Genomic DNA, 72,089 nt, shown 5'->3' with positions numbered 1-72,089 from the left:
GATCTCCATATTAAAGATCTGAACATGAAAAAATTAGACGAGAAACAGATCATGTACCTGTCAAAGCTATGGATAGAAGATATACTTGTAACCAAACAAGGGATAAAGATAATTACAGAAGATCAATTTGATAACTGATTATATGAAACAGATAAGATTAATTCATGTAGGATAAGAAGGAAAGTGGATGGAAGGTGAAACAACACTTTGTATCAAATTTGTCTGATAAAGGTTTCACAACAAATATTCATACATACATACATACATATATGCATACATACATACATGTTTGTATATATATGAACATACATATATGCCATTCCTCAGTAAATAAATAGTCAAAGATATGAATAGACAGTTCTGAAAAGAATTGTATTTGATAATCACTTTAAAATAGCCCAAATCACTAATAATCAAATTATAAATCAAAACAATTCTGCAAATTGGCACACATGTCAAAAATCACAGGAAGATCTATATAGGCAATATTTCCAGAATTTCTCTGATTTGCCAGTCTAGGGACCCTAAGATAAAATTTAAATCATTACGGTGAGTCATTAGAATAATATCCTTGATAGCATTTATTTCAATTGAGAAGAGAGCGAATTAAAAAATGTCTAACCCCAACCACAAAGGCGGCCATCTCTTCCTGAGTTAAGAAGGAACTGGTGCAGTGGACAGAACACCAGCCCTGGAGTCCGGAGGACCTGAGTTCAAATCTAGCCTCAGACCCTTACTAGCTTGAATGATCCTGGACAAGTCACTTAACCCTATCAGCCTCAGTCTCTTCATCTGTAAAATGAACTGAAAAAGGAAGTACAAAACCACTTTCTTTGCCAAGAAAAGTCCAGATAGGGTCACAGATATAACTGAAAGAACTCAACATCAACAATATCAGGATTCTATCCATTGCACCACCCAGATGCCTTCCAATTCTTTTCAGCTAATATTTTCCTTTTAAAATACTCCAAGGTTCCTATAAAAATCTTAATTTATGCTCTTTATATTAAGTTGACTGAATTGACCAGACCTTTGTTTACATAGGCATAAACTAAGGTCCAGTGAGTTGAAAAGCATCCAGAAAATACATTCAGTGAGAAACCTGCTGCTCGTGTTCCAGATGGTGGTGCAGGGTGGCTGAGACTAGATGACCCCTGAGGTCCAACTTAGAGATTCTTGAACTCAGTTATTTTCCCTTTCAGCATGGTAGTAGGATTTCTAGGGTTCCTGTCCAAGGTACTGAACAATTCCCTCTGGTTCCCAGACTCACAGGGTCCTTAGTCAGAATTAGAGTGCCCTTCAGCATTCACCTAGTTTAAACAATTATCCTGTTGTCTTTCAGGTTTCCTAGCATTCTCCACCTTACCCAAGCTGGCTCAGGAAGTCAAAGCTTTTTTTGCTTTAGCTCCTGTCTTTTACATTCGGCACATTAAAAGCCCCCCAGCACTACTGCTTTTGCAGGTGCCCGAGTCATCGCTAAAGGTATGTAATTTCTTTGCAATCTGGAAGTGAATAGCAGATCAGTGGATAAGTAGAGAATAGGCAGTGGTGATATCTGTGTGGCTCCCAGAATCACTGAACTTAAACATAGCTTCACTGGAAGCCCATTTCCCTAGAAATGGAGGGAAAAGGCATTCCTTTTACCCATAAGAATCTAGATCCATTCTACTATCCCAGAATGAAAGAAATCTCAAAGTCAGGAGGAACTTTAGGGTTAAACTTGTCTGATTCATTCCTTTATACAGGCTCTGAGGCTCAGTACTTGTATAAATTTGGATCTGTCATTCTTCCTCTCTGAGCTTTAGTTTCCTACTCTGTAAAATGGGAAAACTGGACTGGAGCAATCTGTTAGGGCCAGGTGAAGATAAGATCTAAATAATGATTCACTTTGTTAAAATAGAAATGTCAAATCTTTCCCTCTTTACTTCACCTAATTATAGAATAGTCAGTTTGAGCTCCAGCTGTTCTTCATATCTGAACTGTGCTTCCTCTTCAATTCTCCCTCTTAGAAATCTGTGTTTCCTTCAAACCCTGCTGCTGACATGAGGCCTGGTTCCCTCAGCCTCATGAGTCTCCTCACTCTCCTATGACCTTATATCCATTTTTTATATTTATTGTATCTACTTTCTATTTGTAGCTATAGAGAAGGTGGCCCAGTGGAGAGACAGAGCTGGCCTTCAAACCAGGAAGTCTTAGGTTCATCTCCTGTCTATATCACATACTGCCTGGGGGATATTGGGCAAGTCAGTGATGCACTCAGAGATTTGGGCAGCACTCCAGTACTGTAAGCTTCAGAACAGTGCCAGCCTCCATCGGTAGAAAGTTTCCTGCTCCAGGGAGTTGCCAGAGCAATGAGAACATGAGCTCAGTCCTGGATGCTATCCTTTATGCAAACATGTTTTGTACATTTTGTATGTGTGCACACTGTCTTCCCTTATAGTCAGCAATCATTTATTAGGTACTTCCATGTGCCAGGCACTGTGCTAAACACTGGGGATACAAATACAAAAGAGAAAGGCAGTCCTTTTTCTCAGGGATCTTACAGGATAACAGGGGAAGAGAATGAATAAAAGAAAACTGAAAGGCAGAGGATGGTACCCCCTCCCCCTATGGCAGGGTGTGGTGGAAAAATCAGAGAAGTCCAAAATGGGTTCAACCTAGAGGAAAGCTAAGAGCTGTCTGAGGAGATGTCTTTCCAGTCCCCCCCCCCACCCTAAATGGAGGAGTTTATGGCTCCACCCTACAGTCAGAGGGTCAGAGGGCGCTAATGAGTTGAGAATACCAGAGCTGACTGGATCTGTCCAGATGATAAGATTTCCCAAGGATGAGTCTGCAGGGGCATGATGGGGAATTCACAGCAGTCCATGGTGAGTGTTGCTGTTGCTGAGGTGTTTAAGTCGTGTCTGACTCTTTGTGATCCTATTTGGGATTTTCTTGCAAACATACTGGAGCAGTTGGCTATTTCCTTCTCTAGCTCATTTTATAGATGAGGAAACTGAGGCAAACAGGATTAAGTGACTTGCCCAGGGCCACACTGCTACTAAGTGTTGGAGGCTGGATTTGAACTCAGGTCTTCCTGACTCTAAGCTTGGAACTGTGCACACGGTGCCACCTAACTGTTCCCCAAATGAATGTAGCCAATAGGAAATGAGATGTTCAAATGACACCAACCAAATATTGAAGGGCCTGGGAATCAGGTCATGTGAGTAAGAGTTAAAGGACTGAGATTATTTGTCTTGGAGAAGAGAAGAGTCAGTATGTAGGGGGAGTATGATAGCTCTCGTTAAATATCAGAAATTCTGTCATTTGGAAGGAAGATTAGATTTATTCTTCTTGACACCATGAGGCAAAAGATGAATTGGTAGGAAGAGCAGCATGGTGTAATAGAGAGGTAATAGGGAACTACTGATGAAAATAACACCCAGCATTTAGTGACGTTTGCAAAGCACTTTATAGATATCATGTCATTTGATCCTCACAAGAGCCCTGAGAGGTGGTGATATTGTTATCTTCTTCTTGGAAACTGAGGCTAAGAAAGGTAAAAGACCGACTCAGGTTAACCCAGGCTTTAACCCAGAGCTTCCACCAGAGCTTAAATACCAGCCCAGGGTCACAGATCTAGTACCTGAGGCAGGGGTCAAGTTTAGTCCTTCCTGATTCCAAATCCAGCATTCCACCTAAGATTGCACCCCGAGGGGCCATATAGATGGAGCTCTGGGTTTGAAGTCAGGACACTTGTTAGCTGTGTATCCTTGGGTTACTTAACATTTTTTATATGCCTCAGTTTCTTCATCTGTGAAATGTGCACAGTAATAGCACTAATCTCTCAGGGTTGTAAGGATCGTATGAGATAATATTTGTAAAGAGTGCTTAGCATAGCGCCTGGCACAGAGAAGACGCTTTCCTTAATGGTTATTCTTTTATTGGTGTCCCCCATACTTGAGGCCTTTGGGACGTGGCTGGACGGCCACTTTGGAGGGACATTGTCAGGGGCTTTTTAGCCTCTCTTAGTTACTGCTTAACTCAGTGATTCTGAGTCTCCGATCTCACGGGCCACAATGCTCAGGGTCCTACACGTTATGTCTCTTACCAGTGCAAGCAAGAATGGCAGCAGTGGGCATGGTGTGCTGTATGATAGTGGGGCTGGGGAACTGTGCTTTGTTGCATTGGACTATCTGAATTTCAGTGACTGCCCCATTTTGTGTCTGTTTGAGTTTTTTCACAGCTTTTACTGGGTGACAAGGACTTTCTGACCAAGACTGCCCTCAAGAAGGTTCTGGCTGATAAAGCATGTGAGAATGAAGTAACTGATGTCTTCTGTGCCCAAACCATCTTCAGTTTGTCTGGATTTGATCCAGAAAACTTAAACATGGTATGAGTACTTTCTTTTCCTTTTCTCGGCTATTAGTAACCTGTTACAGTTGACATGAGAGCAATGCAAAGTCATTTGGGTTTTCTTTTCAAAATGCCAACCAATCCGGGAGCTCTAAGATTACCTGTTTTTTTGAGGGGGGATGGCAGGACAATTGGGATTAAGTGACTTGCCCAAGGTCACACAGCTAGCAAGTGTGTCAAGTGTCTGAGGCCAGATTTGAACTCCTCCTGACTCCAGGGTTGGTGCTCTACTCACTGCGCCACCTAGCTGCCCTAGATCACCTGTTTTGTAGGCCACAGGCAACTCCAGAAACTTTTGTCCACTAAATGGTTAAACCTAGATTGGTGCACAACACTTACTTTTCATTCGTGATCTCTCTTAGTCTATACCTTATATCTTCTAAAACTAAATAATAACAGCCAGTAATATGTGTAGTACTGGAATAACTCATACCTCTGATGCTGTAAGGCCACTAGTGTCTTCTACTGATACCATCCCTCTGTCCTTTGCTTTTTTCTGCATGCCATCTGCACTCTCTGTTGAACATCATGTTATCACTTCTGGGTGTTTTCTGCAAGTCCACTGCATGGCCACTGAGTTTCCATGACTTGCCATCCATTTAAGCTTCATGTCTTGCACCTACTGCCTAATCTGGCTTCCATCTTCTAGGATGCAGTAACCAGCTTCCAAACTATAAGCAGTCACACCCAACTAAGGTGGAGTCAAACAAAAACCAGGCACAGTATCCTCAAAGTAAGATTCCTTTTATTAAATAACTGATGTCTGGGTTGGATTGAAGTACATTGTCCTGGGTTATTAATTCTCGTAATTCTAATCCCTTACGAGCATCTTAAGCTGCCAAAACCTATTCCTTGGGCCTGTATGGATGAACCCTCACTAACTGAGGTGGACACTAGGCTCCAAGAGGCACTTACTGGCCTCTATCCTTCTGGCATGGGATGCAAAAGAACTTGAGTGAGAAGAAGGCAAGGCAAAGTCAGTGCCCTCTACCTCCCTGTCCTGCCTCCAAGCATTATGTACTGGAGGCAATAGCAGAAACTCAAACCCAGAGCAAACTACACCTGGTTTTGATGCTGCATTTTGGCTAGTGAATAACCTCCTTGGGTTTACTTACCTATGCCTTGAAACGAATTCCATTAAAATGACAAGGGACCCGTAGCAGGAGATGTTCCTACTAAGGGACCTTACCCCCCACCATGCTCATTCTAAAGGTGGAGAGTGAGGAATTGGGTGTTCAACTAAAGGGAAGAGGTATCTGGAGGAAGTATAACCCACAATCATATTGCATTTGAATGTTGACCAGGTGAAATTCTGATTTCAGGGCTAAAATGACAAATGCAGTGAGTTTTCTACTATCCCACACTATCTCTTCAAGAGAAGGGATCTGCTGAAATGTGTCCTTAGTGGCATCTTCTCTGATTCTTTTTTTATTGCCTCCCCATTTCACCACCTATTTGTTGGAAATGGTCAATTGACTCTCTTTTTCTAAATGGCATCTTATTTACTTGATCCCATTTGGCTTACACTGTGCTGTTTCAGGTGACATTAATGAGCTGCATGACTCTGGACAAGTCAATGCTTCTCAGTGCTCTAGGAAACTCTCCAAGACTATGAATTGCTGAAGAGGTGCCCACTTAAATTTGTAGAGAGATTTCCTCATCCAGGAGATCCATAAAACAATCAAATCCTGGGTCTTCTCCCTATCTTCTACATTGTGTATGAAGGAGCATCTAGAGACCTCACCATGCACAGAGAATGCTTTTTGGATTGGAACTGTGCTCAGGACTTGCTGAGGATCATCGAACAAACGATCCACCTTTTTATGTATGACTTTCAAAGAATCTTGTTTGTTTTTTATATGTGGATGACAAACGTCTTGTTGGAAGAGACCCTTTAAGGTAGAGGCCCCTTGGGAGGCTAGGGCTAGATTTCAGGGAGTCAATGGGATGGGAAAACCTGCATCTTTATTTTTCACTAACCTTAGGTTTCCTTATAATCCTATGGGCTTTATTCTATGCAGTAAAAACACAGTTCTGAGGAGGGATTCCTTGGCTTCACCAGATGGCCCAAGAGGCCTGTGAAGCAAAAAAAGTCTAAGAACTCGTGCTTTAAGTCAATCTTTTATTCTCCCATGAAAGAGCTTTTTTATACACAACAAACCTAAACAAGTAAATTCTGTTTCCTCTATATGTTGTAATTGGTTTTATACAATGATGTTTTCTGCTGTTGAATACCACTTATAAAAAGTCTGTTCCCTTCTACTGCTCTCAGCAAGTGGGGGTGCTATTTGCTGAGGGTTTTGTATATATGTGAAAACACAGATATGTGTTGGGCATAATTTCTTGATTGGCTCTTTTTGTAATATGCTTTGGAATTCTTTCCACGCCTTTATTATTTTCCCATCACCCATGTCCCTTAGGGCCTGATTCCTTAGTGCCTCCTAAAGCCCTTGGTCCCTTCCCATACTTACCCCTGTGTACCAGAAGAAAATAGTCTGTGCTTTTTCATTCTTCTTTTCTTCAGGGCTATTTCTGATTGCTCTGGAAATCTTTTTTTCTTGGTTTTGTGGATTGCTATGGCCACAGAATTTGTGACCAAATGGCTGGCCAAATGATGGTGAGCCTCTCTAGGCTTAGCCAGGATGGTCCTCAGAGAGAAGCCCAGCTTCTTGCCAGTACTGGTCTGGAGACCTTTCCAGCATGCCAGAATCTGCCCAACATTGAGCTCTACTGATGAGCTTTCAAGAGCCCAAGATCATTCTGTCATGAGCCCTCAGAGCAGGCTTTCTACAGAAAATAAGTTATTGGTTTTTTTTCTCTTTAGAGTCGAATTGATGTATATGCAGCACACAACACAGAGGGAACATCTGTCCAAAATGGTCTTCATTTCTACCAGGTACCATTTTTTCAGTACTCCTACATTCTATAATTCAAAACCTTTTTCCATCCTTCCATCCTCCCTTTGAAACACTTCCACAGTTTGGAAAAACAACCGAGTCACCAAGTCTTGGGCCCTACAAGTGTCTCCTGGGCCTGATTGGAGGCCTAAGCTTTCTGCAGGTGGCTCTCAGGGAAAGTGCAGTGTGGTTGGTCCCCTGTGCTTGGTGCCAGCTTTCTCCTCAAATCTACTTGGCTAGACTTTTCTGAGTACGAAAACAATCTTGTTGTGACTTGTTTCTCTTGGATTTTCATCTTTTATACCTAGAGGATAGTTCACATTTTCAGCACACCTCAGGGATCTTGTGACAGAAGCTATTCCAGGGACAGGAATAGGCTGGGTGATAGTTACTAAAATATCCCAGGAGAAGCACTAATTCCCCCTTCCACCCAGCCCTGGCCTCCATGTCTTCTCCACATCACCAGGAAGCTATCTGTCCCCTCTGCAGGTACTCTGAGCTAGAATTGAATCTCAAAGGAAAGTCTGCCCAGTTTAGAGCTGCCCAGGGAAAATTCCATTTTTACATTTCACCTGCCCCTTCCATGCCATACAAGTGCAGCTCTTGCTTCCTAGAGATGACCTAAACTCCAAGGTGTCCTCAGGAAAGGATCAAAAGGCCAGCGGTCATGGGAGGGTCCCTGAGTGCCAGGCACCCTGGCTTGTCTTTCTCAGGTAATACAATCTTAGCTTTCTCAGTGCACCATGTAAGCCCAAAGGGGCTTAAAGATCGCCCCCACCCTGTCATCATTTCTCCACTCCAGTCTATAACATGGTCTTGATAAAATTAAAAGACATATTCCCCTATTTACTATTTTCATTTGAGGGGGAATAATATGTTCATTTTCATTTAGCCAGGTTGGACAGTGGATTTTTAATCTGTGGGACTCAAGGATGAATACTGTTTCTAATTTGTGTGTTTGTTCTTTTTGTTGTCTCAATTTTAGGTTTATCATGAAATTCAACCAATTCTCCGAGCTTATGACTGGGGGAGTCCTGAAGAGAACTTAGCCCACTATAATCAGGTGATTTTCTTTTTAAAAATGGAGCTTTTCCTTTTTAAAGAAGTAATTAATGGTGACAATCAGGAGCCTTGATTTCTAATTCTGACTCTAGGTACTAACTAGGTCTGTGACCATGGACAAGTCACTTGGCATCTCACTACCTTAGTTTCCTCAGAATGATAGAGTTGGTCCAGATCAAGGATTTTTAACCATTTTTTGTGTCATGGACTCCTTGAGAGGTTTGGGGAACCTGATGGGCTCCTTCTAAGAAGTCCTCCCTTCTGTAAAAAGGCTTTCCCAGGCCTCCTCAATCTCAGGCCCTCCGTGATATAATATGTCCATTTCTCTTGTCTCTTTGTACACAATTATTTTCTCTCTCCCATTAGAATGTGAACTTCTTGAAGCCTGGCACTGGGTTTTTGCATTTCTCTGAATCCCAGTATTTATCACAGGACCTGACATAGAGAAATGCTTAATAAATCCTTGTGGACTGACAGACAAATGCATAAAATAAGACTCCTATGTTTACAAAGGTGATTTATTATATTAAAAATAGTTATCCAAATAGTTGAAAAAATACATTCACACAACCCCAGGTTAAGAATCCCAGATGCTGATCTCTAACATTTCTTCTAGCTATAAAGCTCTATGAGTTTATATTTTAAGGAAAGCTGTCCAGCACAGAAATTACAGTGCCTGGTATATTGAATAAATACTTGATTGATTCATATCTTCTTAGTCTCTATCTAATAGGACACACTCGAGGGGACCTCATAGATTAAGAGCTATAGGAAACCTAAGAGGTTATCTAGGCCAATCTCTTCCTTTTACAGATGTAGAAACTGAGGCCCAGAGAGAGGATAAGTGATTTACCTTACTGCATAGAAGTAATAAAGAACAAAACAGGATTCAAACCCAGGTCTTCTGGCTCCAAATCCTGCCCTCTTTCTGCCACCTCACATTGTCCCCCCCCCCAATATTCTTTGGTGATGATCGTTGAAAAAGCTAGAAAACTGCCTCATATTTAGCATCTCTTAGGGTAGAAGTATCTATCTTGTTCTTATAGATGGCATGAAAACCTGGCCCAGTTCCTGGCCAAAATATAAATCCTTGAGTCCAGAAAATCCCTCCAACCATCAGTCTAGTGACCAGATCACCAAAAGGGATGCCTTATTTTTCTGGAACGTAGCTTTACTTTGATTTAGTGTGGGATGGGGCAATGGTTATCACATATTACAGAGACAGAGATGAAATTCATATATAAATTAATGAATGTATATATAACCAATATCTCATATATAAATGTGTATCATGTATATGAATATATATCACATATATTAATACATTTTTAAAAATCCATTTACGTATTTTGTTTGAATTAATGATTGCTTACCAAGAAATAATGTGTTCATCTGGCCCCACTGTAATGATTCTCTTCTTTAAAAAATATTAGTAACAATGATAAAGTTAAACCAAAGCATAGTTTTTGGCTCTGACAGTCTCATTTAGCAGAAAGGAAGAAGTGTGTAAAGCACTTTTAAAAAATCATACAAGGAATCGCCTGCCTCCAGGAGTGATAGGACATTGAATTGGGCTCTCTGGGAAGACACTTGTCCTCTTTTGTGTCCATACAGACGATTCCTCCAACCTACAATCTATCGACGATGAAAGTGCCAACTGCGCTGTGGAGTGGTCTAAGAGATTCGTTGGCTGACCCAATAGATGTCTCCAATTTGGTCCCCCAAATCCCCAAGATGATTTACCACAAGATTATCCCCACTTATGATCATTTGTCTTTTGTTTTTGGCATTAATGCACCTCAAACAGTTTACTATGAAATAATCAAAATGATCAAGGAATCCCCGTAAAGATGGTATTGATGGTGAAATCACTTCCCTTTTATGAGAGCTGAGCTCAAACTTATTTTCTTCTCTGTAATGGGTCTCTAGGAGGGATAATAGGACTGTCTTCTTCATTTAAATGCACTGATAGAAATAAACAATGTTCATCCTCACCCATGTCATTGGTCACATTCTGATTCCTAACAACAATAGTGTGTTCACAGTAGTGGGGAGCTCAAATTTCCTCAAAACTTTTATGCTATAGGAAGAATGTTCCCCAATTTCTTTGTAAAATTACCAAAATTAAGTGTTATTGATGCCACTTATTTCTATGCCATAGTCAGTTTTATGATATTCTTCCCTTTTTGGCAGAAATATTGGTGGGGTATCTCTTACTGACAAATGAACACAGTTCTCTGCTCTGGTTGTCCCCAGGCTTTCTGCTGAGGGGAAGGAGGGATCCTACATTACCATTTTCTGGTGCCATTATCATTTGTTCATTTAGTCAGAATTTAGCTTCCTTCTAAGTGGCAGCTAGGTGGTCCACTGAATAGAGCACCTGGCCTGGAGTCGGGAATACCAGAGTTCAGATCCGGAGTCAGACACTTAATAGCTGTGGGGCCATGGACAAGTCACTTAACCTGTCTGCCTCAGTTATCTCAACTCTAAAATGGGGACAATAACAACATTTACCCTACAGGATTGTTGTGAGGATCAAATGAGAATTGTAAAAGGCTTAGCACAGTGCACTGCTCACCTTGCTGTGTTAAGAGTCTTTTTTCTCCTTCACATTCTTGGCTTCGACAAATTGAAACAAAGATGCATGTGGTCTTCTGAATTTATCCAGCTCTTCTTACAGATGAGGAAACTGAGGTAAACAGGGTTATGTGACTAGTACAGGGTCACGGAGCTAGTAAGTGTCTTGAGGTCAGATTTGAACTGAGGTCATCCTGACTCCAGGCCAGGCACTCTAGCTGCCCATATGTATATATAGATTCTATATCTATAGGGTATATATGTATTACATATTTATATATCTAGAAAATAGACATTTATAAATAGACATGTCTAGATACATAACTATGTAGGCATATAATCTAGATATCTAATATATGTCTAGATACAGAGATGTACAACTATATGTTGTTAGTCATGTATCTCTGTGTCACATATAGATATATTCTATGATACATAGATAGGAAGATAGCTAATATGTTCTATTTTGCACATGGAATATTTGGAATGATTCCAGGGTATCCTGTTTAAAAGGTCTAATGGACAATTGGTGATGTGGAAGCTGAACTCAGGAAGGAGACTTATGACTACGTAGACCATAAAGCAATCACAGAGTAGAGAATTAAGGCCATGGGAACTGCTGAGCTCCCTGAGATAGAGGGTGTAGATAAGGCCTGCATAACCTGTGACCCACCAAAGGATTGCAGGCGTACCTTGAAAAATGTAGAAGAAAACATCCTCTATATTTTTCCTGGGCCATCCGAAATCCTTTGGTGGGCTGCAGGTTGTCCAGGCCTGTTATAGAACATAGGGTCCCAAAGTGGGTGATACCACCCCCTTGGGCTTCTGGAACAATCCAAGGGTTGGTAGTAGCCTTGGGTGCAATTGAGAGGTATTTATAAAAATAAGGGGGTGGCAGAATTGTAAGGAAAAAAGAGAACATAAGAAAAATTTGAAAAAGCCTTCATGCATGTTTCTTCTGTTGTGTAACAGAGTTAAAAGTTATAGTGATTGCATTATTTTCCAAATAAACACACAAAATACAAGTTATAACTGATCAGTGGTTAAGCCCGCAGGTCTTAATGAGCAAGTGTTGGCAGGCAAACATGTCTCCAATTGTTGATAAGACCATCTTGAATCAGTAGGAATGTGTGCCTATAATGCCTTGTTTCCAGTATGATACTATGCTAATATACAATTCAAAATTTCATCATCAAAATTTCAATGCAGGAAAACCCCCCACAAATTTACAATAAATTCTTAAATTTAAGATGTGTCTTCAAAAATATTTTATATATTTTTGAAATGATACAATTTAAAAAAAAACTGTTGAAGGGCTAAAGAAAGCAGTTTTCCAGGGGGTGCTGAATATTTTTTTAAAAAAAGGGGCAGTAGGCCAAATAATTTTTTGAACCTCTGGTGGAAGGCTTCTAAAGGAGAGGAGAGGAGATGTAGAAATGGTTAAGTAAAGCATTAGAGATTGGGAAGACAGGCAAGTGAGGCCAGCTCAGGGTTAATAGCCTGGAGGTCAAGATGACACCAATTAGAGTCAGAATAAGAGTTAAGATGGTTCTGGACATAGTTGAAAGTGCATGAGAAAACAACTGGAGACATGACACTGGCTCTCCTTAGGCCAAGACACAATAAAAAGATAATTCTACCTAAATTAATTTACTTATTCAGTGTCACAGCAGTCAAACTACCAAATAATTATTTTATAGAGTTAGAAAAAATAGTAACAAAATTCATCTAGAAGAATAAAGGGTCAAGAATGTTGAGGGAATCAATGAATGAAAAAAATGGGAAGGAAGAGGGTCTAGACTATGTAACAAAGCAGTAATCATCCAAACCATTTTCTGCTGGATAAGAAATAGAGTAGTAAATCAGTGGAATGGATGAGGTACACAATAGACAAAGGAAAATGATCACAGTAATTTAGTTCTTGATAAAGCCAAAGATGTAAGCTTTGGGGGCAAGAGCTTTCTATATTGCTGAGAAAATGGAAAGCAGTCTGGTAGAAACTGCATACAGACCTACATCTTACTCATATACCAAAATAACATCAAAATGAGTATATATTTTAGACATAAATTGTGATACCATAAGCAAATTGGGGAAGAATGGAAAAATTTACCCATCAGATCTTTAGATAAGAGTTTATAGGCAAACAAGAGATAGAGATGATCATGAGAGGTTAAACAAATGATTTTGATTATGTGAAATTTAAAATGTTTTGCAGAAACAAAAACCAACACAGCCAAAATCAGAAAGAAAGCAGGAAACTGGAGGGAAAATTAAAACAAGTTGCTCTAGTAAAGACTTCATTTCTCAAATATATTTTTTGCATCAAATTTCTAAAAATAAGATCCATTCTTCAAATGATAATCAGTGGAAAAATATGAACAGGCAGTCTCTATAAGAATAAATCAAAGCTAGCTATAGCCACGTGAAAAAATGTTCTAAATTGCTGACAATTAGAGAAATACTAATTTAAAAAACTCTGAGGTTCTACCTTACAATCTTTCCCCACCGAACATCTGGACCTGGGATAGAATCCCCATCTACATCATCAAATCTTTTCTTTTTAAAAAAAATCACATTTAAGATAGATAGATGAACAGAAAAAAACATTTATTAAGTACATACTATGTGTCTGGTACCTCCCTAAGTGCTGGGGTTTGGATTCCAAGCAAAAAAGCTAGTACCTGCTTTCAAAGAGCTTATATTCTAATGGGGGGAAGATAACCCATAAATAGATGCTGGAAAATTAAGGATGCTGGAATAATGGATGTGGGGAGGGGAGGGAGGTCCAAAAAGTAGCATGGATGCCAAGCATCAGCAAGATTAGACAAAAGCTCCCTTGTCAGAATAAAGGAACCCAGGGAGTGGAGTCTAGGTTACAGGTGTAGAGGAATATTCCTTTCTTGCAGATTACCTGCAAGAGTGAAGACACTTTTCTCAAAGCTCCTTATCTTTTCCTCCAGGACGGAGGGCCTCTTTTATAGATGAGGGAGGAACATAAACATCACACCTTCTATGCAGTTCACTTCAAAATGTCTCCCTCTTCTCTCCACCTTTTGGAAGTTGGATTCTCAATCATAGAATCACAAAATTTGAGAATTGGAAAGAAGCTCTGGGGCGTCTAGTCCAAGGAAAAGAATGCCTGTGTGACACCCCCAAGAAAGGGTTTTCTCAGCCTTTGGTTGAGGACCTCTAAAGGGGGAGCTGGTGGCCCAGTTCTGGAAGCCTCCCATTCCACATTGGGGGCACACCCCAGGTAAGGAGCTTTCTCATCTTCTTCATTAGTGGTGCCCCTGGAGACAACTACTGTAGAAAGTGCTAGTAATAAAGTGAGAATAATTGTAAAGTGCTATATTATAATTATGGTAGGTGCTATAGAAATGTTATTGTTGTTGTTTTCATTGGTGACTCTGGAGTTAGGGGTCTCCTCTCTCAGCAAAATTCTCCTGTGCTCTGGTGGGGAAGGGGGAAGGAGAGGCAGGTCAAGACTCAGCCATTTTCCTTCCCTGACTGGTTACTGCCTTTAAGTCATTTTCTTGGACCTTTACTTCTATTCTTCATGCTTAATTCACTTTCCTAAAGGTAAAATGTATGATTTTGAATTGAAAAGTTTTCGCACAAACAAAGCCAATGCAACCAAGATTAGAAGGGAGGCAGAAAGCTGGGAAAGAAGTTTTACAGCCAGGCCTCTGACAAAGGCCTCATTTCTAAAATATATAAAGAACTGAGTCAAACTTATAAGAACACAAGTCATTCCCCAATTGATAAATGGTCAAAGGATAAGAACAGGCAAATTTCAGGTGAAGAAATTATAACTGTCTATAGTCATATGAAAAAAATGGTCTAAATCACTTGTGATTAGAGAGATGCAAATCAAAACAACTCTGAGGTACAAAATCACACCATCAGACTGACATGACAAAACAGGAAAATGATAAATGCTAGATAAGATATGGGAAAATTGGAACACTAATGCATGTTGGTGGAGTTGTGAACTAATCCAACTATTCTGGACAGCAATTTAGAACTATGTTCAAAGGGCTATAAAACTGTGCATATCCTTTGACCCAACAATGACATTTCCAGGCTTGTAACCCAAAGAGATCATCAAAAATGGGGAAAAGACCCACATGTACAAACATATTTATAGCAACTCTTTTTGTGGTGGGAAAGATTTGGAACTTGAGGGGATGCCCATCAATTAGGGAATGGCTGAACAAGTTCTGGTATATAGGATAAGTGTTGTGCTATGAGAAAGCAGGCAGACTTCAGAAAAATTTGGAAAGACTTGTATGAATTAATGCTGATTGAAGTGAGCAGAACCAGGAGAACACTGCACACAGTAATAGCCACACTGTGCAATGATCAACTTTGATAGAGTTAGCTGTTCTCAGCAATGCAAGGATCTAAGACAACTCCAAAAGACTCATGAAGGAAAATTCTATCCACATCCAGAGAAAGTACTTTGGAGTCAGATGAAAACACACCATTTGCTCTTTTTTGTTGTTTTGTTTTATTTCTTCTTTTTCATGGTTCCTTCCATTGGTTCTAATTCTTTTTTGCCACATGACTAATGTTGAATATGAATGTTCATGTAGAGCCAATATCAGATTGCCCACTGTCTTGGGGAGGGCGGAGGGAAGGGATCACAAGCCCATAGATTTGAGGAAGGAAGTTACCTTGAAGATCATCTAGACTAAACACTCTCTACCCCCCTCAGAGTGTAGCTAAAGAAAGTGAAGCCCAAAGAGGGGAAGCTCTTGCCCAAGGTCACACAATAGTGTCAGAGGTTGAAAGGACTTTAGAGACCACTACTAAAACATTACCAATTTTTAAATGAGAAAACTGAGCCTCAGAGATGGTTAGTGCCTGACTCTGGGTCACACAGGGTGGAGGAAGTAACAACAGTCCAATGTTTAAATGTCTCCTAATTGAACTATGCCTGTCAAGAGGCCTCAGGGTTTGCTCAATATGAAAATAGTATCGTCCTGTTGCAGTATTTTATGGGATGACATTATTACAGAACTAGAAAGGTCCTCAGAGATCGTCTGGTTCAACCTCCTCATTTTAGAGATGCTTACTAGCAGTGGGACACAAGTCTCTTAGCCTCTCTTAAGGGGATGGAGATGGTATTCAATCCTAGTTCTGATTTCAGGGACAAGGTACTTCTCACAGTGGAATGCAGCCACTAAGCAATAAACAACAAAAAGGGAACAAAAAGTTTCGACCAAAGGATATGAGCTTGTTCTTCAATTCCCCCAAATAATTTTTCCTTGCCCCAGCCTGAGAGGTGTTCAATGGCCTAGGCCAGGGGTATGGAACCTGTGGGCTTGAGGCTACATGTGGCCCTCTAGGCCCTCAAATGTGGCCCTTTGACTGAAACCAAACTTCACAGAACAAATCAGTCTAAAGGCTGCACCAAAGGCCACAGGATCCCCTCCCTGGCTTAGCCCACCTAGGGGACAGGAGTTATGGAGACTGTAACCTTGGCCAAGATCATCTCAAATTCCTTCTGCTGGGTAGCTCTAAGGAATCCCACAAAAGACCAAGATTTTAACTTTGTCTATTTGTGCCATTCTAAACAAAGACTTTGACTAAAGTAAATTGGAATAAATATTTTGGTAAACTCTTGGTTCCAGGGAGATGCTTTGAATGCTGCTACTCACTCTTGTATATCTACTATTATGTGCCCAGGAAATCCATGCTACCATACCTGGATGACCTCACCAAGATACCATCTGCCTTTCTATTGATTCCATTAAATCCAGGTTGGTCAGTGGCAAGTGATAGGAGGATTAGCTGAGAAATCACCAGACAATTATCCCATTGACTTACAGCAGCCCAGAGCTCACTTATGTTACAGCTTCTGGGTTAAATTAAAAAGGCTTGGTGCAGAGCCAAGATGGCAGCTGGAAACCAGGGACTAGCGTGAGCTCCCCACTAAGTCCCTCCAAAAACCTATTTAAAAAATGGCTCTAAACCAATTCTAGAACTGCAGAACCCACAAAACAGCAGAGGGAAGCAGGGCTCCAGCCCAGGACAGCCTGGATGGTCTCTGCGTGAGGTCTATCCCACGCAGAGCTGGGAGCGGAGTGAAGCAGAGCAGAGCCCAGCTTGAGCAGTGTGGACCAACCAGACCAGGAGCCGGGTGGAGCGTGCCCTAGCACCCTGAATCAGTGAGCTGCAGCAGTTACCAGACTTCTCAATCCACAAACAACAAGGAAAACAGAGAAGGCTAGTGGGAAAAGCTGCGGGAGTGGAAGGAGTTCTCTGTTCAGCCACTGCCCCTGGGGCAGGGGAGGTGGGGTAGCTACAGAAGTACAGCTGGAGTTGCTTCTGGCCCCAGGCCCACCTGGTGGGAGGAATTAAGTGGCAGATCAGAGCAGGAGTGCACAGCCTGCTGAAGATCTAAGTCCAGTCCGGGTTGGGGGTTCTTGGGGAAGTAGGAGTGCTGGTGTGGCAGAGCTGGCACATCCCCCCCAAACGTGGAACATAGAACTCTTTAGTCTACAGGCAGTCATACGCCGCTGAAAAACTCAAGGGACAAGTAGTTTGGCTGAGAACATGATCAGGAAGCAAAAATGCACCCAGATACAGTCTCAGACTTTGGATTCTTTCTTTGGTGACAAAGAAGACCAAAACATACAGACAGAAGAAGTTAAAAAAGTCAAAGAGCCTATGACAAAAGCCTCCAAGAAAAACATGAACTGGTTTCAGGCCATGGAAGAGCTCAAAAAGGATTTGGAAAAGCAAGTTAGAGAAGTAGTGGAAAAATTGGGAAGAGAAATGAGAAGGATGCGAGAAAAGCATGAAAAAAGTCAATGACTTACTAAAGGAGACCCAAAAAATACTGAAGAACATACTGAAGAAAACAATACCTTAAAAAATAGCCTAACTGAAATGGCAAAAGAGCTCCAAAAAGCCAATGAGGAGAAGAATGCCTTGAAAGGCAGAATTAGCCAAATGAAAAAGGAGGTCCAATGGACCACTGAAGAAAATACTACCTAAAAAATTAGATTGGAGCAAGTGGAAGCTAGTTACTTTATGAGAAATCAAGATATTATAAAACAGAACCAAAGGAATGAAAAAAATGGAAGACAATGTGAAATATCTCATTGGAAAAACCACTGACCTGGAAAATAGATCCAGGAGAAATAATTTAAAAATTATTGGACTACCTGAAAGCCATGATCAAAAATCTAGATATCATCTTCCAAGAAATTATCAAGGATCAAAAATCTAGATATCATCTTCCAAGAAATTATCAAGGAGAACTGCCCTGATATTCTAGAGCCACAGGGCAAAATAGGAATTGAAAGAATCCATCGATAACCTCCTCAAATAGATCCCCAAAAGAAATATCCTAGGAATATTGTCGCCAAATTCCAGAGCTCCCAGATCAAGGAGAAAATACTGCAAGCAGCCAGAAAGAAACCATTTGAGTATTGTGGAATCACAATCAGAATAATCCAAGATCTAGCAGCTTCTACATTAAGAGATCAAAGGGCTTGGAATACGATATTCTGGAGGTCAATAGAGGTACACTTAAAACCTAGAATCACCTACCCAGCAAAACTGAGTATCATGCTCCAAGGCAAAATATGTATTTTCAATAAAATAGAGGACTTTCAAGGTTTCTCAGTGAAAAGATCAGAGCTGAATAGAAAATTTGACTTTCAAACACAAGAATCAAGAGAAGCATGTAAAGGTAATCAAGAAAAAGAACAAGAAAAAGAAATTGCAAGGGACTTATTAAAGTTGAACTGTTTTGTTTACATTCCTACATGGAAAGATGACGTGTATGATTCATGAGACCTCGGTACTAGGGTAGCTGAAGGGAATATGCATATACATATACATATATATATATATATATACACACACACATATATAATATATATGTATATATATGTTTGTGTATATGTATATATACATATATATAAGTGAATGTGTCTGTACGTATATGTGTATGTATATATATAGAGAGGGGGGGGCACAGGGTGAATTGAAGATGAAGGGAAGATATCTAAAGGAAATAAAATCAAATTAAGGGATGAGAGAGGAATATATTGAGAGAGGGAGATAGGGAGAGATACAATGGGGTGGATTATGTTGCATAAAGGTGGCAAAAGGAAGCAGTTCTGTTGGAGGAGGGGAGAGGACAGGTGAGGGGGGAATGAGTGAATCTTGCTCTCATCAGATTTGACCTGAGGAGGGAATACCATACATACTCATTTGGGTATCTTACCCCACAGGAAAGAAAAGGGAAGAAGATAAAAAAGGGGGGTATGATGGAGGGGAGGGCAGATGGGGGTGGAGGTAATCAAAAACAAACACTTTTGAAAGGAGACAGGGTCAAGGGAGAAAATTCAATAAAGTGGGATAGGTTAGGAAGAAGGAAAATATAGTTAATCTTTCACAACATGAGTATTGTGGAAGGGTTATACATAATGATACACATGTGGCCTATGTTGAATTGCTTGACTTCTTAGGGAGGGTGGGTGGGAAGGAAAGAGTGAGAGAAGGGAGAGAATTGGGAACTCAAAGTTCTAAAAACAGATGTTCAAAAACAAACAAAAAAAAGTTTTTGCATGCAACTAGAAAATAAGATACACACACAATGGGGGGTAGAAATTTATCTTGCCCTACAAGAAAGGAAGGGAAAAGGGGATGGGAGGGTAGTGGGGTGACAGAAGGGAAGGCTGACTGGGGAACAGGGCAACCAGAATATACACCATCTTGCAGTGGGAGGGAGGGTAGAAATGGGGAGAAAATTTGTAATTCAAACTCTTGTGAAAATCAATGCTGAAAACTAAATATGTTAAATAAACAAATTTTTAAAAATGCTAAAATAACATCAAGTTTTACTTACTAAATATGAAGTTTCATAAGTAATCATTTTTTTCTTTTATTCTACCACATGTGGAAATTCTTGCTTTACTTCTTAAGGTGATAATAAAATAAAGAAAATTTAAAGAATAGAAATACTCAAGGAAAATGTTATGTCTTTGGGAGCCATCGAGAGATCAAGGGGAGGAGAGATGCCAGGAAGGGTCAGGCTACTTTCAACTATCCACCAAGGATAGTGGGGAAAGCAGAGGATTTGGAATCAGATCTTATTTTAAGTCTCAGTTTTGCCATGTAGCAGTGGATAAATTACTTTCACATTGTTTCAATCAATCCATATTGAAAGAAACTACTATGGACAGGTGCTAAGATGGTGGAATAAGCAGAAAATCTCTGTTGCTCTCCCATATTCACCTTGCAACAACTATAAAATAGTGCCTCAGAACAACTCTTGGAACAGTAGAACCAGTAGAATGAGAGGGAAGGGCAGTCTTGTAGCCCTGGATACTTGGAGCAGCTGCAAGAAAGGACAAGAAGCATCCAAGCAAGGTAGCAGCAAGCCCCACCTCAGCAAAGCAGTTGGAAATCCTGAGACCCAGGGTGGTGGAGCCAGCAAACACCAACACCTGGATTCCCCAAATGCCTTAGCATGGTCAAGGGAACCAGAAAACTAGCTTACAGAACCACCACATGCTTCAGCATAACCCAGGGCAGTCAGGCATCTTTTGCTGCTAGACCTCCAGATGATTTAGAATAGTCCAGGGCATGCAGGCATCTTCCAGGGGCCAGACCTACATGTGCTTCAGTGTAGTTCTGGGGAAATGAAGAACAATCCCACCTGGTCTCAGTACATGTCAGATATCACTCAGTTTAGCACCCTGTAACCTGCCAGAAACTTATAGCCTCCAGCTGCCAGCACCTAAGGCCCAAGTGTACAAAACCAGTGACCAGGTTCCTAGCCCCCAGCACAAAAAACTTGTGACAATGTTCCCTCTGCTTTACCAAGAGAGCTTAACTTGAAATGCCAGGAAATAGGCAAACAAGATGAGCAAAAAGCAAAAATGAACATTGACAATAAAGAGTTATTTTGGTGACAGGGAAGTTCAAAACACAAACTCAGAAGAGGACCACACTGCAAATATACCTACATCTGAAACTTCAAAGAGGAATTTGAATTTGTCTTAAGCTCAAAAGCCTTCTTGGAAGAACTCAAGAAGGATTAAAAAGTCAACTAAGAGTGGTGGAAGAAAAAATTGGGTAAAAAAATGAGAGGTATGCAAGAGAGAGCTTGGAAAAGAAGGACAAAAATTGACTGAAGGAAACAATTGTTTAAAAAATACAATTGGCTGAATAGAAAAAGAAATCCACTGAAGAAAGCAACTCCTTAAACATTAGAATTGGTTGAATGGAAAAGAAGGTGCAAAAGTTCACTAAAGAGAACTCTTTAAAAAGGAGTATTGGCCAAATGGAAAAGGATGTACAAAAGTCAACTGAAGAAAATAATTCTTTAAAAATTAGGATTTGACAAGTGGAAGGTAATGACTCTATGAGACATCAAGAATCAGTCAAAAAAATCAAAAGAAGGAAAAAATATAGAAGAAAATGTAAATTGTCTCATAGGAAAAATCAACTGACCTGGAAAAATAGATCCAGAAGAAATAATTTTAGAATTATTGGACTATCTGAAAGCCGTGAACAAAAAAAAGAGCCAGGATGGCATCTTTCAAGCAATTATCAAGGAAAACTGCCCTAAGGTCCTAGAACTACAGAGTAAAACGGTCATTGAAATAATCCACCAATCACTTCCTGAAAGAAATCACAAAATGAAAACTCCAATGAATGTTTTAGCCAAATTCTGGAATTATAAGGTCCAGAGCAGCCAGAAAGAAACAATTTAAATACCAAGGAGCCACAGTTAAGATTACACAGGACTTAGAAGCTTCAATATTAAAGGATTAGAGGGCTTGGAATATGATATTCCAAAATGCAAAGGAGCTTGGATTACAACCAAGAATCAACTACCCAGAAAAATCTTTCAGGAGAAAAATGAACATTCAATGAAAGAGGGGGCTTTCAATCATTCCTAGTGAAAAAGAAGAGCTGAAAAGAAAATTCAGTTTTGAAATACAAGACTCAAAAGAAGCATAAAAAGGTAAACCAGGAAAAAAATACGTTATTCAATAAGGTCAAACTATTTACATCCTTGCATGGGAAGATGATACTTGTAGCTCTTCAGGATCATGTTGTTATTATTGTATTTAAAAGGGGTATATGTAGAGAGAGAGTGTGGGGGTGTTAGTTGACTCTTAAGCGATTGTAAAATTAATTAATTAATAGGTGAAAAAAGGATTGTACTGGGAGAAGAGGAAAGGGAGAGGCAGAATAGAGTGAATTACATCACATGAAGAGGTCCAAATACCAGAGAAGGAAGGGGTCAAGCATTGTTTGAACCTTACTTTCATCATATTTGGCTCAAAAAAGGAATAATATACACATTCAGTTGGTTATATAAATCTTATTCTATGGGGAAGTAGGAGGATAAAGGGGAAAGAACAGGGAGGATAGCTGATAGAAGAGAGCTATATATTATTAACAAAGCCCAGCAAGAAGAGATAGAAAGAGAAATTCTATTTAACATAGCTGTAGACCATATAAAATATTGGGGAGTCTACTTCCCAAGAGAAATCCAGGAACTATATGAATAAAATTATAAAACACTTTTCACACAAATAAAACATATCTAAAGAATTGGAAAATTATCAGGTGCTTATGGGAATATGGATCTAATATACCAAAAATGATAATTCTACCTAAATTAATTTGCCCATCCAGTGCCAACCAATCAAACTACCCAAAACTATCTTATAGAACTAGAAAAAACAGTAGCAAGTTAATCTGGAACAACAAAATTCCAGAATATCAAGTGAATTCATGAAAATAAATGCTATGGAAGATGGCCTAGCCATACAAGATCTAACACTATATTATAAGGCAGCAGTCATCAAAATTACTCAGTACTAGCTAAGCAATAGAGGGGTGAATCAGTGCAATAAGTTAGGCACACAAAACAGGGTAGTCAATAGTACAGTAATCTACTGTTTGACAAACCCAAAGACTCTAGCTTCTAGCATAAGAGCTCACCACTTGACAAAAACTGCTGGGAAAACTGGAAAATGATATAACAGAAACTAGGCAGAGACCAACATCTTACACCATATACTAAGATAAGGTCAAAATTGGTACACCATTTACACATAAAAGATGACACCATAAGCAATTTAGAAGAGCAAGCAGTAGTTTCCCTGTCAGATCTACGGAGAAGGGAAACTTTTTGACCAAACAAGAGACAGAGAACATTCTGAAATGTGAAAAGGACAATTTTGATTATATTAAATTAAAAAGACTTTACAGAAACAAAGTTAATGAAACTAAGATTAGAAGGGAAGCAAAAGCTGGGAAATAATTTTTACAGGGAGAGTCTCTGATGAAGGCCTCATTTCTAACATATATAAAGAAGTGAGGCAAATTTATATGAATGAAAATCATTCCTCAAGTGATAAATGGTCAAAGAATATGAATAGGCAGTTTTCAGATGAAGAAATTAAAGCTATCTATAGTCATCAAAAATGCTCTCCGTATTGATAATAAAAGTTCAGATTAAAACAACTGTGATCTACCAACTCATATCTATCAGATAGGCTAACATGACAAAAAAGGCAAATGATAAATGTTGAAGATGTTGAAAAATTAGAAGACTAATACACTGTTGGTGGAGTTGTGAATTAATCCACCCATTCTGGGGAACATCTTGGAACAATGCCCAAAGTGTTATAAAATTCTACATATCATTTGATATAGCAATACCACTACTAGGTCTGTATCACAAAGATATCATCTCAAAGGGAAAAGGTCCCACATGTACAAAAATATTTATAGTAACTCTTTTTGTGGTAGCAAAGAATTGGAATTCAAGGGGATGTCCATCAATTGGGGAAGGGCTAAAGAAGTTGTGGTATATGAATGTAATGGAATACTCTCGTGGTACAAGAAATGGGGAAGATATGGACTTCATAATAACCTGGAAAGACCTACATGATGTGATTATGAGTGAGAGGAGCAGAACCAGGAGAACATTGTACACAACCACAGATATATGTATTCTGTGAGGACTAACCCTGATAAACATTACTCTTCTCAGCCATGCAGGGTTCAAAGACAACTCCAAAAGACTCATGATGGAAAGTGCTATCTACATCCAGAGAAAGAACTATGGAGTCTGAACGCAGATTGAGGCAAACTGTTTGCTCTCTTTTTTTTTCTTTTTCAGGGGCATTATTTCTGCTTTCTCATGACTCATTCCATTGGTCATAATTCTTCTTTACAACTTAACTATTGTGTAAATAAGTTTAAAGCGAGGGCATATGTAGAAGATGTATCAGATTCCATGCCGTCTTGGGGGGCAGAGGGGGAGGGGAAGAAAATCTGGAACTCAGAAACCTGCAGAACCGAGTGTTGTAAACTAAAAATAAAAAAAAAAACACTTAATTTTAAAAAAAAATAAAAAGAAAAAAGGAAAAAACAATTAAATCGATAAACTTTTTTATTTAATTGATAAACAATTTGACTTAAAAAAAGAAAGAAGAAAACCAAATTACCAGCATCAAAAATGAAAAGCGTGAATTCACCTCCAATGAAGAAGAAATTAAAACAATAATTAAGAATACTTTTGCCCAAATGTATGCCCATGAATTTGATAATTTTGGGGAAATGGATGAATGTTTACAAATATATAAACTGCCCAGATTAACAGACGAGAAAGTAAAGAGAAAGTAAAATACTTAAATAACCCCATTTCAAAAAAGAAATTGAACAAGCCATCAATGAACTCCCTAGGAAAAAATCTCCAGGGCCAGATGGATTTACATGTGAATTCTATCAAACATTTGAAGAACAATTGATTCCAATACTTTATAGACAGTTTGGGAAAATAAGTGAAAAAGGAGTCTTACCAAATTATTTTTATGACACAAATATGGTACTAATAACTGAACCAGGAAGGACCAAAACAGAGAAGAAAAATTATAGAACAATTTCTCTAATGAATACAGATGCAAAAATTTTAAATAAAATATTAGCAAAGGATTATAGCAACTTATTATGAGAATAATATACTGTGACCGGGTAGGATTTATTCCAGGAATTCAAAGCTGGTTCAACATAAGGAAAACTATCAGTATAATTGATCGTATCAACAACAAAACTAACAGCAACCACATGATTATCTCAATAGATGCAGAAAAAGCTTTTGATAAAATACCACACCCATTCCTATTAAAAACACTAGAAAGCATAGGAGTAAATTGAGTCTTCCTTAAAATGATAAGAAAAATCTACCTAAAACCATCAGCAAGCATTATTTGTGATGGGAATAAGTTAGATGCATTTCCAATAAGATCAGGGGCGAAACAAGGATGTCCATTATTACCCCTATTATCCAATTTGGTACTAGAAATGTTAGCAAAAAAGAAACTAAGTTATTATTCTTTGCAGATGACATGATTATATACTCAGAGAATCCTAGAGAATCAAGTAAAAAAACTACTTGAAATAATAAATAATTTAGGAAAGTGGCAGGATATAAAATAAACCCACATAAATTAGTGGCATTCCTACATAATACTAACAAAGCCCAACAGCGAGAGATAGAAAGAGAAATTCTATTTAAAGTTACTATAGATTCTATAAAATGTTTGGGAGGCTACCTGCCCAGACAAATCCAGGAACTATATGAACACAATTACAAAACACTTCTCACACAAATAAAGTCAGATCTAAATAAATGGGAAAACATCACTTGCTCGTGGTTAGGCAGAGCTCATATAATAAAAATGACAATTTTATCTAAATTACTTTACTTATTTAGTGCCACATCAATCAAACTATCAAAAATTATTTTATAGAGCTAGATAAAGTAATACCAAAATTCATCTGGCAGAACAAAAGATCTAGAATATCAAGGGAATTAATGAAAAGAAATGCTAGAGAAGGGGCCTAGTCATACCAGATATTAAACTACATTATAAAGCAGCAATCATCAAAACTACTTGGTACTGGCTAAGAAACAGAGGTGTGGATCAGTGGAATAGGCTAGGAATACAAGATGGAGAAGTCTAACGACTATAGCAATCTACTCTTTGATAAACCCAAAGAGGCCAGTCTCTGGGCTAAGAATTCACTATTTCACAAAAACTGCTGGGAAAATTGGAAAATGGTAGGGCAGAAACTGGGCATAGACCAATATCTTACACCATATACCAAAATAAAGTCAAAATGGATTCACAATTTAGGTATGAAGGCTGATACTATGAGCAATTTGGGAGAGAAGGGAATAGTATACCTGTCAGACTTATGGAGAAGGAAAGAATTTATGACTAAACAAGATAAAAAGAGCATTACAAAATGCATAATGGTCAATTTTGATTATGCCAAATTGAAAATTTTTGGACAAAGCAAATACAACCAAGATTAGGAGGGAAACAGAAAATTGGGAAAGAATTTTTGCAACTAGTGTCTCTGACAAAGGCCTCATCTCTGAAACATACAGGGAACTGAATCAAATTTATAAGAATACAAGTCATTCCCCAATTCAGAAATGGTCAAAGAATATGAACAGGCATTTTTCAGAGAAAGAAATTAAAGATATCTATAGTCATATGAAAAAATGCTCTAAATCTCTATTGATTAGAGAAATGCAAGTCAGAACAACTCTTAAGTACCACATTTCTCCTGTCAGATTAGCTATCATGTCAAAACAAGAAAATGACAAATGCTGGAGAAGATTTCAGGAAATTGGAACACTACTGCATTGTGGATGAAGTTGTGAGCTGATCGAACCATTCTGGAGAGCAATTTGGAACTATGCCCAAAGGTCTATAAAAATCGCATACACTTTGACCCAGAAATACCACTTCAGGAGCTATATCCCAAAAGTCATACAAGGGGGGAAAGGATTTATTTGTATGTACAAACATATTTACAGCAGCTCTTTTTGTGGTAACAGAGAATTGAAAATCAAGAGGATGCCCATCAATTGGGGAATGGCTAAACAAATTGTGGTATATGAACATAATGGAATAATATTCTGCTATAATGAGGAGCAGATAGACTTCATGAAAACCTGGAGAAACTTATATCATCTGATGATGAGTAAAAGGAGTAGAACCAGGAGAACATTGTACACAACCACAGACACACTGCTTCTGTGATGACAAATTTGATAGACTTGGCTCTTCTCAACAATATAAAGTTCTAAGACAGTTCCAAGAGATTCATGATAGAAAAGGTTATCCACATCCATAGAGAAAGAATTATGGAGTCTGAATGCAGATTGAAGAAAACTATTTTCTCTCACTTTTTTAAAAATTTGATTTGATTTTTTCTTTTGTTTCATCTTTCTAATTGTTCATTTCATTTGTTATAATTCTTCTTTACAACTTTATTATTGGGAAAATATGTTTAATGGGAAGGTGTATGTGGAACCTATATCAGATTACATGCCATCTTTGGGGAAGAAGGGGAAGGAGAGAGGGAGAGAAAATTTGGAACTCAAAAACTTGTGGAACTGAGTGTTATTAACTAAAAGAAAAGAGAAAGAATAAATAAATATAATTTTAAAAATTTACTATTCAATTTAACTAGAAAACTTTTATATTGCATCTTTTCTTATTATTTTGTTTAAATCCCACTTTGGGGGATATCATCCCTATATTATAATTTGATCACAAAAACAGATTAAAATTGTAAGGATTTTTTATCATAGGATTACTCTTATTTTTTTAATCATTATTTTTTAATATTTTTTGTTTTCACCATTGAATTCCACAAGAGTTTGAACTACAAATTTTCTTCCCATTTCTACCTTCCCCCCACTCCAAGATGGCACATATTCTGATTGCCCCATTCCCCAGTCAGCCCACCCTTCTGTCACCCCACTCCCTGCCCCTCATCCCCTTTTCTCTTATTTTCTTGTAGGGCAAGATAGATTTCTATGCCCCATTGCCAGTATATCTTATTTCCTAGTTGCATGTAAAAACTTTTTTTTGAACATCTGTTCTTAAAACTTTGAGTTGCAAATTCTCTCCCCTCTTCCCTCCCCACCCACCCTCCCTAATAAGGTAAGCAATTCAACATAGGCCACAGGTGTATCATTATGCAAAACCCTTCCACAATACTCATGTTGTTAAAGACTAACTATATTTTGCTCCATCCTATCCTATCCCCCATTATTGAATTTTCTCCCTTGACCCTGTCCCTTTTCAAAGTGTTTGCTTTTGATTACCTTCTCTCCCTATCTGCCCTCTCTTCTGTCATTCCCTCTTTTTTATCCCCTTCCTCCTTCTTTCCTGTGGGGTAAGATACCCAAATGAGTGTGTATGTTATTCCCTCCTCAGGTCAAATCCGATGAGAGCAAGATTCACTCATTCCCCCTCACCTGCCCCCTCTTCCCTTCCAATAAGCTGCTTTTTCCTGCCACTTTCATGTGAGATAATTTACCCCATTCTATCTTTCCCTTTCTCCCTCTCTCAATATATTCCTCTCTCATCAGGTAATTTGATTTTTTTAGATATCATCCCTTTATATTCAACTCACCCTGTGCCCTCCGTGTGTGTGTACATATACACATACTCACACACACACACACACACACACACACACACACACACACACATATGTATGTATACTTATGTATATTTCTTTCAGCTGCCCTAATACTGAGCTCTCATGAATTATACACATCATCTTTCCATGTAGGAATGTAAACAAAACAGTTCAACTTTAATAAGTCCCTCTTTCTTACCTTTTCATGCTTCTTTTCATTCTTGTGTTTGAAAGTCAAATTTTCTATTCAGCTCTGGTCTTTTCACTGAGAAAGCTTGAAAGTCCTCTATTTTATTGAAAATACATATTTTGCCTTGGAGCATGATACTCAGATTTGCTGGGTAGGTGATTCTTGGTTTTAATCATAGTTCCTTTGACCTCTGGAAAATCATATTCCGAGTCCTTTGATGCCTTAATGTGGAAGCTGCTAGATCGTGTGTTATTCTGATTATGTTTCCACAATCTTCAAATTGTTTCTTCCTGGCTTTTTGCAGTATTTTCTCCTTGATCTGGAATTTGGTGACAATATTCCTAGGAGTTTTATTTTTGGGTTCTTTTTCAGGAGGCGATCAGTGGATTCTGTTTTCCCTGTGGCTCTAGGATATCTGGGCAGTTTTCCTTGATAATTGCTTGAAAGATGATATCTAGCCTCTTTTTTGATCATGGCTTTCAGGTAGTCCAGTAGTTTTTAAATTATCTCTCCTGGATATATTTTCCAGGTCAGTGGTTTTTCCAATAAGATATTTCACATTGTCTTCCATTTTTTCATTCCTTTGTTTCTGTTTTATAATATCTTGATTTCTCATAAAGTCACTAGCTTCCACTTGCTCCAATCTAATTTTGAGGTAGTATTTTCTTCAGTGGTCTTTTGGACCTCCTTTTCCATTTGACTAATTCAGCCTTTCAAGGCATTCTTCTCCTCATTGGTTTTTGGGGCTCTTTTGCCATTTGAGTTAGTCTATTTTTTGAGGTGTTATTTTCTTCAGTATTTTTTGGTTCTCCTTTAGCAAGTCACTGACTTGTTTTTCATCATTTTCTCGTATCACTCTCATTTCACTTCCCAGTTTTTCCTCTACTTCTCTTACTTGATTTTCTAAATCCTTTTGGAGCTCTTCCATGGCCTGAGGCCAGTTCATGTTTTTCTTGGAGGCTTTTGATGTAGGCTCTTTGACTTTGTTGACTTCTTCTGGCTGTATGTTTTGGTCTTCTTTGTCACCAAAAAGAGATTCCAAAGTCTGAGTCTGAATCTGAGTATGTTTTTGCTGCCCGTTCATGTACCCACCCAACTAGTTGACCCTTGAGCTTTTCATCGGGGTATGACTGCTTGTAGAGTAGAGAGTACATTGTCCCAAGCTTGAGGGGCTGCGCTGTTGTTTTCAGAGCTATTTCTACACTGCCAGCTCTGCCACACTAATGCTCCTCCTCCCCTAAGAACTGCCAACCCAGACTGCGAGTAAGGTATAAGCAGGCTCTGCATTCCTGCTCTGATCCACCACTTAATTTCTCCCACCAGGAGGGCCTGGGGCCAGAAGCAACTGCAGCTGTAGCTCTGTAAGGAGCCTCAGAATTGCACCACCTCCCCTGCCCCGGGGTGGTGGCTGACCACGAACTCCTTTCATTCAGTCCCCGCAGTTTTTCCCACTAACCTTCTCTGTTGACTTTGGTGTTTGTGGGTTGAGAATTCTGGTAACTGCCGCAGCTCACTGATTCAGGTCACTTCGACCTGTTCCGCCTGGCTCCTGGTCTGGTTGATCCCAGCGTGGCCCATGCTTGGCTCTGCTCCCAGTGTGGTGTGATAGATCTTACCCAGCGACCATCCAGGCTGTCCTGCGCTGGAGTCCTGCTTCCCTCTGCTATTTTGTGGGTTCTGCAGTTCTAGGATTTGTTCAGAGCCATTTTTGGCTCTGTTTGGAGGTTCCTCGGGGAGAGCTTTAGGCAAGTCCCAGCTTTCCAGCCGCCATCTTGGCTTCGCCCACAGTTCTTTTTTTTGATATTCACATTCTATCATAGTACCTTAAATATATTCCAGTATCAATCTATTAATTAACAGATTTAGTATTGTGCATACAAAACTTCTACTGTTACCTGCCTCATTATAGAAATTTGCTATGAAAGAAAAAGGAGAGAAATAGATAAAATCTTACATGTATCACAGCAGGGGAAAATCTTCCTTTTCTATGATTCCAAGCATGATCCATATCTAACAGCCAATCATGTAGTCACAGGGCATCAAAAGTAAGGCTTAACCAATTTAAGATAAATTTTAAAATGCAAACTGTGTACCTTTTCCTCCGTCTTCACTCTGGGATTATTTTTTAAACTAGCTACCTTCCTTCATTACACTAAAACAATAGCTCTATAAATCTTCAGGGGAAAATATCTAAGTTCTTTTTAATAGTAAAAATGAAAACGAAATTCTACAAAAGTTTCATTCTTATTTTTCTTTAAAAACAAATTCTACAGAGTAATATCCCAAAACTCACTATGATAATTCAGAAGAGACTAAATTCCTAGAATTATGCAGAATTCCAGTAGCTCTCTCCTATAATTTTAAAGCAATTAATCTCAAAACTCTTTAATAAACAAACCTCCTAAATATACTAAGAGTGCTCACTTTTCTAAACTTTGACTATCTGACTTTATTTCTGTAATTCCAATGTGGCCAAGGCTGAAATAATGGAAAAAGTATTCTCCAGGGTTTTTTTCCTCTTTTCTTATACCCTAATCTCCTGCTGAAAGCCTGAACTGGGAGTTAGTCCTGTTTACTGGGACAATTATTTCAAGTATGAAACTTCTTTATCTTGCCTAGCATTCTAAACTATTTGGCTACAGTCTTCTAGAATTTTTTCTACCTGGTTGCATTTTTTCTTCTAGAAATCTTTCAAGGTAACAGAATCTACAAAACAAAACACAAACAGAAAAAAAGACAAAGATTTTTTTTCATCTAGACTCTCTCTTACTTCCTTTGAGAGCTATTCCATCTGCTTCTATTACTCTATTCATTCTTAGAAGCCATCATACCCTGGCCTCCAAGTCATTTCTCCTCCCTTCTCAAGACATTCATAGCCTGTCTTTTTTTTGAACACCTTCACCAACACCATAGCACCACCTCTTCAATTCTCAAAAGCTGCACCTCATTCTCATTCCTTTTCCAATCAAACCAGCCCTAATGGGTACTGGACTGTGGAATGTTGGAATAACCATTTGGCTGCGTTGTCTGCCTTGGGTGCTGAAAGCCAAATTTGAGGAGGTAGAATTACTGCAATTAGGGTCAAATGACCTGGCTTTGAATACTGGTCTCAGCCATTTTCTACCCCTGTGATCTTGGTGAAGTCTTTCTCTTTAGGCATCAGTTTCCACAATGAACCACTGGTGAGGTAGAAAAAGATATCTTCTAAGTTACTGTCTGTATCTAAATCTATAATCCTATGAATTTACTAATTTTGGTTTTCTGGTATTGATTTGCTCTTTTCAACCTGTGATTCTAAGATCATTGGCCTTGGCAGAACTCAGATGGTGCCACTGATTCCCATGTTACAGGGGGCAACAAAATGTGGAGGCATGTCGTGGCAGTGTTGATGATCCAGGTGCTGAGAGCAGGATGTATTTTAGAACATATTGACAGAACTGAGAATCCTGAACTTGAATTGAATGGTGTAAGTTTTATTCTTATTAGTGAATCTAAGATTCCAAGTGTTTAAAAGTCTTAGGAGTCTGAGTAATAATACTGTAGGGAAGTCACATGTTTATTTAGGAAATGATGTATCAGAATCATGACCATAAAAATGGTTGTCTCAATACCGTGAACTAAATGAACTTTTTTCCCAACCAGAGCCAGATCATTCTTCACTGGCAATACCCAGTTGAAGAGTATGAAGTTGAGACAGAAGGTTCATATATCCTCACCCTTGTAAGGATTCCCCATGGAAGAACGGGCAATAATGTACCAGGTATTTGTCAAATCAAGGAGACCCAGGTTTCAAGTAGAAGGATGTGGGTTTCAATTCTAGCCCTGTTGTTTACTAGTGCCTTGAGCAAACCACTTGTCTCAGAGCCTCTGTCTTCTCTTTTCAATGGAAGAGTCATGCTGAATAATCTAAGGTCCCTCCAATTTCTAACAGTCTTCATTCCAATATCAAGAAATTTTTCTCAGCTGAAGGCCTTGTCTTCCCTTAAAGGAACCCAAGTCAGGAGAAGGATTTTGAAGACAACTAAAGCATGGAAAGGGTTAGAAACCTCATTTTCAGAGAGAATCAGATTAACCAATCTCTATGGCATTCTGGTCACAGAAGGACCTGACAATGAGATTCAAGACAATGCATGGTTAGTGGCTACCCAAAGTGTAGGGTCTGCTGATTCTCCAGGTGCTTCTAACTTCTCTTGGTAAGAGTGGCTGACACGTCTTTTCTGGTGACAATGGTTTGGTCTTGCCTCTGTCTCTTTGGGAGCATATTTACAATTTCTTTGATAGCATAGAGCACCCAGCTTAGAGCCAGGCCCCTGACTCAATACTCAGCAGACACTCATGGAAAGACCATTGACAACTGAGCTGGTCCAAGTTGAGTAACTCATTTCACCCAGACTGTCTCTCCTGCATTTCTTCAGTCTCCTGTTTCCCTGAAGGCTGTGGTCTGTGACCAATTGGAAGCCCTTCTAGGCAGAAAGAATTCTGTCCTGCAGCCAACAGAAATCAATAGCCCTTCTAGTCCCAGATTCAGCAAGAGCATGTTGGGTGGGTTGCGTTAAATCAGCCCTTTCCATTCTCTATGCCTTACTTTCCTTGACTATAAAATGGGAGTGATTAGATGGTGCATGGGGCTAAATGGACTGTGAGTTAGGATAGACCTGAATTTGAATCCTACTTCACATATTTAATAACTGTATGATCTTGATCAAGTCATTTAATCTCTTCCAGTCCCAGTTTAGTCATCTACGCAATGGGGGTAATAAGAGTACCTACATTAGAGGATCATGAGAATCAAACAAGATAAGTATACAAATTGCTTTTTTAGTATTATTTAAATTAAGCTAGTCTCCAAAGCTGCTTCATCTCTACATGTAGAGGCTCTTGTTTTATTGGGTTTCTAATTTTGGCGTGGCTAGAATTTGAGAGGAAAATCTCATTGGTCACTCCACTCACTTGAGAATGTGGCAGTGCCTACCTGAGCAGTTACTGATTTCTGCGTGCCCACTTCTGGGTAAGCTGAGTACACCCCAATATGCTTCATTCATATGGGGAGATTGGATTATATGGCGATAACTATCAGACTATCCTTCTGAAGTTGAGTCTGGAAATGCATAGCTCAGGAAACTTTCTTTTAAATAAAATGTCAGCCTTTTCTTCTGATGCCTGGCTGGAAACCCAACTCTTAGGTCCTATAATTGGTCTATTTTCTTGTCCACAGGTCGACAGGGAGATTTTCTTTTTAAAATTTTTTTATTTAATATTTTATTTTTTTCTAAATTACTTGTATAAAAAATATACCACTAAGTATATTTCTGTATGTATGTATGTATACACACACACACACACACACACACACACACACATAAACCATTCCCCAGTAGATAAACGGTCAAAGAATATGAATAGACAGTTTTGAAAAAAATTGCAAAGTATTCAAAAGTCACATAAAAATATCCCAAATCACTAATAAACAAATTGTAAATCAAAACAATTCTGCAAAGTAGCAAAGATGTCAAAAAATGATGAGGAGGTCTATATAAGCAACATCTACAGAATTTTTCTGATTTCCCAGTCTAGTGACCCTGAGATAAAATTTAGATCATTAGGGTGAGTCATTAGAACAGTATCATTGATAGCATTCATTTCAACTGAAAAGAAAGTGAATTCACAAGTATCTAACAACAGCCCCGAAGGTGGCCATCTCTTCCTGAGTTAAGAAGCTAGGTGGTGCAGTGGCTAGAACACCAGCCAGGAGTCAGGAGTCAGGAGGACCTGAGTTCAAATCTGGATTAGATACTTACTACCTTGAATGATCCTGGGTAAGTCACTTAACCCTATCCATCTCAGTTTTTTCATCTATAAAGTGAACTGGAAAAGGAAATGGCAAACCAAGTATTTTGCTACTTTTGCCAAGAAACTTCCTGTAGAGTCACAGAGAGTCAGATATAACTGAAAGAACTCAACATCAACAACTTCAGGACTTCAGGCCCAGCATTCTATCCAGTGCACCACCTAGATGCACCTACTTCTCTTCACCTAATATTTTGCTCTTAAAATACCCTTAGGGTCCTTTAAGAAACTTAATTGATGCTCTTTAGATTGAGCTGACTGAATTGATGAGACCTTTTTACGTGGGAACAAACTAAGATTCAGTGAGTTGAAAAAAAATAGGAAATATGAGTGCTCAGTAAGAAACTTGCTGCTCATGTGCCAGATGGTGGTGCAGGGTGGCTGAGACTAGATGACCCCTGAGGTCCAACTTAGAGATTCTTGAACTCAGTTATTTTCCCTTTGAGCAGGGTTAGTAGGATTTCTAGGGTTGCTGTCCAAGGTGTTGAATAATTCCCCCTGGTTCACAGACTCACAGGGTCCTTAGTCAGAATTAGAGGGAACTTCAGAGTTCACCTAGTTTAAACAAGTATCCTGCTGTCTTTCACGTTTCCTAGCAGTCTCCATCTTACCCACACTGGCTCAGGAAGCCAAAGCCTTTTTTGATTTAGCTCCAATCTTTTATGTTCAGCACACTAAAAGCCCCCCAGCGCTACTGCTTTTGCAGCTGCCCATGCCATCACTAACGGTATGTAATTTCTTTGCAAATTGAAAGTGAATAGGAGATCAGTGGAGAAACAGAGCATAGGCAGTGGTGATATCTGTGTGGCTCTCTGAATGAGTGAACCTAAACATAGCTCCACAGGAAGCCCATTTCCCTAGGAATGGAGAAAAGGCATTCCTTTTACCCATAAGAATCTAGATCCATTCTACTGTCTCAGAATGAAAGAAATCTCAAAGTCAGAGGGAACTTTAGGGTCAAACTTGTCTGATTCATTCCTTTATACAGGCTCTGAGGCTCAGTACTTGTATAAATTTGAATCTGTCATTTTTCCTCTCTGGGCTTTAGTTTCCTACTCTGTAAAATGGGAAAACTGGACTGGAGCAATCTGTTAGGGCCAGGTGAAGATAAGATCTAAATAATGATTCACATTGTTAAAATAGAAATGTCAAATCTTTCCCTCTTTACTTCAGCTAATTATAGAATAGTCAGTTTTAGCTCCAGCTCTCCCCAATATCTGAACTGTGTGCTTCCTCTTCAATTCTCCCTCTTAGAAATCTGTGTTTCCTTCAAACTCTGCTGCTGTTGTGAGGTCTTCCCTTGTTCCCTCTGCCTTAAGGGCCTCCTCCCCCTCCCATGTCTTTGTATTCATCTTGTATGTTTATTCTATGTACTTTCTGTGTGCAGCTATAGGCAATGTCACCCAGTGGAGAGAGAGAGCTGACCTTCAAACCAGGAAATCTTGGGTTCATGTCCTGTCTCTAACACATATTGCCTGGGGGATATTGGGCAAGTCAATGATGCACTCAGAGATCTGGGCAGCACTCCAGCACTGTAAGCTTCAGAACAACGCCAGCCTCCATTGGTAGAAAGTTTCCTGCTCCAGGGAGTTGCCAGAGTAATGAAAACATGAGCTCAGTCCTGGATGCTATCCTTTATGCAAACATGTTTTGTACACTTTGTATGTGTGGACACTGTCTTCCCTTATAGTCAATAAGCATTTATTAGGTACTTCCATGTGCCAGGCACTGTGCTAAACACAAGGTGTTCAAATACAAAAGAGAAAGGCAGTCCGTTTCCTCAGGGAGCTTACAGAATAACAGGGGAAGAGAACAAATAAAAGAAAGCTGAAAGGGAGAAGATGGTATCCCCTCCTTAAAGACTCACCCAGGGTCACAGAGCTAGTATGTGAGGCAGGGGTCAAATGTAGTCCTTCCTGATTCCAAATCCAGCATTCCATACACTGCACCACCAAGGTGCCGTACAGATGGAGCGCTGGGTTTGAAGTCAGGAAAACCTGGGTTCCAATTCTGCCTCAGACACTTATTAGCTGTGTAACCTTGGGTCACTTAACCTTTTTTACCTGCCTCAGTTCCTTCATCTGTGAAATGTGCACAGTAATAGCACTAATCTCTCAGGGTTGTAAGGATCATATGAGATAATATTTGTAAATAGTGCTTAGCATAGCGCCTGGCACGGAGAAGATGCTTTCCTTAATGGTTATTCTTTTATTGTTGTTCCCCATACTTGAGGCCTTCAGGCCAGAGCTGAATGCCCCTTTGGAGGGACATTGTCAGGGGCTTTTTAGCCCCTCTAAATCCCTGCCCAATTCCATGATTCTGAGTCTCCAATCTCATGGGCCACAATGCCCAGGGTCCTACACGTTATGTCTCTTACCAGTAGGCATGGTGTTCTGTATTGTAGTGGGGATGGGGAGCTTTGGTTTGTTGCATTGGACTATCTGAATTTCGGTGGCTGTCCTATTTGTGTCTGTTTGGGTTTTTCCACAGGTTTTACTGGGTGACAAGGACTTTCTGCCTGAGACCACCCTCAACAAAATTCTGGCTGTTAAATTATGCAACAATAAAATAATTGGTGTCATCTGTAGCAAAGTCATTTTCAGCTTTTCTGGGTTTGATCCAGAAAACTTAAACATGGTATGAGTGTTTCCTTTTCCTTTTCTTTGCTATTAGTGGCCTGTCACACTTAACATGAAAGTGATACTAAGCTATTTTGGTTTTCTCTTCAAAACCTTAACCAACCATGGACCCCTAAGATCACTTGTTTTGTAGGCCACAGACACCTCCAGAAACTTTTCTCCACTAATGGTTAAAACCAGAGTGGTGCACAAGACATCCTTCTCAGTCATGAACCCTTTTAGTCTCTGTCTCATCTCTTCCAAACCAAATAATTATAGCCAGCAATTTATGTAGTGCTGGGATAACTCACTCATACCTCTGGTGCTGTAAGTCCATTAGTGTCCTCTACTGATATCATCCCTCTGTCCTTTGCTTTTTTTCTGCTTGGAATGCCATCTCCACTCTTGGTTGAACATCATATGGTCACTTCTGGGTATTTTTTGCAAATCTTATGGCCACTAAATTTCTCCCTCTTAATATTCTTTGGGTTTCATATCATCTACCTGCTACCTATCCTGGCTTCCATCTTCTAGGATGTAGTGACCACCTCCCAAACTATAAGCAGCCATATGCAACTAAGGAAAGGGCAAAGAAAAATCAGGCACAGTACCCTCACATTGAAATTCCTTTTGTTAAATCACTGGTGTCTGTGGCTGAATTAAATTACCTTTTCCTCATTAATCCTTCTAAGTCTAATTTCTTATGATGATCCTGGGCTCCCAAAACACTAGGCCTCTATGGAAGAACCCCCACTAATCAATTTGGAGGCTAGGCTTCAAGAGGCACTTCATGGCCATGATCCTTCTAGCATGGGATGCAAAAGAACTTGAGTGAGAAGACAAGCTAAGTAGAAACCAAGGCAAAGACATTGCCTTCTACCTCCCTGGCCTGCCCCCAAGCATTCTGTACAGGAGACAGTAGCAGAAACCCAAACCTAAAGCAAATCACACATAGTTTTGATGCTGTATTTTGGCTAATAAACAACTTCCATGTGTTTGCTTCCCTATGCCTTGAAATAAAACTACAAAGCACCCCTAGCAGGAGATGTTTTTGCTAAGAGCCCCTTCCCCCAATTATGCTCATTCCAAAGGGGAAAAGGGAGAAACTGGGTGTTCAGTTAAAGGAAAGATGTATCTAAAGGAAGAATAACTCACAATTATACAGCATTTGAATATCGGCCAGGTGAAATTCTAATTTCGGGGCTAGAAGGACAAACCCAGTGAGTTTTCTGCTATTCCAACACTACCTCTTCAAGAAAAGGGATCTGATGGAATGTGTCCTTAAGGGAATCTTCCCTGATTCTTCTTCCTTTTTATTGCCATCCCATCCCATTTCTTATTTGTTGGACATGGCCAAATGGCTCTAATTTTCTAAGCAGCATCTTGACCTCTTTTGACTTTACTGTGATATGTCAGCTGACATTGATAGCCTGTGTGACTCTGGACAAATCAATGCTTATCAGTGCTCTAGGAAACTCTCCAAGACAATGAATTTCTGAGAAGGTTCCAGTTTGAACTTGTAGAGAGATTTCCTCATCCAGAAGATCCTGGATCTTCTCCCTATCTTCTACACTATGTATGAAGGAACATCTAGAGACCTCACCATGCACAGAGAATCCCTCTTGGATTGGACCTATGCTCAGAACTTGTTGAGGATCATCAGACAAAATGATCCCTCTTTTTATGTATGAGTTTCAAAGAATCTTGTTTGTTTTTTATATGTGGATGGCTGACATCTTTTTGGAAGATACCCTTTAAGGCAGAGGTCCCTTGGGAGGCTGGGGCTAGATTTCAGTGAGTCAATGCACTTGGATGGGAAAAGGTGGATCTTTATAATTCACTAAATTTTGGTTTCCTTATAATCCATATAATGTTATTAAATGCATTAAAAACACAGTTTTTAAGAGGGGTCCCTTGGCTTCACCACACTGTGCAAAGGGTCTGTAAAGTAAAAAAAAAAGTTAAGAACACCTGTTTGAGTCAATATTTTATTCTCTCATATGAAAAGCTTTTTTATATACAACAAACCCAAACAATGAAATTTTGTTTCCTCTACATACTGGAATTGTGTTTGTGTAAAGATGTTGTCTACTTTTGAATATCACTTGTAAAAGACAGTCTGCTTCCTTCTACTGCTCTCAGTACATGGGGATACTATTTGCTGAGATTTTTGTATAGATGTGAATACAGGGATATGTGTTGGGCCATGTGTTCACATTTATCTCTTTTTTAAAATTTATTTTGTCAAATATTTTTCAATTACATATAAAATTTCTAAGGTTTATTTTTTTTAATTTAGTTCCAAATTCTCTCCCTCCCTCTTGCCATTTTAGAAGGCAAGCAATAGAATATTGTTTATATATGTTAAATCACACAAAACATATTTCCATATTAGATTTGCTGCAAAAGAAAACACACAAAAAGCAAGAAAAGTAAAAAAAAAAAATCCGAATATGCTTCAATCCGCACTCAGAATTCATCACTTCTCTCTCCGGAGGTGGAGAACATTTAACATTATGAGTCCTTTGGAACTGTGTTGCTTCGTTGTTTTGATTAGAGCAGCTAAGTCTTTCACAGTTGATCATTCTTACTTGTTATTGCGTACAATGTTCTCTCGCTTCTGCTAACTTCACTTGCATCAGTTCATATAAGTCTCTCCAGGTTTTTTCTGAAACCATCCTGTTCATTATTTCTTATAGCACAGTATATTCCACATTGATCACCTTTTGTTGATGTTAATGATTCCTAATCCTCTATCTACACCTCTGATCTCTAACCTGACCTCCAGGGGTATAGTTTTAGAGCTCTCCAACATGGCTCCATTTAGATGTTATTTTCTGACATAAAAATCAGCCTGTCTCAAACTGAGATGATTACCCTACCACCACCCCCCAAAAAACACCACAACTACTTTCTTGCCTTTGACTCCCCAACAACTATCAAAGGCTTAAAAACTTGGCGTCTTTGCCTGTACCTCCTCTATTCATCTACCAAAAAATCCTTTTGGCTCTTCATTTAAAATGCTTCTTGGACTCATCCCCAATTCTTCATTATCATGCATACTCCACCCAGTTCAGTGACTCACCACGGTTTAGTTGAATTATTATAGTGGCTGCCTACCTCCATCCTCTCCCCTTTATTCTACCCTTCGAGTTGCTGCCAAACCAAACTTAAAACAGCTATCTTATCAGGTCACTTATCTTTTTGAAAAACAGATATATATACCTTTTGAGTCAAGGTTGCTGGTGAGGATTTCCCTTTATCTAGCACAACTACCTCTGCAATAAAAGTAGCAGGCAGAAATGAGGTGCCTGAGGGATCTCATTCAGCATTGCAGACCCAAGTCAATTGAAGACTCTCCCTTCTCAGCCCAGTGAGTGCTTTGCCCAAGAGTTCCTAGGATGCTGTAAGGCTGTCTCCTTGAGCAATACCCTTGGCTGAGAAGAGCTAATAAAACTCCCTGGAGAAGGCTTCCTTCTGCCAACAGAGTTTGGGGGCACTCCTTAAAACACTCTCTTCCCAGTAGGAATGGAGCTCACATAAAAGGATCCCTTCCTGGCAGTTGCTTAGTTTCTATACCCCCAAAATACTCCCTGTGGGCAGCTTCTGATTGATGGAAACACTTCCTCTTCTAAATGGAACAGAGTAGGCATACACTTTACATCAGCAAATAAATACAATCATCTTGTATTTGACAAGTGTAAAGACTTAAGATTTGGGCATAGATTTTGTTATTTGGTAAAAATTGTTAGAAAAACTGGAAAGCAGTACAGCAGAAACTGGACAAGGACCAATGTGTGTAGACATTATAAATATTTGTAGATATCTATATATCAGCCCTCTAGCTACTATAGGAGCCTACTAAGCACTTTGTTTCTGCTTTTAAGTATTGATTATATGGTATTAATTTAATGCCAGTGATAAAAATCCTTGGTCTCCCAAACTCATCCATACTTAGGCAAAATCTCAAAGAGATAATGTCCCAATGTTCCTCCTTTCTAATGTCTAAGTAGTCTTAAGTCTCATCTGTCTTTCTTTTAGAAGACAATTAAGTTGTTAGATAGAGAGATGTCTTTTGGGGTGGACTTTCCAACATTATTATCACTATTATTCTGTTAATGAGTCCAAAACTGTACCCAGGACTTTTTGCCTTTGCTTTAGCTTGACAAAATTCTGTCTTTGTTTCTGAATTCTATAAATATGTGTGAAGACCTGGGAAGAGAGGATTTCACTTGGCTGAGGAAAGTCCTCTTTGAATATTCCTCTAAGCAGTGTGTTTGTAATATACATATCCATGTATATGCATGCATATATATATATATATATATTTCTGTGTTTACATACATATATAAACATGTAATGTCTATAACAGACTTGACACCAAGAAATGTAGAGTTCTAAGTTTTTCTTTCATGCTAATTAGCAATGCCTTTCAATAGCACATTGAAGTGCCCTTTCCCTGGGCACTCCCAAGTACAAGAACTGAAGAGCAAGTCTTCTCACACACCCAAAAGCATTTGTGAATTTCCCCACTCTTCTAGCTCAGCTGTGCTGAGAGAGAGGGAGAGAGACAGAGAGACAGAGAGACAGAGACAGAGACACAAACACAGACACAGACGCAGAGGCAGAGACAGAGACACAGACACAGAGACAGAATTTTACAAAGTATTTAAGTTTACATATTTTTCTTTATCATGTTAATTATTTCATAGAAAACTTGTTGAGGTGCATCCATTCCCAGGCAAAAGTCCATGTGATTGTAGTGGCTAATTCTCTTGTGGTAAATAAGGTTAGCAATATTGGGGAGCAAACTGTCCACATCTAATGGGTCAGCTATCACATCTTCTCCACCACTCCACAACATAGTTGGTACCATCATCAGTGTCACATTGTACAAAGGAGGAGTGATCTGAATGCAATTGAAAGGGGGAAATGTTTTCTCATTGAACCACATGGTAGGAGAAACCTTTCCTAGAAATGCAAAACAATTCCTCCAGTGCTCCAAGGGTTACACAATATTTATGAGAAAGAGTATGGCCTTGGTGAGAATGATTGCATGTGTAGCCATGTTGACAGCACAGGTTACACTTATAAAAAGTGCTTTGAGAACCATCATTCCAGCAAGAGCGAAAAAGTAGGAATTATCCCCTGGTTATCTCCAAAGGGACACCAGAAATTGTCTTTAATACAAGTTTTTTAAATTATGCATTTCTGAAATGGAGACCAGTTTACCATCAGGGATACCAAACTGTAACTGAACTCTTCCTTGGTGTCAGAAAATAGTAGTTCAGAATTTTTAGCATGTGTCTGAGTGGTGGATGAACTCCAGGTGTTCAGTCCCTGAAGGATTTCATGACTATATCCTAATTTGGGCAGGGAAACCATCTTTCTTTGATAGATTTTTGCCCCCAGAATTGTTTTTCTAGCAAGAGGTAAGAATCATAGGATTGCAGAGAAGATAAGGCCCTCTTTTTCATATTCCCAAAAGGTAATCATCAAGTCTCTGCTTGAAGCCCTTCGCTGAGGAGGAGCCCACCACCTCCTGAGGCCAACCATTGTGTTTTGTACCCTCTTCATCATTGGAAAGTTTTCCCCTCCATGAATCAGATATCTTCCCCTCACCCCCCAACCCCCACCACCAGTTCTCTACCTGCTCTGCCTAGTTTTGCTTTCTGGTACCAAGCTGAGAATCAAATCCTTCTTTCATATATATAACAGCTTTAGAAATACATGATACTATTATGTCTCCATATCCCCATGCCCTGTTTTCTCTAAACTAAATACCCCTGATCTTTCAGCTGATCCACCCTGTGGTATAGGTCCAAGGTGTCCTGTTTGCCTGCTTATTCCAAGACTTTTACTTGTCGTGGGCCTCCCCTAAAACGTGGTCTGGTTTTAGATCCAGAATCGAATATGATCCCAGTGGGGCCGATCCTCCTCCAGTTGCTAATGCTTATCAACTCAGATCTATGAAGTGCTTTAAGGTTGACAAAATGCTTCCTCCATAACAACCCTGAGAGGTAGGGAGTGCCAGAATCACTGTGTCCCTTTTACATTTGAGCAAAGCAAGCCTCCAAGCTGTGGAGTCATTGTCCACATGGTTAGTTAATTGGGAGGCACAGGAGCTGGCATGTGGCCTCAGCTCTTTTGATTTCAAGTGTGACTTTCCACTTTTTTGAGCTCATAGCTGTCTATCTTTTGACTATTAGTTTTAAAAAATCTCAGGAGACTAAAGGAAGCTTGATGGGGCTTTAAAGATAGATTTAGTCTATCCAGGTCATGTGACTGGCTCATAGAGATACCTCATGGATGAAGGGAAATAGGTTTGGAATCTCAATATGTGGGTTATTCCTGGCTGTAGTAATAACTAGCTGTGTGACCATGGGCAAATTATGGATCTCTTCTATGAAGGGGAGGAACTGAGCCAGATGATGCCTAGGATCCTTTTCAATAAATCCTCTGATTATGTAGACAACACAAGCAAACTGCAAAAGGCTTCTTTCCATTCAATAGTATTGCTCTGAAATGGATCAGAGGCAGGGTTTATGCTATAGGAAACTACACTGTTTGGTTGGGGATAGTCTCTCACAAATCTTGACCATGCCTGATGGCACATACCTGATTATAATGCGCCATGTTCAGGGCTGGATCCTCCCAGTCAAAGGCTTGCAACTGCCCAGAAGCAACGAGCTAGAATGAAGAGAAAAGGAATTCTCTGATTCACATACATAGAAGAAAGACAGGTACTACACACAGCACAGTAAGTAGAGAGCTGCTTTCCAAGCCAACAAAAAGTGAGTTAAAGTCCAGTCACTGGCAGGCACTGACTCCGTGACTCTCAACAGCTCTTTAGACTAGAGATAAATGGCTCAGAACATCCTGACCTGCATTGGGAGGACTTTCTTCACTGAGTTTCTTATACCAGTGAAATCACAGGCCTAGACCTCATCCCCTACTGCTACATAGGCTTGGAAATTCTGGCTCCACAAACCATAAAGAAACACTGACCAAAGGATCCAACCCTGGGGAATCAGAGAGTAAAGAAAATATATGTGAGGCAAGATAGTTGTTAAGCCTGTGTCCATAGCTGAGGGACCATCAAGCCAAGAAGAACAAATGTAGGTTACATTCTTCATCAGTACAATGTTCCCACTAGAATCATACCCTATTGCTAGTATATACATAGTCATATATAGATGTGTGTGTGTGTGCGCGCGTGCGTGCGTGTGTGTGTGTGTGTGTGTGTGTGTGTGTGTGTGTGTGTATAGGCTCTTACTCTACCAATGCCAGGGATATTGAATCTCCAGCTGCCTAGGAGAAAACTACCCCTTCCGAACTCCCACTGACCATTCTCTCATTCCCATCCACTTCAATCCTACTCCTGCAGTATCCTACTCCAATACCCCACACCCCTTCCCCTGTAGTCTATGGAATGTCTATTCCATAATAAATAAATTTCCTATCAATTTAGACTTCTTCCTCTTGTGTTCACCCTCTCTTCTGTGACTCTCAGACACTAGAGTACCACTGAATGGCATTGCATTCCTGGCCATCTTCTCCAGCACTGGGTGTATCTTCTCTCATATTCCATGACATATTAGTGCCAGAGGGAGGGTCAGAATGCTCCTCATTGCAACTTTCAGACTCTCCATCTGCTGTAGCTACTCTCCTAATTTAAAGTTCGCTCTATCCAAATTCATCACCCAAATCCAGATTCTAATGGTCATTATCTACTGAGCATCAGATCATTCTCTGTGCTTTCTTCAGGAGTTTGGCTCACTGGCTTTCTCTCCTCTCAAGCTCATGTCTTTGTACTAAGGGACTTCGATGTACTTTCTCCTCCTAAATATTCTTTTCTCATTAGTTTTTCATGACACTGCTCTCCCCTGGTTCTTCTCCTACCAAATCCTCCTCAGTCTCCTTTGTTCGGTCTTTATCCATCTTATGGCCACCAGCCATGGTCATTCCTTAAGGCTGTGTCTTAGGCTCTCTTCTCTTTTCACTCCAGTCTATGCTGTCTCACTTGGTGATCTCATCAGCTTCTGTTGGTTCAATTATCAGCTCCATACAAATGGTTCCCAGGACTTAATATCCAGCTCTAGCCTCACTGCTGCTCTACCATTATGTAACTCCAACTGCTTCCAGGACATCTAGAATCCAGTATCCCGGAGGCGTCTCAAACTCAAGGCATCCAAAATAATTCATTATCTTTGTCCCCCAATTTTCCCCTCTTCTTGACTTCCCTATTCCTGTTGAGGATACCAATATCTTCCCAGTTAACTAGGCTCATAACCTTGGTATCCTGCTCGAATCCTCACTCCAACCCCACATATCCAGTCCATTACCAAACTTCATTCTGTTCTCTGCCTCTGTGTCTTTGCATAAGCAGTCATCTTGCCCTCTTCAAAGTTAGCAATAACCAACTGCCAAACTAGTGGCCTTTTCTCAAGCCTGATCTTCCTTGACTTATCTCTGAGACACCTCTCCTATAGGTCCCCTTCTCTCTCCTGATAGAGCCACCACCCTTGTTCAGGCTTTTGTCCCTTTTTGCCTCCAACACTAAAAGAACTTTCTCACTGGTTCCTCCACCTTAAATCTCCCCTGACTTCACTCCAATGCATCCTTCCTTCTGCTGCCAATATGATTTTTCTAAAAAGTAGCTCTGATTATATCACCTTCCCTGCCCAATGAGTTTGAGTGGCTCCCTATTTCCTCCTGGATCAAATAGAAAATGCTTTGTTTAGCATTCAAATTCCTTCATAGCCTAGCTTCCTCTCACCTTTCCAGTCTTCCTCTACCTTCCCCCCACCCCCCGCCCCCACCACATTGATCCAGTGACACTGACCTCCTGGTTCTTCCTCACACATGATGCAACATCTGCGTTCTGCATGCCTTTCCATTGGCTGTCCCCCATCCCTGGAATACTCTCCCTTTTTAACTTCACTTGCTTCCCTGGTCTCTTTTGGGCCTCAGCCCCCAAATCGCTTTCTGTAGGAGGCCTTTCTTGGTCTCCCCAATGATGAAATGACTTCCTCTTTTGACTTAGCTCCATCTTCTGTATCTGTATCTCATATAGACTTAGACATCAGCATGTTGTCTCCCTCATTAGTCTGTGAGCTCCTCGAGGGAAGGAACAGTTTGTTGTTGTTCTTTGTATCCCCCCCTTGCTTAGCACGGTGCTTGGCACACAGAAACACATAAAAGGTGTTTGATAAATAATTTTCACCTGGCTGACTGCTATTTCTGGAATGTTCTACATCCTTGTTCTCCCACTGCCTTGAAGAAGCACAACTCCAGTGCCATCTCCAATGTGAGGACTTTTCTGATCCCCCAGTTCTTCTGGCTAGCCTCCTCACAAAAATACTTATTAATTAAATATACTTTCTATTTGCTGAGGTATGTAGACAATGTATCTCCCAATAGAGGGCAAACTCCTTGAGGGCAGGCCTTTTTGAGTTTCTGCCTTTGTGTGCCTAATGCCTAGCACATGTCTGGTGATTATTAATAAATACTTTGTATCTCTAATGCCTTCCATAGTGCCTAGGGCCTTATGAAATGTCAGTTGAATTGAATTAAATCTAGTAGAACCCTCTCACTCAAAAACAAAATTTCTGACGTCCTTTAAATACCATCTTTCCTGATGTAGCCTCTGACATTCAACCCCGTTTTGCAAAAAGGAAAACAGATCAGCAGAACCAAGGGGTCAAATGCTCCCCTGACACTGTGCCTCATTCTGTGACCATGGAAGAGGGAAGTGTTAGCATATGTTCCACCTTCTCCCTCCCCCCATTGTATGGAGGAGAAAACTAAAGCTTCAAGAGAGGGAAAGATGCCACAGCTGTTAAGGTAGAAAAATTAAGGTTGGCTAATAGTATGTCACATTTATATAGTCTTTTCTTCTTTTTTTCTTTTTGAGGCTTATATACTCTGTAAGGTGGGCAATGTAATTATTGTAACCCCACATTATATGGCTGAAGAAACAGCCTCAGAGAGGTTTGCTAAAGTGCTCCCAACGACATACTAATTAGACAACTCTGAGGTAGGAGCATTATCCTGATTATCCCCACTGTACGGATGAATGGACTGAGCTTAAATGATTGTTCAAGGTCATGCACACTCTTAGCAAGAGTGGGAGTCGAGAAACTTCCTACAGAAATGTCAACCCTTCTTCATGAAGGCTCTTTGAGGACTCTAGAGCAGGAGGAGGGAGCTGAAGGTGGCATAAATAAGCACTTTGGGGTTGCTACCTGTCCCCAGTGGATCACATTCTGAACGGACATCGCTCCAGGATAATTAGACATATAGACGTCCAAGCGACTCTGGAAAAGAGAGATGTGTCTTTATCTCATTTGATTATGAGTTGCCAGCATGTTTGATCTACTGGAAGAAGAATCTCTAATTTAACAGTTTAATTAAAAACCGAACAAACAAGGGAAGTCATAAGATCAGGAGCTTAGCGATCATCTCATCCCAGCTCCTCATTTTAATAAAGTGAGTCACAGAGATGGGAGGTGACTTATCCAAGATCACACAGACACTAAGTGACAGAGATGTGATTCATAGGATCATTACTTAGAAGCAAGCAGGGCTTTAGAGGTCACTACATTCTGGGCTTCCCAAGCCTCTCTTGTGTCACGGTCTACTTGAGCAGTCTGCTGTATTCCATCAGCTTCTCAGAGTAATGTCTTTAAATACACACAATAAAATTTATGGGATTAAAAAGAAAATCAATTATACTGAAATAAAATTATCAAAAAAATTTAAGCTTGTGGATCTCAGGTCAAACACCTCTAATGTAATCCAATGCCTTCATTTAACAGATGAGGACATGAGGCTCACTGAGACAAAATAACATGCCCCAAATCACAGAGATAATGTGACAGGGTAGGGATTCAAGGAATCACAGACTTAGAGTTGGGAGGAGAAAAAGTGGTGGCAGCAGGAGGCCAGCAGGGGGTACCATGAAATCAAACTTTGAGGAGAGAGAAAAGGAGAAAAAGTGGGGAGACATTGAATTGAACTGGTGCTACATCCATCCCATCCTCCATGGGCTCTGATCATCCTGGGTCTTGCTGTCCATCCCTTCAACAAAGCTCACCCTCCTGCTCCTTGGAGAAGGCTTGTCATGCTCATTTACATCCAGGTGGCTGTGCGCTCACCCAGTGCTGGCTAGTTCTTTGTCAGCAGGGAACTTGCCCTTATTCCAAAGGAATGAAGAGGAAAAGTGAGATTTCTGACAACTTCACTGAGCAGGGTGGGGATTTGGGATGGGGCTTTCCCAATATAGCAGCAGGTTGGCCCCTCCCTCATACCTTTCCTTTATTTATCCAACTTTAGGGTAGCAAAACTGCACTGAAATCATTCTTCAAGGATTCATCCTGTTTTCCTAGGGATCCTGGGCTCTCAAGGGCCATGCCGGAAGCACTGGGCAACTGGCAGCTCCTTCTAGAAACTGAAGAGATCCAAGCCCCGAAGAACAGCTGTTCCCAAATGGGATAGAAGACTTCCATTCACAGCAAGTCTCCCTTTGCTGGAGGACCTCAAGCAAAGTCTAGAAGGCCATTTGTTCAGTATATAACTGAGGGGATACTTGTTCAGGTGTGGACTGGCCCAGAAGGCTTTGAGGTCTCTTCCAAACTGGAGGGTCTGTGATTCCATGATCATAAGTGGGGAAGGTACAGAGGCCAGGCATGGGGAGAGATAGAATGTCATCCCTGCTCAGGGGGCAGGGTCTCATCACTGAAAGCTTGGCCAAAAAGTTAAGAAGTGCCCGGCCACCTGAAGGCAGCTATCTGAGTGACCTTCAGCTAGTTAACCTTTCTGGGCCTAAAATGAACAAAGTAGACCAGGGGGACCCCTACAGTTCCTCCATCTCTAGATCTATGAGCCTCCATGTGATATTAGACAAGTCATCTCAGTTTCCTTGAGGGTAAAATGAAAGAGGTTGAGCTAGAGAACCTTGAAGGTCCCTCCCAACTTGAAATCTCTGATCCCATGAGCCTCTACTCTAGTGAAGCCTGTCTGATAGGTAGAGAGCTGCCCCTACACCTATGAAAACAGGGCTTTTGGTGTTGTTATTTTTGGATGTATTGAATTAAAGAGAAGAAAATTAGTCATGAGTATCATTTCCAGATGATTCTAGTTTAGGTAAGGAGAACTCGTTCCTCAACCCTCCTCCAGGGGAAGGTGCCTCCACCTACCTCATTTAAGTTCCTGTAGTCAGAGCCATACATGGCAAAGAATGTGCCTTTACAGAGCCAGTGGAAAATCCAGAGGTTGCACATTTTGGTTGCAAGGAATTGATTGAACTTGGCTTGGGAAGAAATAGCTTTTCTTTCAAAAAAAACCTGCCAAAGGAATGATAAACATATCCAAACTTCAATTCAAATAAAAACATTTGTTATTTACTTATTGTATACCAAGCATAGTGCCTGGTACTAAGGATTGTAGGATAATAGACTCAGAGCTAAAAACAATCTGGGCAGCTACTGAGTCCAACCCCCTTGATTTACAGATGAAGAAACTGAGACTCAAATGTATTAAGTGACTTGCCCAACATGTCACAGCTTCCAGCACAATCCAGACCCTCAAGGAATGTACATTCTAGTGGAGGTGGGGTGGAATAACATATAAAAGGAAGTAAATGGAAAACATATGAAGAGCAATTTGGGGTGGGAAATATGCTAACAATTGGGGGATCAGGGAAGCTGTACCTTGAAGGAAAGAAGCCTTGAAAGGCAGAGGCAGAACCATTCTGGAGAGCTGATTGTTAAAATTTTAGTGTGAGTATTTGCACCTTGAATATCAGCAAACACTACAAATCAGGGCCAATTTATTGTTTTGTTGATTGTGAGACTTAGGAGAAAATAGTAATAATTCAGATTAAACTTAGAAGTGTGTCATGGGCACATCACCTCCCCCAGGGGGCTGCTAAACATTTACCAGCACATCTCTGGGTGGAGGCGAGGATGGAGTGAATTCCAAGCAGGGAGACAGCCTGGGCAAAGTCACACAGGTGAGATGGGATGTTGTATATGAGAAACACTGAGGCAGCCCAACTTGTCAGAAAATATATAGCATATAAGACAGAATAATGGAGAGAAGAGGGAGGAAATAAGAATCTATTAAGTGCCTGCTACATTCTAGGCACTGTGCTAAGCACTTTACAAATATTATCCTTGTCAATCTTCACAACTCCGTGAGGTAGGGACTATTTTTATTATTTACGGTTGAGGCAGACAGAGGTTAAGTGACTTTCTGAGGGTCACACATCTAATAAGTGTCCAAGGCTGCATTGGAACTCAGGTCTTCCTGACTCCATGTCTGTCATAGATAGAGCTCTATCCCCTGTACCATCCACCTGCTGGGGAATAGATCTGGAAATATAGGCTGGAGGCAGATTGTGAAAGGTTTTAAATATCAAACAGAGATGTCTGTATTTGATCACAGAGGCAAGAGAGAGTCAATGAAGCTTCTTGAGCAGAGGTGGAGCATATTCAGCCCTCTGCCCCAGGAATCTCAATTTAGTAGCTGGGTGCAGGGAGAGGGATGAAATTGAATGAGGGGAGGCCCTTACAATTTTGGTTTTTCTGATTCACTTAGGTAGGGTCTGGCTTGACATTAACGACTGTTAGATGTGGAGGTTAGCTAAACAAAATGGTGAAGCATTGCCTATCACTCCTTCCTTGTCTTTATAAGTGGCTGGCAAGGATTTCAGAGTTTATCCCTGCATGATGATTTACAACTTAATAAAGGATTCTCATTGGTTCTAGAGATTAAAGTGGTTTTGGAGAGTATCTAGTAATCTAACTGCCTCATTTTACAGACGAGGAAACTGAATCAGAAGAGGAGAAACGGCCTGCCTTAAATCACAAGGAATAAAAAGTAATTACACCTAAGGCCATGTGCTCATTTTGAAGCCAGGAACACATGGGCAGGACACTGTGGAGTTTGGGATGTGATGTCAAAGAGATGAGACAATCTGAGTTTGGGCAAGATATGCTAAAGGGTCAGGCTGCATGATGGGATCATAATATTCCCATTCTAGAAGTTTGGGGTGACTGGTCCAAACCCTTTATGATGTAGATGAAAACTTGGGGCCTGGCAAGGGAAAGTGACTTGTCTGGGGTCACGCAGGACTATAGGACATCACAGCTAGAGGGGCCTTAGAGGGCACTTGGTCCACATGCCTCATTTTTTTTCAGGGTAGAAAATTGAGGCTCAAAGAAAAAGGGAGAGGGAAGTGAGAAGAGTTATGCTAACCAGTCCACAGTTCTTCCTAGAGCACTATTTCTTACTCCTCACCCAACTCAACGTCACAAGGCCTTTCCTCCAATAGAACGGAAGCTCCTTGAAGGCCTGAGCTGAATTGTTTTTCTGTTTCAGTACTTCCAGTGCCTGGCACACAGATGATGCTTAATAAATGCTTGTTGTCAATAAAAGTGTCCAGGAATGGGAAGAATGTAGACTCTGGGGGAAAAGATGGAAGGATGGAGACATACATCTCAGAGACTGGGGGAGAGGAGCTGGCCAGCTTCCTGTGTTGGTAAGCAAAATGGGCTCTTAACACTTAGTTCGACCAAGTGCCCTTGAAGAGTTTGGCTTTTGTTTCCTTTGAGTAATTCGGTGCATTTTATTGAGTCTTACTAGGTGCTAAGCCCCAGGCCCAAACCCCTATTAGGTGTAAAACCTATGTGGGTGTGGATTGGTAACTAAGGTGGGGCCCAAGGTGGGGCTAACTAAGGGGAGGTGCTAACTCAAGAGCCAATCATAGCAGCCTAAGTTCTGGTCATTCAGACGACGTTTGATGATGTCTGAAACCCTATAAGGAGAGAAGACAGAGCCATTTGCTCAAGGCTCTCATTCTTGGTGACATTTGGAGACTCCCAGGCAGCTGTAGCTAACAAGCCCTCCAGCTCGTAAACCCAGATGTTGGGACTTTGTTAAATTCTGGTAAGTATGTATTAACTATGTATTGGGATTTGAATCAGACAAGGTCTGTCTGTGCATATTTGTACTTTGTTTGTATTTTGCTCTGAAGTTCAGGGTGGTGGTTTTTTCCCCTGAACTAAGTGAATGATATTTGTATGCTGAATTAAAGTAAGCTTGTCAACCCCTTAAACGTTGCTTTCCTTATTAAAGCAGATCAAAAGAACCTGCGCTTTTGCAGAGTGTTGGCAGCTTTCTGGATGCTGGTTGTAGGTGGATCTTACCCCCACAGAAGCTGCTAGCCGGATTGTGGAAACACCTCCCCTCCATTCCAAGGTTGCCCTCAGAAGAGGAAGCCTGTGGACTTCAAGTGTGACTTCCTTCTTGCCAATGCTAAACTTTCCATGGTCCTGAACAGCCTGGTCCCTGGTCCCTGGGCTCAACCACCTCTGGAACATTTCTCCTAAGGGAGGCTTCCTCCACTCTAGGGGGACATTGTTAAGGACAATGATGATAATGCTAATCGTATTACATTGTTCTACGTCCTATAATGTTCTCTATTGTATCATGCCGAACAGAGGTCTGTACACAACCTTCTTCAATCTGACCAAGGCCTTTGATACAGTGAGTCACGAAGACTTATGGAAGATCATGCAAAACTGGTTGCCTGGAGAAATGAATCTGTATTATCCACCATGATGGTGTGTTTGCCCAGCTTCTAGATAATGGGCAATGGTCTTGTACTTTTTCAGTCACCAGTAGAGTAAAGGAGGGCCGGGTGGTTGCCCCCATGCTTTTTAAGCATGATGTTTTCAATGATGTTGTCATATGCCTTCGATGAGAGTGAAAATGGAAACAAGGTCGACTACCACAGTGACAGTAAATTATTTAACTTGAAAAGGCTACAAGCCAAGACTAAAGTGGAACAGCAGTTACTGTATGACATTTTGTTTGCAGAGGATTGTTCACTCAATGCAGCCTCTGAGGCTGAGATACAATGGATCTATTCTCTGCTACTTGTGTTAATTGTGTCCTGACAATTAACATTAAGAAAACAGAGATTCTTCACCAGCCAGTAGCATATCATCTATATATAGGACTATCATTTGCGGCAAATGAAGAAATTTTGAATGCTATGGATAAGTTCCCTTACCTTGGAGTATACTTTCCAGGGATGTCTACATAGATGATAAGGTTGACACACACATCACCAGAGCTAACTCAGTGATTGGGAGGCTCCAAAGGAGAGTATGGGAAAGAATTAGGTATTAAGTAGGTATTAGGCGGAAGGTCTACAAACTGAAGGTCTACAGAGCTGCTGTGCTGACCTCATTGTCTTATGCCTGTCAGTCCTGTGCAGTGTACCAACACCATGTCAGGAAACTGATTCTCTTCCATTTGGATTGTCTTAGGAAGATTCTGAAGATCACCTGGAAAGATAAGGTGGCAGACACTGAGGTCTTTTCTTGAGCTGAACTGTCTCCAGCACTCAAACTCTACTGCAGAGAACACAGCTCTGATGGGCTGACCATGTTGTTTGAATACCAAAAATAAATTTTCCTGAAAGACTATTTTACAGAGAACTCACACAAGATGGGTGCTCACACAGAGGTCAGAAGAAGCAAACCAGGAAAGGGATGGGGGGAGGGGGAGGGGGAGGGGAGTGATAGAAGGGAGGGCTGACTGGGGAATGGGCCAATCAGAATATATTCCATATTGGAGTTGGGGGGAGGGTAGAAATGGGGAGAAAATTTATAACTCAAAATCTTGTGGAAATCAATGCTTAAAACTAAAAAATATCAAATAAAAATCATTGAATTAAAAAATAAATAAATAAAATTTTTAAAAAGAGTTCTAGAAGAAAAAAAAGAAGCAAAACAGGACACTCTCAAGGTCTCTCTGAAGAACTTTGGAATCAGTTGTGAGTCATGAGAGACCCTGTCACAGGACTGTCCAGCACAGTGTGCCCTTCTCAAAGAAAGGATTGTGCTCTACGAGCAAAGCAGAATTTCGCTAGCTAAACAAAACAAAACATGAGATGCACAAATTGAGAGCTATCTGCACTCCAAATGTTCATGTAGGCTCTTGTGCCCGACCTGTGGTAGAGCCTTCCAGGCTTGTATTGGGCTGATCAGCCACAGCTGGACACACTGTACTTTGAACTTGACATAAAGATGTCATTTTGGTCCTCTTTGAGCAGGAAGGACAACAATAAACCTTAGTGTCATTATCATAGCATATCATATCATAAAACAGCATCTACCTTTGCCAAATACTCTCCCAACCCACTCCACCCCCACCCCCAATGTGGTTTCTTCTGGGACTTGTTTAACCACCAATGCTGGTTTGAACTATGGGGCTCTCCTGACTCTCCTGCTCCAGGACTTCCAAAGTCCAAGACTAGCAGTGAACCCCCAGGGAACAGAATGGACCAGTGTCTGATGACCATCAATAAGGAACATACTGGGTGGGAAAGGAGAAAGTTTGAGTTGGCCCCTGAGACAGCCTCCTAACCTCAATACAGAGTGAATGCTCTCATCTTATTTTCCTACTGTATGCCTGGAGCCACTCACTAGCTTCCTGAGACAAGTGGTGTAGCTTCATTCAGGGACTGATTTCTTCATCTTTTGAGTGATGCAAAGTTGCCTGTCACCCAGAATCCATGCATGTAGTGGTCAGTTGTATACCTTGTTTGTGGAACTTCAGGTGTGGGTAGAGGGAGGCAAGCTTGCCATACTAGGGCATAGATAAGAGAGACTAGATCAGGAGCCCTGGATGAGGCAACAGGAATATTTTGCTCTTGCTAACATTGCTGTATAGACTAGGGAGGTATCAAAGGCCAGAGCAGTGAGTAGGTCAGGATTCAAGAGGCAAGCTATGGTCAACAAGGGTTAGGATAAATGGGTCAGGAGCTAGGGAGGCAGACAAGAAAGACTCAGTGCATTGGGTTCCACCATGGAACCTCAGCCCTGAGAGCTAGGAGGGGCCTCAGAGGTATCGAGTCCAACCTGTACCTCACCAAGAATCTCCTCTGTAGCATTTGCATCTGTGCTTTGCTGAAAGGTTCCAGGGAGCATAGAACTCACTACCTCCTGCAGTAGCCCATTCGATTGGGGCATAGCTTCAATTACTAGGGAGCTGAAATTTGCCTCTTTGTAACCTCTGCCCATTCTTCCTAGCCCTGCCTCTGGGGCTAAGGGGAATACACGGAATTCCTCTTCCATGTGACAGTGCTTCAGTTCTCTTCAAATATTTCACATCTCTCTGGTGTCTTTTCTTCTTCAGATTGTCTAATTCTCATATTAGATATGTTTGAATGGTGTGATATTGCCTCGTTGCGGGATAAGAGAAAGGTGTGAATGGGTAGAAGCTAAGTGACTTGCTGAGGATGAGACCCTGAAATACCAGGGCCAGGGATGGGGAACAAATAGAAGAGGTGGAGACTGAAAGAAGGAAAAGGGAGGTCATTAAAAGTAAGGTCAGGATTTAAGAACAGGAAGAGACTTGAAAGGTCATCTGGGCTCCTTCCCTTATTGAGCAGAGATTGTGCGATGTCCAGGAGATAATGAATTGGGAGTCAGGGGAGACTAAGCTGCGGTTTACTCATCAAAGAAGAAAAATCAAATCTGTGTCCTTGCTCAAAGCATTGTGAGAATCCATTGAAATAATCCATGTAAAATGCTTTCAGAGTTTCAAGTGACACATAAAGGTTAGCAAATGTTACCATTGGGTCATTGTCATCTATGCTCAAAAAGGATGCAAATGACATCAATATGTCAGAGTCAAGGTACAGTGTGTCCAACTGTGGCTGATCAACCCAATACAAGCTTGGAAGGCTCTACCACAGGTTGGACACAAAAAGCCCACATGAATATTTGGAGTGCACATGGATCTCAATTTGCTCATCTCATATTTGCTTTGAGCTGCTGAAATTCTGCTTTCTTTGGTGCAAGAACACCATGTTGAGCATTCCTGTGCCATCGTCTCCCATTTCTCACAAATGATTGCAAAATTCTTCAGAGAGACCTTGAGAGTGTCCTTGATCACTACTTCTGACCTCTGTGTAAGCATCTACCTTGTGTGAGTTCTCTGTAAAATGGTCTTTTAGGCAAATATATGTTTGGCACTCAAACAACATGGCCAGCCCATCAGAGTTGTGTTCTCTGCAGTAGAGTTTGAGTGCTGGACAGTTTAGATAAAGAAAAGACCTCAGTGTCTGCTACCTTATCTTTCCAGGTGATCTTCAGAATCTTCCTAAGACAATCCAAATGGAAGAGATTCAGTTTCCTGACATGGTGTTGGTACACGGCACAAGATTGACAGGCATAAGACAATGAGGTCAGCACAGTAGCTCTGTAGACCTTCAGTTTGTAGACTTTCAGCCTAATGCCTCTTTTCTCCCACACTTTCCTTTGGAGCCTCCCAAACTCTGAGCTAGATGTGGCAATATGTGTGTCAACCTCATCATCTATGTAGACATCCCTGAAAAGTATACTGCCAAGGTGAGGGAACGCATCCGCAGCATTCAGAATTTCTCCATTTGCTGTTACTGATAGTTCCAGATATGGATGATATGGTACCGGCTGGTGAAAAATCTCTATTTGCTTAGTGTTAATTATCAGGCCAAAATTAGCACAAGCAGCAGAAAATAGATTCATACTTTATTGCATCTCAGCCTCAGAGGCTGCATTGAATGCATAATCATCTTTGAACAAAAAGTCATGCAGTAACTCTCCTTCCACTTTAGTCTTGGCTTGTAGTCTTTTCAAGGTAAATAATTTACTGTCAGTGCAGTAGCTGACCTTGATTCTGTGTTCATCCTCACTGAAAGCATCTGACAACACCACTGAAAACATTATGCTTAAAAAGCATGGGAATAAGGCACAGATATGATTTACCCCATAGGTGACTGAAAAAGTGCAAGAATATCATCCGTTATCCAGAACACAGGCAAGAACACCATCATGGACCTGGTGTAAAATACTGATGAACTTCTCTGGGAAATCCAATTTTGCAATGATCTTCCATAAGCTCCCATGACTAAAAGTATCAAAGGACTTGGTCAGCTCAACAGATATTGTGTACAGATTTCTGTTCTGCTCCTGTCATTTCTTCTGGAGTTGTCAGGCAGCAAAGATCATGTTGACCATTTCTTGGCCCTTTCTGAAGCCACGCTGGCTCTTGGATCAATCTATTAGAGAAGACTGGCAAGAATCTCATCAGCAATGACCAAGAGAGAAACCTCCACTGTGATTGTAATAGGATAACCTCTTTCACTTTCATTTATACAGGTGGATAATCAAGGCATCCTTGAAGTCCTGGGGGATAGCCTCATATCCCAGAAATTTCAGTCAGTTTTCATATGAGCAGTGGGCTCCCTGCCTTGTAAATCTCAGCTGGAATAGAATTAACACCAAACACCTTGCCACAGGAGAGGAGTCTAATGGCATTCAAAAACTCTCCTTCATTTGGAAGTTTGGCTAAAGAGGGCTTGACTTCAACTTGAGATATAAGGTCAATGGTTTCAGCATTCATTGATGACAGTCTGTTGAGACTGCTATTGAAGTGTTCAGCCCATCTCTCCAAGATCATGTTCTTATCACTAATCAATGTCGCTTCATCAGCACTGAGTAGCTGAAATGCACCATAGATCTTTGAACCATAAATAGTCTTCAGATACACATAAAAGTGCTTTGGATTGTTACTATCAGCTAAAAATGGACTTTCATCTGCCTTCTTATTGAGCCAAGGATTCTGCATCGCTCTAAGCTTTGCTTGCCCTTTACTTTTGATGGAGCTAAATGCTCCTTTCTTAGAGATGGATGAACAATCCTGCTGGTAAACCCTTTGGAGTTCTCATTTTTTGTTTAGTAGCTTCTGAATTTCCTCATCATTTTCAACAAACCAATTTGGATCTTTGTGAGTGTTCTGGCTCAAATGAGTAAATGCAGTGCTGTACACCAAATCTCTGAAAGCTGCCCACTCCTCTTTTGCTCCAATGTTGCCAACTGTGTGTTGGCTCAGGTTTCCCTCCAAGTTAGCACCAAACTTCTTGGAGAAGCTTTCTAATCTGTTGACATTAAGTCTCGTGGTAGTCATCTTGCCTTGTGGAAGCTACTTTTATTGAATATGAATATTTAGCTTGGAGACCATAAGTCTCTGATTGGTATAGTACTCCTTGCCACATATTGCCTTGGTCACTTTCACATCCTGTCCTTCTCTCCTCCTTATAATGACATAGTCTATTAAATGCCCATGTTTGCTTCAAGGGTATTGTGTTTAGGTAAATGCAAGACAGTACTGGTGATGAGAAGGTCATGAGATGCACAAGTCTTCAGTAGGAAGTGACTGTTGGTGTTATTGTTTCCAACTCCATTCCTCTCAAGGGCTCCTTGCCATGTCTGAAGGTCTGTGCCTACTCTGGTACTAAAGTCATCCAGAATTACAAGCTTGTCCTCTTTCGGCACATTGATGACGAGGGTCTCCAAGTCATCACAAAATGTTTCTTTAACCTCATCAAGGTTCATCATAGTGAGAGCCTTTGCCCTGATGATGGTGGCGTAGTTCTTTCTTGCAAGTGGAATGCTATCATAGCAGGTGGTGCAATGAAAAAAATGCTAAACCTGGAGTCAGGAAGACCTGAGTTCAAATCCTGCCTCATGCATTTACTTAGTTGTGTCACTTAAATTTCTATCTGCCTTGGCTTCCTCATCTGTAAAATAGAGATAATGTAGCACCTACTTCATAGGGTGGTTATGAGGGTCAAATGAGATAATATGTGTATGGCCCTTTTAAAGGGCATTGACAACCTCTGAAGTGCTAAAGAAATGCTATCATCATCATTATTGATGAGGATAAAGAGGCTCAGAGAAGACACGTGATTCACGCAATGTAACACAGCTTGCAAATAGAGAAACTGAGGAAAGGGAGCTGAAAACATAATCCGGAGATGCCTTCGTTTGAATCTGGGCTCTGACACCTATTTTTTGTATGATTAAATAAGTCTCATCAATCTCTCAAAGCCTCAATTTCTTCAACTGTGAATAGAGTCAATATTACTGGTATTACTTGCTGCCCCAAGGAAAACTTGCCTTGGGGGAAGCCTTTTGTGGGAGAAGCCTTTTGCAAATGATAAAAGAAATGTGACTAAAAGGAAAGTGGAAGATTCAAGCCCAGTTCTTCTGGTTAGTGTTCTGTTATCTGGACTTTCTATCTTTTGAATAGCCTAGTTCCATCCTGCTTTGTGGCCTGGACAATCTCTGTCCAAATTTTTGTCTTTCTTGTGTCTTTGGCCACTTGGCGAACCCTACGGACCCCTTCCCAAAATCACGTTTTTAACGCACAAAGTAGAATACATAGGATGACAAAGGAAACCAGTTACATTAAAATAAGATGTGATTATTTTCTTGGTCTAGGATCTATGTTGGAAGAGAAATGAAACAAGAGGTGAAAGACTGGCCCATCCTATCTAGTGTCCTGGTGTGTACACCTAACTGCTTCTCTACCTACTGCTGGAGACTTGATGAGAAAGCTTCCTGAACCAAGAATACAGAGAGAGGAAGAGGAGAGTGTTGGGATGGGATTATCCAGGATTTGTGTGTATTTTTGTATACACTTGTATAAATAATAGTTGTCTCCCCAAGAGAATGGAAGCTTCTTGAGGGTGGAGTCTGATTCACTTTTGTCTTTGTATTCTCTGGGCTTACTGAAGTGCCTATTAGAGTTCTATTATTAGAGTTCCTTAACTGAATCCTTAATAAATGATTGAATGATCAGTCCATTGATAAGACATAAGCTTGGATCTGGGGAAAATAACTCAGGCCTGGATTCTGGGATCTGAGTGACCTGGAGCAGGTCACTTCTCTCTGGGGCAATGTCCTCTCCAGCAAAAGGAGAGGGTTACATTAGGAGATCTCAAAGGTTCCTGCCAACTCCACCTCAATGATTTTACAATGTGGAGAGGAACCCTGGTTTGAGTCACCTTGGAGAGCATCCTGGCTTGTAGCGAGTGATGTGGCTGAGGAAGCAGGCAACGTGTGACCCCCAAGTACTGGCGAGCACCTCCTGGGCCATCACTGACTGCCTACTTGGGTCATTAATCATTTCATGTCTGGGAATCACATACCTTCAATAGTGACTCCAGGAAGGGAAACAGTTTTTTTGGAGGGCTTTTAACATGCTTTACTGACCCAACAGGAGCCAAGCCAAAAACCATCTTGATTCTCTGAGCCAGTTTTGGATTGGTAGAGAATGATATGAAAGCTGGAAGAGAACAAGAGACTCATTGATGGACTGTTCTTGGTTAAAGTCATCTCACACAATAGAGGGCAAGCCCAAAGGTAGCAAGAACAAGAAGCCCAGAGAGAGGCAGAAAGCACAGCATTTCCCTTGGCCACCTTGTAAAACCCAGGGACCTTTTCCCAGAATCACGTTTTTAAATACATAAAATAAAATACACAGGATGACAAAGGAAAGCAGTTGTGTTGAAATAAAGATGAAATTTTCCCTAAGTTCACAGACTCCTTGCAATCTATCCATGGTAGACCCCAAGTTAAGAATCCCTGACCTAGAGGAAAAAAAGACTGGGGGGCAGGGCAGCAACTTGGCCAATGGTGCATAAGTTTTGATCGGCTGAGTTAGAACCACTGATGACACAGAAGGGGAAAGGAAGGCTGAACTCTTTTTTTTTTTTAATTTCTGAGTAATCTCCTTAGGGGAAAGAGGATTCAAGAAGAGGTGGAAGATTTGTCTAAGCGTCTGTGGGGTAACTTGCCCTTTTTAAAATAATTCCAAAGGAGTGAAAAGGTTTAATCAGCTGTTGATGGAGCCCCTAAAAATGGCTGAATCATCTAGAGTCAAGAACCATTTCCCAGCCTGCCCTGGTGAGACTACAGTCCCACTACTGCTATTTGTGCCTTTGGAGCCAGCATTTTAGGAATCCATTCTCACCAGGTTAAAGCAATTTTTCAGTTTTCAATTAGCTCCATCTGTTAGAATAAAGGTCTAAGTTATATCAGGGAAATGGCCCCAACTCAGCTCAGGTAAAAGGATTAACCTACAAAACTATCAGTTACTCTGAGCCAATCCCCAATGCCCTGGGCCCCAGGGAGATTGGTAGGGGTCTTCATGGTAAAGAATAGTTAGCCCAATATGGCTTAAGGGAACTTTTTATCACTGAAATTTCTGCCTAGATGTCTAGGCTCAGGGTTACTCTTTCACTAAAACAATATACTGCTGTCCTCTGTGGAAAGGCTTAGCCCCCCTTCCACAGGTTGAGAGTAACCCAGAAGAGCTTCCATCCAGCAAGAGTGCAGAGAACTCCTTCTAAGAGGAGCAAGTACCACGAGGCACATTGCTCCCTAAAAACGACCACCGATGCTCAGGCCTACAGGCCCAGGTTTGCCTTCCACTGAGTTCATGTCTTGCTATGATTATTCTTGTTTAATAAATATTTCATTTTGAGGGTTGGTGTTGACACAATCACATATATCAGTGTGAGTGGGTGGATCATTGCCTCACCCATTGAACTGATTACACATGCCTTATGCTTATCCTACAATTTCCATGTCAGAGGCTGGAGCAGGTTCCAAGTGGGCCTCCTCAAACTTCCTTTTGGAGATTGAATCCAGGAGTAGTAGCCCCCTTTGTCCAACCTGAACCTCATACAGGAGACTGCCCAGAGAGGAGAGAGGCTGGCTGCCACCCAGGGCCCTCACACACCCATCAGCCTGCACATACCGATGGTGGTACCCTGGGAATGACCCAGGTAATACAGTTGCTTCTGCCTGGTTTTCTTCACAATAAAATCAATTGTGGCAGGGAGGTCGTGGTTAGCCATGTCATCAAAACTGCCAAAGAAAGAAAGAAATGAAGCTGGATGTACCTTCTGGCTGTGGTGTCTGATTTCAAACAAATGAACATTTTCAGATAGACTCATATCGCTATAGGCTCATGGGCCTTCTTCACTGAGGCAGATCCCTTGCTCCCTTATGTCTAGGGAGGTGGGTGACATGACTAACTCCAAACATCTTCTGGGAATCAACTGTCTAGTGGGGAGCCCCTCTTAGCCCAATTAAGCCACTCCCCAAAGGGCAGATGCAAGATTCCTTGCCTCTGCCTTTAAGAGCTCAGGGTCACGTCTCTACAATGAGGAGGCATCAGAGTAGAAATGACAACCTTCAGCTTTGGTGAAACATTCTGATTTTTAAAAGCTTGGCCTGATGTCCCGGGCTCCCAGTGAGTAAAGCCAGATCAGCAGCTGCCCTATTATTTATAGGCACAGACAGATCTAGTCTTTTAAAAACAAAGCTTTGCAAAGTCTCAAAGACTATCTTCTCCACTCAACCGAGAGAAGTGACTTGCTCAGGGCCACACAGCCAGTGTGTATCTAAGACAGGATTTGAACTCAGGTCTCTGTCTACTATGCCAGGCTTCTTCTCATGGCTGCTAAAATATTCTTCACTTGGGGTCTGGGGAATAGAATTTTGAATATTTGGATAACTGGGTTTCATTATAATCAGTTGCCTTTGTAACCCTACATATTTTATGCATTTAAAAACATTATCCTGAGAAGGACTCCATAGGTTTCAACAGCCTGCGAAGGGGGTGAGGTGTCCATGACACAGAAGACATTAAGAGTGCCTGTTCCAAACTTGGGACCTGCTTTGTCAGATGCTCATGCTCGTCTCCCTCTTAGACCTTCAGAATACTAAAATGATCCAAATGAAGATCCCCAACTGGACTATAAGCTCCATGAGAGAGGGCAGGGCCTTCCCATTGATCTCCTTAAACTGTCTCGCTCCCTAGTTTGGGAAAGTGCTATGCCCTCGGTAGGCTGTTGATCCTGAGGGAATTCAACTGAAGGAAATGCCCAAGATCGTATTTCTGGGCCACAAGAATCCACCAGACCACCGTTGGGGCCAGATCATGTGACTTTCAGAGGCTGGATTCCGCTGTCTTTATTAGGGAAGTTTTCTACCAAAGTGACCCAAATAAAATGTTGGGTACCCTCCCTTTGGACACAGTTACCGTGTGAATTACTCTAGCTGAAGCTGTGTCCAGGAACCTCCAGCAAAAGCTCCGTCTCCCAGTAAGGCTGAGCCCTCAAAAGGACATGGCCTTCTGGGCTGTGGGAGGAAGGAGTTCAGGAAGAACATCCATGTGCTCACCTCCTGGCCACACTGATTCACTCCCTCACACGGTCAGGGAAGCCCCAGCATAAACTAGGTTCTGGCAGATCTTTTAACAATCTGAGGCTCGCTCAGGAAGTCCCCTGCATTCTCGCAGGTAGCTCTTTTTAAACAACTGAACTGGACTGAAATAGGAAGAGTGCAGGATTGGAAGTTGGGGGGAGGGGCGACTTAAAATCTGGCCATGGCCATACCAGGCTTCAATAAGTCACCTTCCCTCATTGGACCTCACCCTCCTCACGTATAAGAAAAGGGTTTGAACAAAATGATCTTCGAGCTCCTATGGAGCCTCCTCATTCAGCCTCCACCTCTCTCTTGAACCTCACCAAGGGCCTGCTGGACATCTTCCCCTGGATGCCCCATGGATGTTACAAACTTAACATGGCTAAAGCATAACTCATTACATTGTCCTCCCTAGGACAGGTCTCCAGGGTCCTAGGAAATCTATGCTAACATTCTATTCCAGTTTAATCATTTGTCCTGGATGGAACCTGCTGTCTGATTACAGGCCAGAAGGACCTCATAATAATATACATGCATGGCTGAGGTCAGTAGGTGGAACCAGGTGTAATAAAATGGCTATCCCTTGCCCTGGGGCTGAGCCACTCCTTGGCTGCTTCCACTTCCTAGGGTTCTAAATGGCCTCAATTTTCATGGAAACTTAGGATTTAGACTTGGAAAAGAGAATCTTGAAGGTCCCTTGCATTCCCTCACCTGCAACTTGACTATGAAAATAGAACCATCCAGTGTGTGGTGCCTCTTCCCTATTCCCCTTCAGTCCCCCTCACTGTCATTCCCCATTCTCCCCTCCCTTTCTTTGTTTCCCATGAAGAGCTGGACCTTTTCCTTGCCAAGAAACCTACACTCTGTCTCTTCCCCTCTCCATATTCCCTCTCTCAACTTCATTTTCTCCTTATCCCCCTTTGTTACTTATACACATGCCCTGCCTCTGATCTCTCTCCTCCTTAAAAATGTATTCACTGGACCCTCCCATTTCTTCAACTTATTGTCCTACATCTTTTCCCCCTTCCCCAGCCAAACTACCAGAAAAGGTATTATCATCTTCATTTCCTCACCCCACCACTTACTTCTCAATCCATGAATCTTGAATTCATCCTGGAGAAGGGAAGACATCTGTGTGTGTGTGTGTGTGTGCGTGTGCATGTGTGACCTCATCACTCAACCAAAAGTCTCTCTCCTGAGCTACCAGTAATCCCTTAACCAACAAAGCCTTTGCTAACTCCTCATCCTTCAAAGCCTTTTGTTGTAGAGACTGTGACTCCCAGATACTAATAGGGAGAACCTGGAATGGAAAAAGGAGAGTAACAATTTCATTTTTTTCTGATTTCAGTAAGGGAATAGAGATTATAAATAAGAACTGGAAAGAGCCTTAGAGATCAGAACATTCAATTCCATGTTTTTACAGTGAAGGCTCAGGAAAGGGAAGTGAGTAATCCAAGATCACACATGAGTATCATAGCCTCAGTTCAGGCCCAGACTCCAAATCAAGAGCTATCCTCCAGGACCCCAGGTATTTGGGTGACATTCTTTCATGGGGAAGGAATGCCACCAGAAGATAGCCACACTTGGAGGAAGCCAATGGAAAGTCACATCGTGAGTCATTGCCTTGCTACCTGAAAGCCCAGAACTCTTCTGAGTCCGGAGACAAGGACACATGTCTCTGAGACCAGGTGGTCCCCCGGCTGTTCCCCAGCCACACATCGCAACCAGCATCTGCCAGAATGTAGGCCAGGCTGTTTGGCGGCAGGTTGGCAATCCAGTTAAAAGCAGATGCAGACAAACCATGTTGCAAATACACAACAGGACGATATGGAGCTGTATGAAAGAAGAGGAGCAAAGTCACATGACCAATATCTAGATCACCTCCAAGGACCCCTCAAAACTTATTCTTAAGGGAGCGAGAGGGAAGGAAGGAGAGAAGATGGGGGGAAGGAGGGAAGGAGTGGGGAGAGGGAAGAAGAGGAGTAGGAGGGAAGGAAAGAGGAGGAGGAGGGAAGGGGAGAGAGAGAGAGGTGGGGAGGGAGGGAAAGAGAAAAAAGGAGAGGGAAGGAGAAGGGGAGGGAGGAAGGTCTTGACTCAAGATCTAACATCTTTCCCCATAACTCTCTACCACTCAGGTCATTTCAGTGCAGGTGGTTACTTTAGTTTCAGATCCCATCATGCCTAACATTTCGAAATGAAATTAGTGTTGGAAGAGAACTCAGAGGCATCTGATGCTACATAAGCCTGGCCAGACATTGGTCGACAAATACTAATAGAGAGGACCTGGAATGGAAAAAGGAGAGTAACAATTTCATTTTTTCTGATTTCAGTAAGGGAGTAGAGATTATATAAATAAGAACTGGAAAGGGCAGTAGATGGGTCTACAATTGGCCTGGGAAATTAATTCCCTCAGCCCTAGAAGTTGAGTCCTGAGCTGTACTGATTAGTGAGAAAATGACTGCAAATGCCCTGCTTCCCCGCCCACCCATCCACCCATCCATCCATCCACCCATCCATCCATCCATCCATCCATCCATCCATCCATCCATTCATCTTCCCACTCACCCATCCATCTACCCTGGGTATCCTTCTATCCTCTCTCACCGGCTCATGTTTCCTTCCCTCCTACCTCCACCTCATCTTCGACCTCTTGCTCTAGAGACAGTAATTCAACTAACATTTCCATTGCTTCTGGGAAGAATCTTATTGTTCCATTCCCCGTCCCTGTGACTCCCCTGGCCCAAACTCCTTATTTTGCCACCACTTCCATATAGGTTTTATCTTCTCAGATTGAAATATAAGCTGTTTGTGAGGACAGATTACATTATTTTTTTATCTTTGGAACCAGTGTCACCTCACAGAGTAGATCCTTATTAAATACTTTTTCATTCATTCATTTATACATTCAATCAAAGTGGTCTGTTAGCTTTTGCTTGAAGACCTCTAATGAAAAAAGAACCCATTCCTTTCCAAGCCTATCCACTTTTTGACAGCTCCTTATGTTGGGAAATTTCCCTGACCTAGAACCCAAATTTGTCTCCACCCATTGCTCCTTGTTCTGCCCTTGAGGACCAAGCAGCACGAATCAAATTCCTCCTTCACATGACTTCCCCTTACATATTTGAGCATAGCTATCATGTCTCCCCTGAGTCTTCTCTTACCTGGACCAAGCTTCCCAGATTCCTTCAATTAATCCCTCTTTCTGGTATACTCTAGATTCTCAATGTCTTTCCTCAAATGAGACAGTGGCTGGAAGTGGATCCACCTTCTAGATGTGGCATTACCAGGGCTAAGAACATCAGGTCTATCGCCCACTTTCCTCAGCCCTAGACACTCTGCCTCTCTCTTGGATGCAGCCTGGTAACACAGTAAGTTTTTGGCTGCCAGATCACAGGTCATCATATTATGTTGAGGTTCAATCTGATCCTTATGTAAATGGACCAAAGCATATGACTTTATATTTACCTCTATTAATTTCATTTGGTTAGAATTAGCACAATGTCCTAGCTTATCAAGACCTTTCTGCATCTTGGCTTTCTTATCCAGCAAATTAGTGCTCTTACTGCCAAAGCTGAGTTATTTATGTCTTCATTCCAGTTATTGTATACTTAGCACTGGGCCCAGCACAGATCCCTAAGGAACTCCACTAGAGACCTCCTCCCAAATACTTCCTTCTACTTTTACCTGTTCCTAAACATCCTTTCCCATGAGGAATCCTGTAAAGGCCCAGGATATAACCGTCTTCAGTCACGATGTCATATTGTTCATTTGGGTAGCCCCAGTAAGACATAATCTGGCTCTGTATGGAAAGAAGACACATTCTATCAGTCTTGCAGGCTGTATAAGTCTGCAACCCATAGATGCCTGTTGATGTGTCTATGTTCATTCTCTCGTTCATCTATGTGGAACATGAGTATGCAACTATAAACTCCAGGTGTCCTTTATTCACTGGAGGTACAGGAAGCAAGGGGAAGGGTAGGGCAAGAGAGGAAAAAGGCATGGTTTAGGAGGGCATTTTGGAGACCTGAAGGACCTGGGAGAGGAATAATAGAAGATACAGAAGATAATTATCTTAGGTACCTAAGATAATGAGATATCATACCTAAGCTAAGAATACCTCCCATTTTTATGGGGCCTGAGTAGAATGGACAATAACCCCTCTTTAGAGATAAGGTGGAGGGAGCTGAGGGAGGGAAAGTGGATAGAACATTGGACCTGGAGTTAGAAAGACTCATCTTCTTGAGTCCAAATCTAGCCTCAGATATTTGCTAGCTGTGAAACCCTGGGCAAGTCACTTAACCCAGTTTCCCTCAGATTTCTTATCTATAAAATGGGTTGGAAAAGGTAATGGCAAACCACTCCAAAATCTTTGTCAAGAAAACCCCAAATAGGATCACTAAGAGTTAGACACAACTGAAATGGTTCAATAGCAACATAGATGAGGAATCTGAGGGACAGAGTGATGGCTTGTACAAGTCCCAAAGTGGCTGATGCATGCCATATCTGGGGTTAAAAAATGCCACGAGAACAATGTCATTTCCTACTCTGGCTGAAGTTCTAGCCATTCGCAGTTATCGTGGTATTTAGGGCTTTGCTTAGTGAATAGCCAATTGTGGATCCCACCCTGGGAAAAGACGTTGTCTTCCCAGAAGCCTACTCGTCATCCCCCCAAGAACATGGCTTACGAGATTCATACTAGCTTCTGGATTCTGGGGGATTCTGTTTTTCAAGCTGTGGCCATTTTGTGTTCCAATAATGAGCGTCCAACAGGCAATGACTGGAAGGCTCCACATTTGGAATCTGCCTGAAACAAAAGCAGAGGATGAACAATCCTATGGAAACCAAGGTGCTCTTTTTGAAAATGGAGCCAACTATGGTTTCCTTTATGATGACATCAACTCCAGTAACATGGCTCTTAGTGAGTCCTAGGTGCTGATGGGGCTCAAAGCCATGCAGATGTGGATCAACAGCTCCTGTCTTGACCTAAGATGGAGTAAACATGAGCAGGATTAAAACCTAGACTTTACAAAGATGTAGCTTTTAAAAGCACAGGAATGAAAATCATGAAAAAAGGCCTGCAACTGGTCTGGCTTCATCATGAAATCCATGAGACATACATGTTTCAAACATACACACACACACACACACACACACACACACACACACACACACACATGCACACACACACACACACGCACACCTCAGAATGGCCATCCTGTAGCACCATCATTAGATTGAAAGGAAATGTGAGCTAGTGGATAGAGCCCTGGCCTAGGAGTCCATAAGACCTGGGTTTAAATCTTGCTTCAGATACTTGCTAGCTCAGTGACTCTGGGCAGTCCATTTAATGTCTTTCCCCACCTATAGAATGAGGTTCATCCAGATTGCCTCTAAGGTCTCTTGAGACTAGTTTAGACAAAGTAGGAGCCTGTGGGAAACGGTCATGTTGCCAAAACCTAGGGAGGCTTCCTTCCCCTGCTCTTTTGGCTTACTGGTAGAAAGTCAGGGGAGCTATTAAAAGGGGCATGTCTGCAGAGGTGCCTATGGATTGTTAATGAGGTGAGCCTCACAGATGTCTACACACTAAAGCTGCTATTTATAACTCAGCTGCACCAAGTTTGGATCCTTATCTGCTGAGGCTTATCTCAGATAGGTGGGAAAATCTAGCTTCTTGGGTTATTGACTCTGAGGAAATTATCTGGCAAACCAAGGCTGTTACAACTCAACCTGGGGCTCTCCTATCTGTGATGGATTGTGCCATACCAGGTGTGTGACCTTGGGAAAATCCAGGGGTTCTTCAATATTCTAATTATATTATAATATTTAAACACCTAAAACAAATCCCAATTCAATCCACATCCCAGCTCTCTGCCAATTGCCCCTGTGCTGAGCAGAGGGCCTTATTAAGGTATGTAAAAGGCCTTTAGGGAACAGGCCAGAGCCTGTACTAACCATCTCCAAAATGCATCTCTGAGGTAGGGGTGGGGGGAGGAAGAAAAAAAAGAAAGTTACATGATAATTTTGTTGAATATGTGAAAGAAGTAGCAAGTTATGCATAGTAAAATTGCTGTTTCATGTGTAATCATCTTTTTATTGTACTATGTTAGGGGAATATTTGTTTATTGCATTAATTAATTTTTTATTTTTTAAAATTTCTTTATTTAATATTTTTCATTTTCAACATTTATTTCCACAAGATTTTGAGTTACAAATTTTCTCCCCATTTCTACCCTCCCCCCACCCCAAGATGGCATGTATTCTGATTGCCCTATTCCCCAGTCAGCCCTCCCTTCTGTCACCCCACTCCCCACACTTATCCTCTTTCCCCTTACTTTCTTATAGGGCAAGATGGATTTCTATACCCCATTACCTGTATATCTTATTTCCCAGTTGCATGGAAAAAACAACTTTTTTTTAGCCTGTGTTTTTAAGAACTCTTCCTTCTTCCCTCCCCACCCACCCTCCTTGAGAAGGCAAGCAATTCAACATAGGCCACACATGTATCATTATGCAAAACACTTCCATAACAGTCATGTTGTGAAAGCCTAACTATATTTCCCTCCATCCTATCTTGTCCCCCTTTATTCAATGTTTTTCCCCTTGACACTGTCTCTTTTCAAAAGGGTTTGCTTTTGATTACCTCCTCCCCCATCTGCTCTCCCTTTCTTATCTCTTTCCCCCTACTTTTTTGTGGGGTAAGATACCCGATTGAGTGTGTATGTTATTTCCTCCTTAAGTCCAATCTGATGAGAGCAAGATTCACTCATTCTCTTTCACCTGCCCCCTCTTCCCTTCCAATAGAACTGCTTTTTCTTGCTGTTTTTATGTGAGATAATTTACCCCATTCTATATCTCCCTCTCTCCTTCTCTGAATATATTTCTCTCTCACCCCTTAATTGTATTTATTTATTTATTTACTTTTAGATATCATCCCTTCATATTCAACTCACTCTGTGCTCTCTCTCTCTCTCTCTCTCTCTCTCTCTCTCTCTTTATATATATACATATATATATATATATACATATATATGTATATATATATATGTGTGTGTGTGTATGTATGTATGCATGCATAGTCCCTTCAACTACCCTAATATGTAGAAAGGTTTCATGAGTTACAAATATCATCTTTCCATGTAGGAATGTAAACAAAACAGTTCAACTTTAGTAAGTCCTTTATGATTTCTCTTTCTTGTTTACCTTTTCATGCATCTCTTGATTCTTGTATTTGAAAGCCAAATTTTCTATTCAGCTCTGGTCTTTTCTTAGGGAATGCTTGAAAGTCCTCTATTTTATTGAAAATCCATAATTTGTCCTGGAGTATTATACTCAATTTTGCTGGGTAAGTGATTCTTGGTTTTAATTCCAGCTCCTTTGTCCTCTGGAATATCATATTCCAAGCTCTTTGATCCCTTAATCTAGAAACTGCTAGATCTTGTATTATCCTGATTGTATTTCCACAATACTCAAATTGTTTCTTTCTGGCTGCTCGCAGTACTTTCTCCTTGACCTGGCAACTCTGGAATTTGGCTACAATATTCCTAGGAATTTTCTTTTGGGATCTTTTTCAAGAGGCAATCAGTGGATTCTTTCAATTTCTATTTTACTCTCTGGTTCTATAATATCAGGGCAGTTTTCCTTGATAATTTCTTGAAAGATGATGTCTAGGCTCTTTTTTTGATCATGGCTTTCAGGTAGGACAATAATTTTTAAATTATCTCTCCAGGATCTATTCTCCAGGTCAATGGTTTTTCCAATGAGATATTTCACATTGTCTTCTGTTTTTCATTCTTTTGGTTCTGTTTTATAATTTCTTGATTTCTCATAAAGTCACTAGCTTCCACTTGCTCCATTCTAATTTTTCAGGCAGTATTTTCTTCAGTGGTCTTTTGGACCTCCTTTTCCATTTGGCTAATTCTGCCTTTTAAGGCATTCTTCTCTTCATTGGCTTTTTGGAGCTCTTTTGCCATTTTGATTAGTCTATTTTTAAGGTGTTATTTTCTTCAGTATTTTGGGGGTCTCCTTTAGGAAATCACTGACTTGTTTTTCCATGATTTTCTTGCATCATTCTCTTTTCTCCTCCCAATTTTTCCTCTACTTCTCTTACTTGATTTTCCATATCCTTTTTGAGCTCTTCCATGGCCTGAGACCAATTCATATATTTTATTGGAGGCTTTTGATGTGGGCTCTTTGACTTTGTTAACTTCTTCTGGTTGTATGTTTTGATCTTCTTTTTCACCAAAGAAAGATTCAGTAGTCTGCATCCTTTGCTGCTTGCTCATGTTCCAAGGCAACTACTTGACCCTTGAGGTTTCTGTCAGGGTATGACCGCCTTCAGAATGATGAGTGTTTTGTCCCAAGCTTCAGGGGTGTTGCATTGATGTTTTTAGAGCTACTTCTATATAGCAAGCTCTGCCACAGCAGTGCTCCTCCTCCTCCAAGAGCTGCCAACCAGGACCACGACCCAGATCGAATCAGGGCAAAGCAAGAGAACATTGCCTCTGTGCCAGCAAAGTGCTCCCTGCACTCCCGCTCTGATTTGCTGCTTAAGTCCTCCCACCAGGTTGGCCTGGGGTCAGAAGCAACCACATCTGGAGCTCCAGAAGCAGCTGCAGGAGCTTCCTGGTGCTGCCGCGGCTGCTCCATACCACCTCCACCACTGGTGGGCCTGGGGCCGACTGCACTCTCCTCTCACCCTGATCCAGCAGTTATTCCATTGACCTGCTAAGTTGTCTTTGGTGTTTGCGGGTTGAGAAGTCTGATACCTGCCACAGCTCAGTGATTCAGGATCCTACAACCTGCTCCGCCCCATCTCCTCAGTGCCTGGTCTGTCCTTGTGGGGCCCATACTGGGCTGCACTCCACTCCCAGCACGGTGC

The 72,089-nt window shown here is 41.0% G+C and overlaps 2 protein-coding genes across 2 annotated transcripts in view; one reads left to right on the top strand and one right to left on the bottom strand.

Moving 5' to 3' along the window:
* Nucleotides 1-10,202, top strand: part of LOC118828475 (lipase member J-like) — a 16,005-nt gene extending 5,803 nt beyond the window's left edge. The window contains exons 5-9 of the mRNA XM_036735098.1: nt 1,343-1,482; nt 4,226-4,372; nt 7,220-7,291; nt 8,278-8,355; nt 9,969-10,202. Of these exons, the coding sequence (XP_036590993.1) occupies nt 1,343-1,482; nt 4,226-4,372; nt 7,220-7,291; nt 8,278-8,355; nt 9,969-10,202 (671 nt within the window). The remainder of the gene's footprint in view (nt 1-1,342; nt 1,483-4,225; nt 4,373-7,219; nt 7,292-8,277; nt 8,356-9,968) is intronic.
* Nucleotides 10,203-41,766: 31,564 nt separating this feature from the next.
* On the bottom strand, nt 41,767-68,004 carry LOC118828474 (lipase member K-like). Its single transcript, XM_036735096.1, has 9 exons — nt 67,897-68,004; nt 66,896-67,010; nt 64,843-65,044; nt 61,758-61,867; nt 60,145-60,281; nt 49,292-49,438; nt 47,339-47,410; nt 43,710-43,781; nt 41,767-42,000 (listed from the first exon to the last, which is right to left on the bottom strand). The coding sequence occupies exons 1-9, from the start codon at nt 68,002-68,004 to the stop codon at nt 41,767-41,769; spliced, it is 1,197 nt and encodes a 398-aa protein (XP_036590991.1).
* Between the last annotated feature and the right edge of the window lie 4,085 nt (nt 68,005-72,089).

This window comes from Trichosurus vulpecula, chromosome 8 (genome assembly GCF_011100635.1).
Source record: "Trichosurus vulpecula isolate mTriVul1 chromosome 8, mTriVul1.pri, whole genome shotgun sequence".
Classification (NCBI taxonomy): domain Eukaryota; kingdom Metazoa; phylum Chordata; class Mammalia; order Diprotodontia; family Phalangeridae; genus Trichosurus; species Trichosurus vulpecula.
The sequence above is the reverse complement of the archived record's forward strand: the minus strand, read 5'-3'. Positions and strand labels throughout refer to the sequence as shown.

Coding starts and splice junctions, on each gene's coding strand:
- LOC118828474 (XM_036735096.1), bottom strand. CDS start 68,004: ATGTGGAGCCTTCCAGTCATTGCCTGTTGGACGCTCATTATTGGAACA. Junction 47,411..49,291: donor ACTACAGGAACTTAAATGAG/GTAGGTGGAGGC, acceptor TCTCTTTTCCAG/AGTCGCTTGGACGTCTATAT. Junction 42,001..43,709: donor ACATGGCGCATTATAATCAG/GTATGTGCCATC, acceptor AATTGCATTCAG/ATCACTCCTCCTTTGTACAA.